The sequence below is a fragment of the Vombatus ursinus genome, unplaced genomic scaffold (genome assembly GCF_900497805.2).
Source record: "Vombatus ursinus unplaced genomic scaffold, bare-nosed wombat genome assembly UNPS02014793.1, whole genome shotgun sequence".
Taxonomy (NCBI): Eukaryota; Metazoa; Chordata; class Mammalia; order Diprotodontia; family Vombatidae; genus Vombatus; species Vombatus ursinus.
This window is the reverse complement of record NW_020954571.1, coordinates 13561124-13633212: the sequence shown is the minus strand read 5'-3', so window position 1 is coordinate 13633212 and position 72089 is coordinate 13561124. Positions and strand designations below refer to the sequence as shown.

The 72089-nt window shown below is 41.0% G+C and overlaps 1 protein-coding gene across 1 annotated transcript; it reads left to right on the top strand.

The window, feature by feature from the left end:
• The first annotated feature begins 26899 nt into the window (after positions 1-26899).
• KIF12 (kinesin family member 12) lies at positions 26900-59222 on the top strand. Its single transcript, XM_027869630.1, has 19 exons — positions 26900-27058; positions 27194-27259; positions 27409-27487; positions 27927-28054; positions 28433-28508; positions 29078-29212; positions 29464-29599; positions 31398-31489; positions 32797-32941; positions 34193-34311; positions 34534-34635; positions 35037-35142; positions 35515-35605; positions 37001-37087; positions 37296-37413; positions 37543-37641; positions 57416-57600; positions 57691-57830; positions 58777-59222. Exons 1-19 carry the CDS (start codon positions 27018-27020, stop codon positions 58920-58922), a joined length of 2091 nt encoding a protein of 696 aa, XP_027725431.1. The 5' UTR covers positions 26900-27017; the 3' UTR covers positions 58923-59222.
• Positions 59223-72089: the final 12867 nt, after the last annotated feature.

The window sequence follows — 72089 nt, the reverse complement described above, 5'->3', positions numbered from 1 at the left end:
AGGATTCAGCACAACTGTCATCAGGGAGATTCTTATCTACTTGAGAGGGAGATAAGGATTAAGCAGGTAAAAAGTTAAACAGGAATAGCATGTAACTCTGGCACATCTCCCAGCTCCTGCTTGTACTGGCAAGTCAAGTGACCAGAGGGAGAAAATTCCATCCCTCTTCAGGGTTCTAGGAGTAACTCCTGAGGGGTTAAACTATAGTTTTCTAATGTTGTGGCTCTTGAGCCCCTACTAGTGTGTTCCCCCCAAGTCAAACATAATTAGATTTAGAAATGGATATTTGCTAAGATGGCATAGTAAGAAACACAGATACAAACATTTCTGCCAAAGCAGATGCACACTTTCTCACAAATTCATATATGTTGGTCTCAATCTTAGAGATTAGGGGGTATCCTACAGTTCCTAAAAACTCTTTTGCCAGAAGTCCTTTTCTCCCCTTTGTGAAGCTCTCATGAAGTTCTCTTTAGGTATAGTATGACTTTCTGCCAAGCACCTTGTAGTCCTGAAGTCTTTCCTCAGTGTGCCTAGTTTATCTTGGAACCATCACCAATCATTGCTATTACAGGAACATTGCCAAGATGCTGATGAGAAGTCCACATCCTCTGACCCTCTGAAGTTCCCAAGGTCTTCCTTCAATCAAAGTGAGGATGCGGAGACAAGCTCTCTTTCTTCTCTCTTCCATCTTCCTGACAACCAAGCAGTTCCTTCTCAGGGGCTTGGCTGGGACTTTTTTCTCCTCTAAGTTGCCAGACACTCAAACACCCAGGTGCTGGGCTAGTTTGTTATTTTATAGAAAACCCAAAGGGTATGCATTAATTTAATGCCTTTAATTGATTCAGTAGAGATGTTCTCACCTGGTAAAGGTATCAGAGCTAGAGTATTTTGTAAGTTACTTTAAATGGGGTGGGGAGATTGATGTAATCAAAATGATCTCCCATTCTTACAGAAGTACAATACTATAAACAAACAAACAAAAAAATCTATATATAATTAAAAACCATTGGACACTTAATGAGTAATACAGACATAAGAGCTGCAGGAATTCAGAGAAGGGAAAGATTACTGTTGATGGGATGGTCTGGGAAGGCTTCATAGAGGAGGAAATTATGTGAACTAGATCTTATTTTTTTTAAAAATAAATTTGTTTATGTATCTTTTGTTTTTTTCTGTTACCTGCTTTTTCTCATGAATCCCATAGCCTTCACCCACCCAGAGAATAATAAATTAAATTAGAATAATAATAAATAAAAATAAAATAAATTAAAATAATCAATTAAAAAGAGGGAAAAAACAGTTCTGCAAAACCAACCAAGATATCATAAAATTCTGACATCACCCACAGTGTTTATACCACAAAGTCCCCATCTTTGCAAAGGATAAGATGCCTTCTCATATCTCTTCTTTGGGGTCAAACTTAGTCATCGTAGTTTCACAACGTTCAGGTTCTATTGTTGTCATTGGTCTTTCCATTTACATTGTTGTGGTCATAGTGTATATTATTTTTCTGGTTCTTGTTACTTCACTTCGAGTCAATTTGTATAAGTTGTCCCATGCTTCCCTGAATTTGATCTTAAAAGACGAGTAGAAATTTGAGAAGAGAAAGGGCATGCCATGCAGGTATGGCCAGTTCATTTCAATTCAATCTATTTCAACAAACATTCCATAACTGGCTACTACATGTATGCTCTGCTACTTGCTGGGCAAATGAGAAAAGGATGATAAGACATGTACAAAAATAACTACAATAAAAATTGGAATGGATAAGTGTGGAGGATCAGTCCAGAGATCCAAAAAGGGAGAAGTTACTTCAGCCTAAGGGGATGAGGTATAGCAGGCAGGCAACCATAAGAGTCAGGCTAATCCCTTTCCCCTCTTCTATCTCCTAAGTAGGGTTAAAATTCTCTGGGCAAGGCACCAATTCTCAATATTCTTCCTTATGGCCTGACCGATATATCCTTTGGTCAGGAAACAGCTGTGATGTTCACCAAGCTGACACTATATTAATAATAGATTCTAGACAGCCTGGCTTTTAGGAGGAAACAAAGACAGAAGAGAGGGCCAGAGGAAGATGCAGGAAAGAGACATAGGCACACCCAAGAGGTAAACACAAAAACTTAGAAGGACAGATACAAATTCAGTGGATTGTATAGCCTACAGAGGTCTACGGGCCAATGCTATTTCTATAGGGAATCATATACACCTTGGGCAGAAATGAAGCCTTGATAAGAGAGAAAGGAAAGAGATTTGGAGCCTTGATGAAACAAGGTAAGAAAAGAGACAAAGATACTCGTCTCACATAAACCTAGAAAGAGGCTCTCTTTCTGTATTATCTATCCACTCCAAAGAGAAAAAAAAAGATCAGTACAGCCGGAAACCATTTGCCCTCAAAAGCAACTTGAACTAAAAATTTTTTAGCTAGGACAAGATGCCACATAAACTCTGGGCCCAGAAGGAAAATGGGACCCATCAGAGGGAAGAACATTTGATACTCTCAAGAAAGGGAAGGAGAATTTTACTAATTTTTGGAGGGCCAAGGTTTTGGGGCCTGAGTTTTTGTCAGGTTAAATGAAACACATCCTCTATCCAGTGTCCTGTTAGCCTAAATATTTACAGGGGAGCTAAGGGCCCTTGGACAGATATGAGACCAGTTTTAATGTTTCCAGGTGGAACTTTGGAAAAGTTCATAAGTCCAGTGTTCCCAGGTGTACATTAGCCTGGGGCAAAATTAACCGTGGAAATTATTACTGAGAGGCCCCCAAGGTAAACCTCATCCATCTTTTCAGGGTCCAGGGCCCAAATTGGCACATGGCTAAAACAGGTAAAGCTCCATGAAAGAAGTGGTGGCTGAGCTGATCCCCAAAGGATGGGGAGAATAAAATAACAAAAGCAAAGAAGTAGGAAAACACAAGGTAGTGCAGAGAAAGAGGGGGCAATGAGGACACCAGATCAGTGAACATAAAGGATGCATGTTTTCAGAGAAGCAGCCTGAGGTAAAGCTGGAGCTTTGTAATCCCTTTAAGGTCAATAAAGCAGCAAAGCAGAATTGAAGTAGCTCAAAAGAAATGTGAGATATGCAAATTTAGAAAATCCACCTCAAATGTTCACTTGGACCAAGGGTGGGGAACCTGCAGCCTCAAGGCCACATGTGCCTCTCTAGATCCTCCAAAGGGCCGCACTCCAGGACCTACAGAGCCACATGTGGCCTCGAGGTTGCAGGTTCCCCACCCCTGACTTGGACTATTTATGCCCAACCTGTGGTAGAGCATTCGGAGCTCGTATTGGTCTAATCAGCCACAGTAAGACACATGGTAACTTGACTCTAATAACGTAGCAATGTCATTTTGGTTTTCTTTGAGAATGAAGGCCAACAACTCACCAACCTACCAAAGCCAACAAAACACTTTGCTCACAACACCTCTTTGAGGCATGTTGTATCACTCTTCAAATGTGAGACTGAGGAGTTTGGACTATATTTGGTAAGTAATGGGGAACCATAGAAAGTTTTTGAGGCAGGGAGGGACCTCATCAGTGTTGTGTTTTAAGAAGATGAGTCTGACAGCCTGGGCAGATTGAGCCAGGGTGGATCTGATGACGGGGAAACCAAACAGGAAGTTGTCTCACACTATAGCTGGCAGTTCTTAAGCTGAGCAAGTCCCCTATTTCTACTTAATAGAGTAGGTTCCTCTAGAATGTCTCTAGCTTTCCTGATCATACTGGGTTGCCCACTATTAAATAAAGAGTAGTCACCCCAGGTTCTAGGTCAAGGTGCTTGTGAGACAAAGGCATTTTCCTGCTTGCTGTGCTACAACCCTGTGTGACTACGAATTCAAGTTATAGGACTGTTACTCCTGATTTCAATAACACAGACAATGCTGCTATCTTCTCTCTGGGAGTTGGTGGGTTTCTGTCCCCTAGATGTTTTTGGCCTTGTTGGTGGTCACACATCACCTTGCCACCACAGCTGGGACCCACCCACCTTTCCCCAGCCACAGCCATGCCCCCACCCTCCACTCCCCACCAGCTCACTGGCCGTCCACCCACTTACCTTCCCAGCCTGACTGCCCCCTTTGTTTCCTTCCCACAGGACTCCGTGCCTCCCTCCCTGCCTCTCCCTCCACCTTAAATGCCTTCGACGACATAGGTCAGGCCACTGATCTCAATCAAGACCCACTTGGGGGGCACTGCTGTAGTTCTCTCCATCTGTGCCCTGTGGCACATCAGTCCCTATGCCACCAGATGGGATCTGGATGGTCTCCTTTCCCCCGAGTCCCATGCAGTTTCTTATTTTCTCTTCCCCTTTGGAGGAAGCAAAGCATAGAGAGTGAAAGACTAGAATTACAGCTCAGGCTTCACCATTTACTAGCTGTGTGTGTGTGTCTGTGTGACTATGAACAAGTCATGTCCCTTCTCTGGGCCTCAGCTTCCACATCTGTAAAATAAGGGCACTTGGCAAAGTGACTCCTACCTTCCCTTCCAGCTCCAACATTTTGTGGTTTTATGGTTCTAGGTAAGAATAGGAATTAGCCCCATTGCTCTGATGGAAAAGTTGATGCTCTGATGCTCTTTCTACGGCTCTTCCTCTCCAAAGGGTTTGCCTCCCACTCTTGTACTCTGCCCCGATTCTGCAGCACACCACAGCCCAGTGAACCCAAGAGCTGCCAGGACAATTCTAGTGGCCAGTGAGTCAGAGAGGCTTCCCCCCCAGGCTCAGATCCCCATAACCCAATCCAAGGACAGTTATGTAGGTACTTCATTTTTCCTGCCTCCACTTTGAGAAAAAGGGAACTAAATTTCCTATCCCCTGGGTATTGTTGGGGGTTGGGTCACTGGAGTAGTCGTTGAAGAGTACCTGCTTGGGCACCTCACCCTGAGCCCAGGAGACCAGCCAGGGGTCAAATCCAGAAGCCAAGGAAGGACTTGGCTATTCAGTCCTGCCTCTGTGCCCATCAGGGCATTTTGCTAGTCTCCTTGCCAACCATGGGGGCTTGGCATCCCTTGTTAGCTTCACTGTTTCTGGATTAACATCTTCCACACACTAGCCCCACACAGAGGCCACTGAGGGAGGTGGCCAGCTATTAAAAGCCCCGGTGAGTCACCCTGAAGTTTGTAAAATAAGGGCAGGGAGAGAGAAGCCACTGTGGCTGTTGGGATGGGTCTGTCACCTGAGGGCCAAAGTACCCACACTGGGCCAGGGTGTGTTTCAGCCACCAGGGCTTCCATAAAACATAGGCACCCAACAAGGTGAGCCTGTTGGAACGATCCCCTTCATCTCCTGAAGACAGTATTTCATCTGTGTGTCCCTCCTGGGCAACTCTTATTTTCAGGGGGTGTTAATTATCACCCCATCTGGTGCCATCCTCAACCACTGGCTGATGCAGCATTTAGTGAGAGAATGAGTGTGTGTATGTGTGTGTGTGTGTGTGTGTGCTCGAGCGTGCGCACTGAAGCCAGCAAAGACTAACTCTGCTCAGATTTTCCAAGCTGGAAAAATCAGTTTAAAAGAAGGGAATATTGAGAATCAAGGGTTAGAAAAAGCCTGACTCACTCTCCCACCCAAGGTGGGAGGGCGTGGGACAGACTCTGACTTTGTAAAACTCAGTCAAGGGGAGCCCTGCCCTCCAGCTCTAAGGAAGATGAGCCCTAAGCCTTTTGTAACCAAACAGGGCTGCAATTTTGTCATATGTATTTGTCATTCTAGAAACCAGGAACCCACAAGATTTATTAACCACCAACTGTGAACCCAATGCTTTGGGGCAACACAGGGAAGACAACAGTTCCCAACCTCAAATAACTGTCAGTCTAGTTATAGAGGCACAAAAGAGTTTTAGAACAAGACAATACATTATTTTCACATGTGTTTGACATACATACTTTTGTATATATCTTACCTTTGTATATATCTTAGAGTCTCTAATCAAAACTCAGCTCATTTGCCACCTTCTACATAAATAAAGCTTTATCTGATTCCTTTTGCTCCCACACCAATTACCTGGTATTTATTTTGAATATTCATATTCACATATTTGTTTCCCCTCTCCACCCCCACATCTCAACAGAAATACAATGTAATTTCGTTTTTTCCTTTGCATCCCTAGCACAGTGTTTGGCAATAACAATAGTATAATATACTAATAAACTTACTATGTAATGGCAAAATAAAATGAATGAAACAAAATAAAAAATAAAAATTTAAAGTATATTATGTTATAATAAGATAAAATCATAGATAATAACTTTAATATGTAATAAATGACTTACTGATATTGACTGATTGGTTAATTGGCTGATTGGTTGGTTGGTTACTTAATTGATCAATCAATTATGGCAGATGGGTAATTGGTTGGGAGTTGACTTGGTTTTAGTCTTAGCTCTGTCAAGTACCCACAGTGCTCACACTCATCTCACTTACAGGATGAACCATGCAATCTAGAACTTTAGAAAAATAAGACATCAGTGCTAGAAGGAACCTTAAAGATCATCTCACTCTTAGAGAAGGGCATGGTCAGAGAAGGCTTCAAAGAGGATATGGGCTTCAAGCTGAGTCTTGAAGTTCATAGGGTTTGGATAGGTAGAGAGGGGAGGAAAGTTGGTGTGTCAGGTCAGGGGATGTTACAGAAGTAGAAAGGAACATAAGGGCATAAATGAAAGGAACTGAAGATCTCTACCCCTTCAAGAGGAAAAGGGGGAAAGAAGATATATTTCATCACTCTTTCAGATCCATAGCTAGTCAGGGCAATGCAAGAAGAGAAATGGCAGAGAAGTATCCTGTTTCATTTGAGGTCCTTATAGGTTGATGGAAACCTTATGGTCTACAGCTGATGGAAGGAGTCTAGATGATGGGATGTCTAGGTCAACTATGGGGATAGGGGAGGAAATTGAAGATAAATTTAAGAATTTCTCTAATGTGGCATGGAATCCTCTAATTCAACTTGTCTGATGACTATGGAAAAGTCAGACTTGATCATGCCCGGTGAGAATAGGTTACAAGGTGTACTTTACTCCAGCTTAGACAGTCATTTTACCCATTTTGCCGGTAGATAAACTGAAAAACCTTGTAGACAATTGTAGGCAATAGAATGACCAGTTACAAGATGGGACTCAAAATGACCACTTTAACCTCACTTCCTACCACCACCCAGCTTGGTATTCAGAGAATGATGGTGAGGGAAAACTTGTATGTATATGTGTCTGTCTCTTGGCTCTCTGGTGATAGTGGAAAACACCTGCGATTTTCTCCTGGCCAGTAATCAGGTATTACGACAGAGGAAAAGTAGGTAGACAGCACAGTGGATAGAGCACTGAACCAGGATTAAGGATGACCTGACTCCTTCAAATCTGGCTTCAGACTTACTAGCTGTGTGATCCTGAGCAAGTCATTTAACCTCCCTCTGCCTCAGTTTCCTCATCTGTAAACTGAGGATAATAATAGCATCTATATCCCAGAAGTATTGTAAAGAACACGAGATAATATTTACAAAGAGCTTTGCAATTTTTGAAGCACTCTATAAATGCTAACTGTTATTGTTTCATTCATCCTTTGGAGTGTTAGGGCAGGCCCACAGCCCTGACCTATGACTTCTTAGAGATTCATACTGTAGCCCCTTTAAAGCAGAACTTTTTCTGCTACATTTCTGTTTACATTGACCAAGGGTCTCCAGTAAACCTGGGTCATCACCTTTGGAAGGTCAAAAAGGAAAGGGGTCTATTTCTCTCCTTCTCCATCCAAAAATAGACTCTGAGGGGTCATGTTCTCAGACTCACATGAAAATTAGCGAATAGCTGTAAGCTCTGGTCTCCTGTAGTTCAGGTCTCCTAGCACAGCCTTGTGGTGCTGGACCCTGGCCTCCAAATTTGCCAGGTTCCTGTGACCTGCAACTACAATCTCTGCCTGGTATAAGCTTACCCCAGCAACACTAGGGCTTTTCAGATGCCATGCAGGAAGCCCATTGGCTGCAAGATAACAAATGTCCCAGTTCCTTTTCCAATCTATTTATTAAGTCTTCATGAACAGCTTACTGGAAGCTAAGAACACTGCTAAGCCCAGGTCTGGGCATCAGAATCCTTGAAGGATAGGTGAAGGGTAGGGAACCACAGTTGTTCCAGTGAAGGGACACCCCACAGAAAAACCTTATCCTGTCAGGTCTGTAGTCAAGCCTCCTGGGTATCAAGTCCACTTAACCCTCTCTGTGGTCTACAACCAAAGCCAATCAGATTCCTTTTACACTGTCATCTCCCAGAAGAGCAGTGCGCCAGGAGACAGCCTCCCCCCCACCCCACCCTCCAACACACATACTGCGACACCATACTATCAAGTTGCTCTAAGCTGGAAGAACAGAGCAGGACACAGAGCACCTTCCCCTTTGTCCTAATGTTCCTCTTTCTCTCCCTCTCAGAGGACGAGGACAAGTTTAAGCCTTAGCATTTCTTCCCAACCATCAGCAAAATCTTGTCCTCTCTAGCTGGTATTCCAGTGCGTGTGCTTGGCTTTATGTTAGATAACTAGACCATTTAACTCACCACCTTAGCTCTTTAAATTCTGTTTTTTAAATACAATTCCATCCACATTCTTGAACTTGGCAGATAACTGGCCAGTCCGACAAGAGCCCTATTTATTTTGAAAGACTTGAATGGAGCCTTTATAACAAGCTTCATTAATATTTCTACCTATACGCCAGTTCCCCATTTCCTGCTCCTATCCAAACAGATTCTCCACACAGAAAGACTTTTCAAATGCTCTTACTGACTTTTGCCAAATAGCGAGTGGGTGACTGAGCTCTGTGTGTGTGTGTGTGTGTGTGTGTGTGTGTGTGTGTGTGTGTGCGCGCGTGTGTTGGGGGTGGGAATCAAGGGCCATGAGCCATGCGGCCTGATCATAGGAGCAAAATAGTTCCTTTATTCACAGGAGAGGGCCTCGGCAGGCATGGAGGGATGGCAGCAGAGGAGGCTGATCTGAGTGATTTCAGGCATGTTGGGGAGAAGCTACATATCTGGGAAGTACAGGCAGAATACATCACAGAGCACTGGACTCAGAAGACTTGCTCTGCTGTCATTCCCTGGGCAAGTCAGTGGGCCTCATTCTCCCACTATATCCAATGAGGAGGTTGGACTGGATAACTCCTAAGATAACATGTTTCTCTTAGGGCCTAAAGCAATTCATCTGTCCAATGGTGACCATTCTGCCTGCTCCATCTACTTTCCAGGACTGGGTGAGGAGCAAAGGAGATGCTTCCAATCCTGCTATTTATTTTCTCCATGACCTTGGGCAAAATCCCTTCATTTCTATTGGCCTCAGTTTCTTCATTTGTAAAATGAGGTGGTTGGACTAGTTGATCCCCAAGATCACTTACAGCTCTAAAGCCTATGAGGACAAATATAAGGGATGTTTTTCACACTTAGGAAATGTGAAGGCTGCCCTTTGGCACAATTAAATTTACTCCCCTGGGTTGGAATCTGGACCTCCTACCCCAGTCTCCCACCCAACACTCAGATTCAGACCTTTGGTCTCCCCACTCCATCCAGCACACAGGGCTTATTGTGGCCAGGACCTGCTAAGATAAGGCCACCTCTTATCAGCATCACTGTTTTCTTTCCTTCAGGAGAGGAAGGTGCTGTGTGTCCCCTAAGGGAGGGGATGGGCGTTAAGGCAAACAGAGGGCCAGAGCAGACTGAATGGTGAAGCTGTACTACAGCACTGACTGTGAAAGCCTGCCTTTTCTGTGTTATTTTCTTGGGTGAGGGAGGAAAAGAGGCCTGACCTCCCAGTGGTGCTCCTGGGGTCGTGGCCGGAAGAGGAGGCCAAAGCCAAATTGGCATCGATGTCAGGGTGGGGCAGCCTCTCAAGTCACTTTGCAACAACAAAGGACTGATAGATCTCACAAGTAAACACCAGGGACCTCCAATAGCTGCCCCCTTGGCCCACCCATCCTTGAGTACCTGACTAGAAATAGTCCCTGTTTCTCTGCCTCCTGAAGCCCACAATTCCCACTAGACACTTCCCCTCCCTCTTATCCCACCCCCCTTTTACCAACACATTCATAGAAGGAGACCTTCAAGCTGGACTGGACAGGCAGGAGGAGGAAACAGGAGGCCAGAAAAAAAGGTTGCTGGAAACCTAGAACCCTCCACACATAAGCCCTAGCCCCCGCCTCCATGCTAGGCAAAGTCCAATACCAACTGAGACAGTTGGCCATCTATTCTTTCTGTATCTCTCTGGGGTCTTTGCAACGCTATTCCTCTCCCCTTCTTACCAGGGTCAGGAAGCCCTAAAGTTCATTTCATTCAGCTGCTTGGTCCAAGTAGAACTTCACCATCCAGATGCTATTGATTATTAACATAAGCACTAATGTACATGCCCAGAGTCATAAAGACATCAATCAGTAGGTTGATTTCCTTTTCTCCGTATTGAGTTTCAGATATTAGATATTTCAGATATTAGACACAGAAAGAACTTTATGATGACCCAATATTATCACCCCCCATTTTACAGAGAAGAGAATTTTATTTATAAGAGTTTTTCTTCATTTTCCTTCCTTTTTTCTTTCTTTCTTCTTCCTTTCTTTTCTTCCATTCTTTTCTTTTTCTCTTTTTTCCTTGTTTTCTTTCCCTTTCTTCCTTCTTTTCTCTCTCTCTTTCTTTTTTTTCTTTCTTTCTTTTTCCTTCCTTCCTTTCCTCCTTCCTCCCTCCTTCTCTCCCTTCCTCCCTTTCTTTATTTTAGGTCTCATCTGTGTGTCTTTAAAGTAAATTCAATTTCTTTTCAGGGTATATGATTTGGTGGTCTGAGTCTATTTTTTTTAATTGCCCAGACTTCCACAGTAACTTCGTGGCAGAGCTCAGATTCCAGCCCAGGTCTTCTGCCTCTCAGGCCAGCTTCTCTTCCCACCACAGCACAATGAATGCCCCTAGAATTAGTGAGAGTCTGAGGTTATTAACTCCAGGCTTGGGTTCTGAGCCTAGTAAGAGAGGGGCTGCAGGGTGAGTGCTATCATCAACAAGAAATCTGCTCTAAGTTGTATCTCAAGTGGTGGGACTGAGTTGCACTGAGGTAACCTCGCTTTTAGTTAAAATCCCACCTTCTACAGGAAGCCCTTCCCAATCCTCCTTAATTCCAGTGCCTTGCCTCTACTGATCATCTTCTCTTTATACTGCATGTAGCTTGTTTGGTCATAGATGTTTGTATGCTGTCTTCCCATTAGATTGGGATATCCTTGAGGGCAGAGAATATCTTTTGCCTTTCTTTGCATCCCTGATACTTAGCACCATGCCCAGCATATAGTAGGCACTTAATAAATATTTATTGACTGACTAACTTAGTCAGACCTTCTTGTAACTAAAAGTGGCATATCTATGGTAGATAGCTGGGGCTAGAGGAGCATTCAGCAAAGCCAGCTGGAACAGCAGCAGGATGTAGAGGAAAGAGCCCTGAACCTGGCATTGGAGGATCTGGGTTCAAATCTCAACTTTGCTGCTTAGTATGACCTTTGCTGTTTGTGTGACCTTGGCCAAGTCACTTCCCTTCTCTGGGATTCTGTTTTTTCTTCTGTCAAATGAAGAGGTAAGACTAGATGCAAGTTCCCTGAGGGAAAGGATTGTTTTATCTTTGTATCTCTGGCACTTTAAACATAGTAGGTACTTAATAAATGGTTGTTGTTGACTTGCTAAGGTCATTTGTAGCCTTAAATCCTATGAACCAGTCTCCCCAGGGAATCAAAGTAGTTCTTCCAAAAGTGCTGGGCTTTAATCTATTGTGCTAACTTCCTATAGCCTCTTCACACATCAAGGGCCCTCAGGAACTATCAATCAAACAAATAAGCAAATATTTATTAGACACCTATTATGTGCTAGGCATTGGGAATACCAATATAAAGTGTAATGGGTGTCATGTGTAGATCCCATCAGCTTGGCTGACTGATGCAACCTCTCCATCTGGAGGAGGCTGGGGAGCTTGATTCTGGGAGAATCAGGACAATGTGTAAGGGATGCACCTTAGAGGGACTTTGGAGTATGTGTAGACATTCCATGACAGGTTCTGGTTGGCTAATGACGTGATCCTCTGATTGGCCTCAAAGGCATTCAAAAAGGCCTTTTAGTTTCAGCTCCTTCATTTCTCAGCTTCCTTTGCTTGTTTGGTTTCATTTGATGACTCCACCCATAGCATCCAGTGAGATACTGAGGCTGAACCCCTGAAAAATGGGCCTCAGCCTTTGGCCTTTTTATTTTCTGTTCTAAAGGAGTAGAGTCTCTAGCCTTGAGAGTATCAAAGGTCAGAAGAGTGAGCCACAGGAACCTGGGAGTCAAGACCCAGGCTGGGCTTTGCAGCCAATGCAGCATAGATGGGGCAGCTAAGGGGCTCAGTGGATAGAGCACTGGGCCTGGAGTCACGCAGACCCAAGTTCAAATCCAGCCTTGTTGCTTGCTAGCTGTGTGACCCTGGGCAAGTCACTTAACCTCTGTTTGCCTTCATCTACTAAAGAAGGAAATGTCAAACTACTCCAGTATCTTTGCCAAGAAAGCCCCATGGAAGGTATTGGCATGACATGACTAAATGACTCAACAGCAGAAGCAGCAGTAGCAGCAGCATAGATGCCTTGAGAAACAAGGAACAATCTTTGGGAGTGACCAGAAGGACCCCAGCCCAGTGGAAGGACTCACCTGGCAGTCCTGCCACATCTGCATATGAAGTTTGTGGGACCAAGCTAAATCATGAGCTTCATCTCTACCCCATCCCCCATCCCCTAGACTGTGGTCACGTAGAGCAGTGTTTCAAACTCAAACAGAAACTTATCGTTGTGGGCTGCATGTTGACTTAGAAAACCACCAATTCACATTATCTATGTTGTATTGTATTTTTATGTATTTTGTTAAATATTTCCTAATTACATTTTCATCTGGCCCAGGCCCCACTCTGAAGTTTTGCTGGTTCTGGGATGTGAGATTGACACCTTTGGTATAGGGGATATTATGCCCCTAACATGTAGGGGAAAGTTTGTATGTTTGTTCTTGCTGTGTCTTTGAATTGAATGTCCTCTACTAGAGGAGGAGAAGAGGTGAAGGAAGAAAAGGACAGGACAGGGAAGAGAGAAGAGAAGGAGGAGAAGTGAAGGAAGAAAAAGACAGGATGGAGAGAAGAGAAAGGGGAAGGGATGAGGGAAGGAAAGGACAGGGAGGAGAGAAGAGGAGGAGGAGGAGAAGAAAAAGAAGACAAGGACAGGAAGAGAAGAAGAGAAAGGAGAAGGGTGAGGGAAGAAAAGGACAGGACAGGGAGGAGAGAAGAGAAAGGAGAAGGGGAAGGGTAGGGGGAAAAAGAAAGAGAAGGGAGAGAAGGGAAAACAGCATGGTTTCCTGAAACTGTGCCTATCTTAACAAATGGAGTCCAGAAATGCCCATCTCTCTATGCTTTATAAACATGAACGCCCTCCAGATTTCTGTCAGGCACCATATCTGAACTTTAAAGCAGAATTCGTTCTCTGCTTCTATGCCCAGATTTGATAGAAAGGCACTAGCACCAGCTTACTCTCTTTACTTCTGCTTTAAACTTGCCATTTCGGTGAGCAGCTAGGGACCCTGACCATATCCCTGATCCCTCTTACTTATCTATTGACCTTCTAGCAGAGTCCCAGCCCCTTTACTCTGTCCCTCAGAGGGTTATTTGAGAACTGCCCTGACCTGACCACAGGTCTAGTCACACTGAGGACCCTCTGTTGGGTAAAAATTTCCTAGCTCTGGCCTCTCAAGTTGGAGACTGTGGCACCCTTCACATACTCACCCCTGGGGTCACAGTTTTGAGGTTGTAGTGACCATTTCTTGGTGCTTTGGGTATCTCCCTTCCCTTTTATCCCTAAGGTGGCTTAAAAAGTTGTCCTTTAGACAGAGAGGACCAAAAGTCAAAAGAAAATTAGATTCCCTCTGTCCTCAACATCACCACAAGAGGGGAGATGCTGGGTCCTAAGAAATGGGCACTAGGACCTCAAAACTGTAGGAGGACAGTTGCTCTGGGGAGTAGGAGGGCAGTAATGTGACCTTTGATGGTCACTTCTAGCCACCAGTTTAGAAAGTTGGAATTCCTAAAATTCCAGAACATAGGCTGATAGGTTTAGAGCTAGGAGGGACCTCAAAGGACTACAATCCAATCCCTTCATTTTGTAGATGAAGAAAACTGAGTCTTGGAGAGATGAAAGTCGTTTTCCCAAAGTCATACAGTTCGTTAGTAGCACACCTAGTCTAGAAGAACCCATCTCTTCACTCCCAGTCAATTTCTCTTCTCAATGCATTTCACTGCCCCTCATCTCTAATTGGCTAACCTTAAATGTCTTCCAGAAACGCTTGGCTAGTGCCTAACACACTGTCTGGCACATAGTAGGTGCTAAATGAATGCTAGTGGAATTGAATTGAAATGATAGGAAATCAAAACTACCCATAGTCACAGGAAAAAAATCCTCTAAATCACTATTTATTGGAGAAATGCAAATCAAAACAATCCTGAGGTACTATCTTACTCCCATCAGATTGGTTAACATGAAAGAAAAGGAAAATGACAAATGCTGGAGGGGGTGTGAGAAAATAAGAGACACTGTTGGTGGAGTTGTGAACTGGTCCAATAATTCTGGAGAACAATTTGGAACTATGCCCAAAAGGCTATAAAACTGTGCTTACCCTTTGATCCAGCAATACCACTAGTGGATCTGTACTCTAAAGAGATCAAAAGAAAAAGGGAAAAGAACTATGTGTAAAGAAATATTTATAGAGGCTCTTGTTGTGGTGGCAAAGAATTAGAAACTGAGAGGATGCCCATCAACTTGAGAATGGCTGAATAAGTTGTGGTATTTAATTGTAACGGAATACTATTGTGCTATAAGAAATGATGAGCATGCTGATTTCAGAAAAAAAAAACCTGGAAAGACTTACATAAACTGATGCAGAGTGAAGTGAGCAGACCCAGGAGAACATTGTACACAGTAATAGCAATATAGTACAATGATCAACCATGAATGACCTAGCTATTCTTAACAATACAATGATCTAAGACTCCTTTGTGATGAAAAATGCTATTCACATCCAGAGGAAGAACTGATGGAGTCTGAATACAGATCAAAGCATACTATTTTTCACTTTATTTGTTTCATTTTTTTTTCTTTTGGTCTGTCTTCTTTCACAACATGACTAATATAGAAATATATTTTGTATGATTGCACATGTATAACCTATATCAAATTATTTGCCCTTTCAGGGACAGGGCAGGGGAAGGAATGAGGGAGAAAATTTGGAATTGAAAATTTTTTAAATTAATGTTAAAAATTGTCTCTACATGTTAAAAATTAGGAAATAAATAAAATATTATTTTTTAAAAAGACAATAATCCAAGACAATTCCAAAGGATCCCATGATGAAAAATGTTATCCACTCCAGAGAGAGACTTGATGAGCTCTGGGTGCAGATTGAAGTATATTTTTTTTACTCTATTTTTCTTGGGTTTTGCGTGTGTGTGTGTGTGTGTGTGTGTGTGTGTGTGTGTGTGTTTGCAACATGACTATTATGGAAATGTTTTGCATGACTTCACATGTTTGATTGATATATTGCTTGCCTTCTCAAGGAGTGGGGAGGGGTGAGGAGAGAGAGAATTTGAAACTCAAAATCTTTTAAAAGAATATTAAAATTTTTTATATGTAATAGGGAAATATTTAATGAAATAAATAAAATATATTTTTAAAAAGAAAGACTTAGCTACTCTGGTCAATACAATTACCCAAGACAATTCCAAAGGACTCATGATTTTTAAAAAAAATGCTATCCACCTCCAGAGAGAACAAGTGAATTCTGAGAGCAAATTAAAGCATAATTTTTTCACTTTCTTTATTTTTCTTGCTTTTTTTGTAACATGGCTAATATGGAAATACGTTTCACGTGATTTTACATGTATAATTGATATATTGCTTGCCTTCTCAATGAGTGAGGCAGGGGCTAGAGGGAAGGAGAGAATTTGGAACTCAAAATTTTAAAAAAGAATGTTAAAAATAAGTAAACTAATACAATTTAAAAAAAAATAAAGTGACAGACCCACCAGATGAAGAAATTCATTGTGGCGGAAAGAGATATTGTCTGAGTCAGGCCTACTAGAACCCATTTCTACTGATTCCTAGGTTGGAACCCTCTCCACTAGAGTAGATGGTCCAGCAAGAGAAGTCCGATGGGAAGGCTGCAGTTGGAGGCCAGAACATCCAAATGGACTGACTTCATGGTCTGAAACTGCCAGGCTAATTGCTTTGCTGTTGGCTTGGATTTGGTGCTATTTAGATGGCCAAAGTCAACAGTCAAGTTGGGAACCAACCAGGGTGTTCAAAACTTGGTGTCCTCAGTCCTCAGCACACAGCAGTTATTTCTGCTCATCACATGCATAATAGTAATCAGAAGCCAGAGAGAGTCTCCCTCAGGGCTTTATCTCTTCCAGATGCATAATTGAACAAATGTCACCAGACAATCTGAGTAATGGGAGTTCTACCTTGTTCCAAGTCCTTCGAAATGGCCTGGTGTAATTGAAAGAACATGGGATTTGGAGGCAGAAGGCCTGGGCTTGAGAAACCTAAGCTTTGCCACTTGCTACATGTGTGATCTTGCAAAATCACTTTTTCCTTCTGGGGTTCAGTTTCCTTGTTTATAAAATGAGAAGGTTGAACTAGGGGTTCTCTACCAGCTCTATATCTCATGGAAAGTTTGAAGTGCCACACAAGAGGAAGATGAAATGGTAATACTTCATTCACCTGGATTCCACTTCCAGTCACTCATCTATCCTGTGTATAACAAAAAGTTTAAGAAAAAAAAAGTCCAAAAGAGCATGACAATAAGTCATGAAGGCTCCACACTAAAGCTTATGAACTTAATTCATTAGAGAACTTCTCAGGCCTTTAATTCGAACCTATTGACTCTTGTTTTACACACAATTCTAATAAACGTTATGATCTGGATTCCAGAAGATTAAAAGCAAAAAAAAAAAAAAAACAGAAAACAAAGGAGAAAGGATACCATAGGTATGCCAGTTAGCAGTGAAGGAGGGAGCAGATCTTCTTTTTAAGTGAGGCACAGGGACTCAAAAAATACAGCCATTTGGGACCATTTAGTATAGGGACAACTAATCTTATATACTGCAATAGGTCTTGATTAAACCAGTTTGATTGAAGGAGAGTTTTCGCAGGGTAATGGTGGTAAAATAATAATAATAATAATAATAATTGAGAAATTGATAAGAACCAAATTGTGAAGAACCTTGAATGCCAGGTTAAGGATCTGGGACTTTATCCTATAGGTAATGAGAAATCACTGAAGGTTATTAAACAGGGAAATAATATGATTAAAGGGTGTGCCCATAAAATGTGCCTAGACCAATGCACTGTGCTAGGTCACCTAGGCTAGCCATCTTCTTAGTGCCCCAAGCTCAAGACTTTCCCTTCATCTTGTTCCAGGCCAAGCCCCATTTGGTCATTGTTTGGGCCACGATTGGCTCAGAATGACTGTAAATAACAATTGTTTCTGTATTGGTCAGAAATTCTGAGGGTCTTCCCCTCCCAGATCAATTTTTTTTGACTAGGTAAAGAGGCCTTTCTCTGCCTCTTTTCTTATTAAAATTTAATCACTAAATGAGTATTGCCTCAGTCAAACTGAGACCCATCAAAGACCTTAACTTGAAAAGGCCAAGGCTCCCCACTGCATCCTGGGTCATCTCCAGTTGCCCTGATCCCTATCTGGCCACTGAACCCAGATGGGTCCAGAGGAGAAAGTGAGGCTGGTGACTTTGCACAGACCTTCCTCACTTAAATCCAATTCACCTGCATGTCATGGCATCACCTTCCTGACATCATGGTCCTCTTTGAGAATGAAAGACAAACAACAACAACAACTCTTCAAAAATAAAAATGTAACCATCTGAAACTCTATTCCTTCAAGACCCAAAAAATTCAGTAAATTCATGTGAAAATCTAATCTACGGTGAAGTGTTGTTGGGCGTTATTGGATTCATCTGTTATACCTTTCCTCTCCTATCCCACTTCCACTGTAGATAACACACATATATCCTAGGAGAGGCCTTTAATGCCTTCTTGAAAAGAAATGGTTCTACTGGTGAAATTTCAAGGCCCTCAGAAAATTGGTGAGGGAGAAACTTTGAAATGGTGTTCTAAGGTGACTCGTGATGACTCTCAAATTATGCCGTATGAGTAGCTTCGTCTTCTGTTTCCTCTTCAGGCCCACCCTGCTCCCCTCCTTGGTTTTCCCAGGAAGGTCTCTAAGGTCCAATTCATTTCTAAGTTTCTGGGAGCCTATGATTCTATCATTTTCCGTTGCACCCTGAGGACTGTGGGGCCTTGCCATCTGCCCTAAAATGGAGCCCTTCAGCCTTTGGAGGCCTTCTGCCTCCATATCCCATCCCTGTAATATATGTATTTTCTCCTCTAATTAGAATGTGAGCTCTTTGAGAGCAAGGACTGTCTCAGTTTTCTGTTTGCACCTCTTGCACATCTTAGCACCAGACTTAGTAGATAGTGAATACTTAATAAATGTTTTTTCATTCATCAAATGCATTGACATATTTATCATTTTAATCAGATAACATCTAAGCTCACTTCTGTTTGGTGAATTTCTTTTTTCAAAACTTCAGAACACCCTTGATTTATTTAAAAGCAAATAAGAAAAGCAAGAGGATTGCAAAGTTAGGATTGGATTACAGGATTATAGATTTAGCTTTGGAAGGGAACTTACCTAGTTTCATCTCTTTATTTTGTGGAAGAGGACACAGAGCCCCAAGAGGTTAAGAAACTTTCCCAATATCACACAGGAGCCAAGATTCAAATGTAGGTCCTCTGACTCCAAATGCAGCATTCTTTGGAAATCCCTTTGGGTGCCTCTCTAAAGGACCTCCTCTCTCCATCCCCATTCCCCTTCATTTATATGCCACCATAACTTAAAAGAGACAGCATGAGAAAAACACCAGGCTTGGAGTCAGGCAACTTGGATTTGAGACCTGGATGCTGCTTACTCACACTTTAACATTAGACAAATCATTTCCCCCTCTATCAGCCTCAGTTTCCTCCCCTGTAAAATGAAGCAGTTGGAATAGACAGTCTCTAAAGTCCCTTACAACTCTGACTTCCTAGAATACTTTCAAAAACAGTTGTGGAAAGACTTATTTCCACAACCACTGGGAAGTGTTGGTTAAGTGTTCCTCTGCAGTGTGGAACTCAACAGAGCGAGGTGGGCAGACACAAGTGGTCCAAGTCCTTTTCTGCCTAGAAAATTTCAGAAGAGTTAGAAGCAGGTAAGCCCTGGTTGGGAATGTACTTAAAGAGACGTAACATTTGCCCATTATTGTTGGACACATTGACTGAGAAGCAGTTTGAGGGCAGGAGCTGCTATTTCCCAAGATAAAAATGTCCCTAAATTAAAATTAATTTTTCTGTCACAGATATGCTGAATATTTGTGGTTAAGCAAGCTGGTATTAGTCTGCAAACAGGAGGGCAGTGAAAATTTGAGCTATCCTATCAACTGGTTATGAAGGACTTAATTTGAACTATCGAGATTCAGACAAAGGACAAAAATCACACCCATACCCAGGTCCATCATGGGCTTTGTCATTCTTTTTGTTTTTTGGTTTGGTTTTCTTTTTGGCTAAGCAATGGGGTTACACCCAGGGTCACACAGCTAGTAAGTGTTATATGTCTGTTCTCAGATTTGAACTCAGGTCCTCCTGAATCCAGGGCCAGTGCTCTATCCACTGCGCCACCTAGCTGCCCCAGCTTTGTCATTCTTGATAAGGAAAACCCAACGTGTGTCTCTCCCCTGCACCAGTCATGGCAGAGATAGTTCTGTTGTTTTCTTCAGCCCTTCAGAGAAGACCATTCTCTTAGTTCTTAGGACTCTGTTCCCTTGGTTACTTCCCACTCCCCTAACCCCCATTCTCTCTGGAAGAAAGGTGAGGCAGAGATCAGTATGAACCAAGGGCTCTGGCGCTGCAGTTAGAAGACCTGAATCCAAGTCCTGAAATGAGGAAGTTAGACTATGGCCTCTGAGGCCCCTTCTAACTCTAAATCTCTGACCTTATGATCCCATTTTCCAGATGAGGAAATAGGCCTATGGATGTGAGGTGACTCCCCAGGTCATTCTGCTGATTAGCTAGTGGCAGAGCCAGAACTGGAATTTGGATTTCTTGATTCTCAATCCAGTACTATTCCCATTATTCTACACTCCCCTTCAGGCACTGATGGACTGAATAACCTGTCTGGGACATTCCATTTGTAAGGACTGCATTACTACTTCCCACCCAACCCCTCAAGGTTGGTAGGCTACAATGAAAATATTCCATGAAATGAATGAGAGTTGCCCTTTCAGTCAATATTAATTCAGCCGATATTTCTCATACACTTACTATGTGCAGGGCATAGGACTCCTACCAGGTACTTTTCTCATTACTCCATCCTACCACAGACTCAGAAGTACTATCCCCACCGCCCTCTGGTGGGAAAGTCCTCCAAAGGTTTATCTTCCCCTAGCTGGACGGAGCCAGGAGAGGAGAGATCTTTCCAAGTCTTCACAAAGCTTCCTTGTGCCTTGTTGCAGAACAAGCCTCTACTGCCCCCCAGTGACATATGGAGAATCACCCACATCCTTTATGGGCAATTATTCAAATCATCTGCATCTAAAATTGGATTCAGTAGAGATTCCCTCAAGAACACAGTAGCATTATTCTCTCATCTCCACCCTATGGACAGTGCTTCTCCTGTTTCATCAAAGGGGCAGGAGAGACTCCTACAGGCTGATAACCCACTCACCAAGCAGCTTTCATAAGCCAGCTCTTCACCCTCCTCACTTCGCAGTGGGAATGTGCCTCACAGTAAAAAATTAGGGTTAAGTCTGGGAGCAGGGATGGGTAGAGAGAGGAGTTAAGAGAGGAGGGAGACCAGTAAGGTTCAGTTGCAAAATCTTTGGAGGAGAAGCCATCTTCTATATCTTTTGCACAATGTCTTGTATATAATAGGCACAAATCAAATACTTTCTGAAGATGCAATTAGAATTATAATTGTAAAAACCGTGACCATTGTGGCCACGTTCAAAGAAACAGATTTCTATTGGTGATGGTAAGAAAAGTGACTGTGGTGGTCATGGTCATGATCAGTAATATTATATTTTGAGTTATGTCTCAGCTTCTAGAAACTATTTTGTATTTTATATGTATATTTTGTATTGTTTCTCTATGTGTATAACAGAGATTCTTAATATGAACTATTTTTAAAAATCTTTTGATACTTGCATTTCAATATAATTGGTTTCCTTTGTAAGCCTATGTTTTATTTTATTCACTTAAAAACATTATTTTGTGGAGTCCATACATAGGCTTCACCAGACTCCAAAAGGGTCTATGACACAAAAATGTAAAAAACTTTTGGTGTACATGTGGCTTTCCTCCCCATCCCTACCAGAATGCAACCTCTTTGAGGGCAGAAACTGTATCATTTTGTTTTGTACTTTCTCTAACTAACACAATGTATGATAATGACTGAAGCTCCCTCCCGGTATTGATATAAATTGTTTTTTTAATCAACCATCCCCTTCAGAGTATTATTTTTTACATTTTCTATATTCAATTGAATAAACATTTCACAACAAATAACGCAACCTACTATGTTCAAGGCACTGCAAAGGAAAAAAAGAAACAGTCTCTGCCTTCAAGTTTGCTTCTGTTCTACTGGGGTAGGTGAGGAAGATGGTGATTTAGTATAAGGATGGTAAGGACAGTAAGTTTATATTGATATTACTAAACTGTAAGCTCCTTTTGTGTCTTTTTTATCTGTATCTCCCTCGAATGGCACATGGCACATGGGAAGCATGGTTGCCAAATGGATGGATGGATGGATGGTTTTGATAATATTGAGAATAAAGGTGATGGTGACAATAGCAAAGATGATCATGATGATGAAGAGGATAGTGGTGTAATAGTGACACTGGTGAGGCTGATAACATGATGGTGATGAGAGGTGATCATGGGACAGTAGAAAGAACGTTGAATTATGATTCAAAGGACCTGAGCTCAAGTCCCAGTTCTACCACTCACTAGCTATTTCACTTTTGGCAGATTATTTAGACTCTAAGAGACTCAGTTTTCTCAGTTTGATAATATGATAACTACTTCATATCATGTTGTAAAAAAATATTCCAATGAATGTAGAATCTCATCAATGTGGACATTTTTCACAATGAAGTAGATTACAACCTATCCACACCTACTTATGCCTTTCAAATCTCATCTACATCTTCTTAAGAAGAGTAAGTCAGTCAACTTGTGAGCCTTAATCATGTTCTCTCATGAAGACACTACTTTTTAAACCTTAAAGCACTCTACAACTGTGAATTACTATTATGTAATGGAAGTGATTAGAAAAAGCTGTGTTTTAGACAAAAGAGCACCAGATTTAGCATTAGAAAACCTAGGTTTGGGTCCTGGCTCTGCTCCTTCCTAGCTAGGTAACTTTAGATAAATCACTTGACCTCTGTGATCCTCACTTTCCCCATTGGAAAAATGGAGAAATATTTGCATTACCTTCCTCAAAGTGTTTTGTGGGGAATAAATTAGTATATATATTTCAGAGTTTATATACATTTGAATTTCTGTTATTAAAGAAAGCTAATGAATGAGAGTGACAGTGATGACTAAAAAAGATTTTCCTATGAACAGCCTAGTGTAATGGAAATAATGCTGGATTTGGAATCAGAATACTCGGGCTCTTCCCCAATTGATAAGTGGTCAAAGGATGTGAATAAACAATGTTTGCTTGAAGGAATCTAAGCTATCAATAGGCACAGAAAAATACCTAAATCACTAATAATGAGAGAAATGCAAATTATAACCACTCCAAGATACCACCTCACACAGAAAAAAAAATTAAATGCTGAAGGGGCTCTTAGAATCCAGGTACATTAATGCACCATTGGTAAAGCTGTGAACTGGTCCATCCATTCTAGAAAGCAGTTTGGAATTATGCCCACACAGCTATTAAATTGTGCATACCCTTTGATCCGCAATACCAATATTATACTTCCTATACTTCCAGGGATCAAAGAAAGAGGAAAAAGACTCATATATACAAAACTACTTATAGGAGCTCTTTTTGTGGTGGAAAAGAATTGGAAAGTGAGGGAATATATACCCTTCAATTGGGGAATGGCTAAACAAGTTTTGATGTATGAATGCAATCAAATACTACTGTGATGTAAGAAATAATGAAAAATATGAGAGGACTTGTATGAACTAATGCAAAGTGAAGAAAGCAGAACCAGGAGGAATATTCATACAGTCATAGCAATATTGTAAAGATAATCAACTTTGAAACACTTAGTAAGTCTGATCAGCATAATGACCAACCACAATTCCCGAGGACTCCTGATGGAACATGCTATTTTCCCCTAAGCAGAGGATTAATGGACTTGGAGTACAGATTGAAGCATATTTTCTTTTCTTGCTTTTTTTCCTGGATCATGGATAATAGGAAAATTTGTTTTGCATGACTGTACATGGCTTTTGCTTTTCATACCTTCTCTATGTATGGGAGAGGTGGAAGTGGAAGGAAAGAATTCGGAATGGAAAATAAAATAAAATTACATTAAAAAAATAGGAAGACCTGGGTTCAAATCTCAGTTCTGTCTCTTACTACCTATATGAACATGGACAAATCATGTCATCTCTCTGGTCCTCAGGAGTCTCCTCTGTAAAATAATGAGACTGAGAAAGATGATCTCTTCCAAGACCAGAGTATCCATTACAGTTCTGAATCCTATGATCATATGTAAAATAAGCCTGGAATGTCCTGCATGAACCATACGCCATCAGCATCTATTCTTAGAGTCCAATTATACCAGGGGCTTTGACTTACAAGTCAGATAGTCTGGTAGATCTTTCCCACATTTTATTCTGCCTGCAAGGAGGAACCCACTGGCCTTACTTTCAATTTTGTTTCTCATTTCAGTGTTTTTGTGGACACTTTCTGTTGTTTTCTAAGTTGTTTTCTCCCAGATCTGGGAGATTTTTGCATTTATCCCTGACCCTGGCACTTCCTCTAAATAGGAGGGTCTCAAAGAAGTCCTATTCCAGAACTTGAACTTTCTACATGAAGCCTTTCCTGTTCCCTTCCCCAATAGTACTTAATTACCTTGTGTTTGTTTCATATATACATTTATACGTATATGCTGTCTCCCCTGTGGAACATAAGCTCCTTGAGGCCAGGGATTGTTTCATTTTTGTCTTTTTATACCCAGCACCTAGCACAGTACCTGGGTTGTAGTAATTGCTTAATAAATGCTTATTGTTTGTCCGGCACATATGGGTCCTCAATAAGGTTCATTGAATTGTTTATTTTAAGTCTAGGGATTTGAGGATAGAACGCTGCAAAGCTAAAGGGGATGATCAGATATGCTAGGACTTGTGCCTTCCAACTGCTTTGGAACTATCCGTGGTGCTGAACGCACCTCTGACCTAGGGGAGACTGACAGCTCAGCCCTGAGTGCCCTTTACCCTCCACTCAGGCCAACCTCTTCTCAAGGCATCACTATCTCTCCTATTCCATGCAGTCTTGAAGGGAGAACTGATGGTGGAAAATCATGTTCTAGTATTTAACCCTCATCCCCTGACAATTAATGTACTTAGGTTTGCTGGGAGGTAGGGAATGGGAAAGAAGAAGGGAGAAAGTTCCCAGGGCCTCAGTTCACCATTTCTGTTGAATGGGAACAATCTGAATTCTCTTACCAAAATGAATTTGATTGACGATTTCAGGGCATACACAAAATTTTAAATTATCTGCTTTTTAAAATGGGAGGAAATATCAGGTATCAACTCCAGGCTCATTTCCAGAAGAATAAAATAAATGCTTCAGGAATAACCAGCCATGGAAAGATGACTAGCATATGAGTAAATGATGGTATGTTAATACAAAATACAAAGGATCAATGCTTAGAAAATATCGGAAGCATGTGTGGGAGGGATGGGGAGGTTTGTCTCTCATCACTTTCCATTTCCCTTTCTGTACTCCATCCCTACTCCAGGAACCTTCTTCCACCTGTCCCCTCAGTATCCAGTAATTTCATGTTTTTCTGAGCTTCCCGGACTCTGTCTTCTTTCTTCCCTGACATTCTGATATCATTGACATTAATATCTAGAATTTATATAGCACTTTAAAGTTTGCAAAATGCTTTACAGTTATCCCATTTTATCCTCACAACAACCGTGGGAAGTAGGTGCTATTATTATCTCCATTTTACAGATAAGGAAACTGAGGCAAGAAGAGGTGGACTGATTTCCCCAGGATCACACAACAAGTAAGTGTCTAAGGCTGGATTTGAACTCTAGTCTTCCTGATTCCAAATCTAGCACTCTACACATTTGTCCTTCCCATACCTATACCCATTCTGTCATCAAGTCTGGTGCTTAACTCAGAGGTTAGGCAGCTAGGTAGTGGAGTGGATAAAGCACTAGGCTTGGAGTTAGGAAGACCTGAATTCAAATCCGGCCTCAGACACTTACTATCTGTGTGACCCAGGGCAAGTCATTTAATTTCTGTCTGACTCAGTTTCCTCAACTTTAAAATAGAGATAATAATAGTACCTACCTTAAAGGGTTGTTGTGAGGATCAAATAACATATTTGTAAAATGCTTAGCACAATGCCTAGCATATCATAGGCACCAAATAAATACTTATTCCCTCCATCCTTTCTCCCCTTCCCAATGGTAGAAAAAGAGCCACCCAATTCAACTAATTCACTCTAAGAGGTATGCGCCTCATAAAAGAAGTTTGTTAACCCAAATGATTTTCTAAGTGAAGTTCAGTCCATTGAGATCCAGAGAAGCAAATCCTTTCAGACAGGGTGGGGTCAGTGAGGCTCCATCCATGGGGAAGTCTTTCCTTGAAGAAATTTCCACGGTGAGCATGGAGCAGGATAAGTGACTATGACTTCATGTAGGATTGGAAGCACATAAGTTGTCCCATATTTTCCCAGTGTGCCCAACTTACTCAGAGCCAGACTTCAAGGAGTTAAAGAGGCCAGCTCTTCTGTAAACCAGTCTTGGTATTTGGACATTTTTCCCCAGACAATCTTACAATGTTTAACCAGATCTCCACTACGCTGCCTCCCCCCGCCACACACACACTCCTCCTGGGGCAGTGGGGAGGAGGAGAGGAGAGTCTTCTCTGCCAAGTTCAGCCCTGGCTTCAGAAGAGAATAAAACTGGCAGCTAGGGAAATGACATCTTCCTTTTAGCTAGGACCTTAGACCTGAGGCAGATCCTAGCCCTCTCAGCTTAGTAGCTAGAGGGGAGCAGAATCTTGGGGATAACTCAAGTAAGAAGCAAAAGGACTCAAGTCCCTTTCTGGCAGGGGATGTCAGGGTCAGGGTCAGGACATCTGAGTTCTAGTCATACTTCCTCCACTGTCTGACTTTGAGAAAATCACTTCCCTTATTGAGATCTCCCTTTCCCCAGCTGCAAAACAAGAGAATTGGACTAGATGGTCTTTAGGGTATTTCTGAGATCAAATGTTCTACAATCCTTATTATAAGAAGAGAAAGGGCAATTGTCTTGGAAAAACATTCCATCTCATTTTTATTCTAAAATGCATCGTAAGCAAAACTTCTTATTGAATGGGGCCCCTTGTGAACGCTACCCTGAGGCTCCACCTTGCTCTTAACCCACCCATGTGGTAAACCTGCTCCAGACATTCTGTGGGGGTAAATCTTTAACTACCCACATGGTTTACAGCCTTGGGCAGATTCCCAATGGCTTCCTGGATGGGGAGTGAGTTTTTAACCTTACAGGGGTTGAGGGAGGAGGTGGGGTTCTGCGTGGCATCAAGGAGGAGGGGTTATTGTAGAAGCTGTGGCAGGGTCTACTCCCCTCCAGGTGTGAGAGTTTAGAGTGCTTCATCTCTTCCACATGCACTGGCCTTCACCAGACAAAGGCCCAGCTATGGTCATAGCAGGCACATGATCCAGCATGGAAGTCAGAAATGAAGAGCCCTTCCAGTGTCCCACTGGGTGAGTCTCAGGGCACCCTGTGCCCACAGACTTCATGGTAGCAGATGGAGCTGGTGGGATGGACAGGGATGAGCAGAAGGGTAGGGTAGGTGGGGGTAGTTGTGAGGAGGTGGTGACTTCGGTGACTTTCTTCAGGAACCAGCCCCAAGCCCCGGGAGAGAGGGCAGAAGGAATGGAAACACCTATCCAGGTGGTGCTTAGGTGAGGAATTGTGGGAGCATGATCCTGTTTGAATCTGAGGGAAGGGTAGATAACGGGAGATGAACTAAAGAAAGGAGTGGAAGGGAAGGGATGCAAGTGCCGAGTGAAGTGTGGAGCAGGGACCAGAGAGTGAGATTGTGCCCCTGCAGAGTCCGCCCCATGAACCAGGCTGAGCTGCGTAGGGGCGAGCAGAGTGTTCTTCACTGTTCTGGCCCCAGGACTCTGCGGGTAAGACTTTCCCCATCTACCCCCTCCCACATGGATTTCTTCCTTCCCTGCGTATACAACTTCTTTTGTTCGGAGCCCAGTCTTAACCTGAATCCCCTGTTTCTTTAGTTCAGAGGGATCTCTGTCCTCCCAGTGCCCCAAACTCCTCACCTAAACTCCCTCAGGATGGAGATTTCCTCTCCTGTCCAGTCCCCCAGAGCTAGAAGTAAAGGAATCAACCAGAGTCACCTCAGCTGTGTCTTAAGTCTCTATCTGGATTCCTCAGACCTCTTGCCCTCGAACCACTGTCCCACCTACCTCCCCTTCAATCTCTTTTGTTCTCACTCTCTCTCTCTCTCTCTCTCTCTCTCTCTCTCTCTCTCTCTCACACACACACACACACACACACACACACACACACACCCCTCTGGTTGGACCCTGAGCTTCCACACATCCCCAGGTGAGTCCTCTAGGTGGTGGCCGGGATATAGCCTTTCACTTCAGCGTAGTGATGGATGGAGCCCGCACTCAGGACGAGGTGTTCCAGGGCAGTGGAATCCAGCGTCTAGTGGAGCTTGCTCTCCGTGGGTAAGGTTCCTGTCTATTTCATCCACTCTCAGCCTCCCACTACCCTTACCCTCTCCTGGACCCCAACCCTTTTTCCCTTAGTTTCCCAACCAGTACAACTTTCTCTCCTGCACAAGTGAGTACTTCCTAGGGCTAATGCTGGAGTAGAAAAGCCCAAGATCAGGAGTGCGGAACCTGCCCAAGACCTTCTCTTCCAGCTCCTAAGTCCCTCCAGTCCCACCACTTTTCCCTGACTTATTCCCTTTCTCTCATTCAGTCCCAACCACTCATGATCTAGCCCTTCTCTCCCATTCCCTCTATACAATCCCCAGTCTCTGGGTCCCATCTACCCCTGGCTCTTTATCTCAGTATCTATGTTCCAGCCTCTCCTATTTTCAGTTTCTCCTGCACAGCCTTCACCTTTGGTCAGACAGGCTCCGGGAAGACCTATACTCTGACAGGGCCTTCTCCCCAGGTAAGTATCACTCCATTCCTATCTATGGAACCAACCTGAGACTTAGAGATCATCAAGGTGACTGATCAATAATAACAGTCATTGGTGATCTCAGTGCTCCAACAACAACAACCAAAAATACTAGCTGAAGGAACAAATAACCTTGAGTCATAGCATAAGAGATTTAGGTTAGACTTTTGGAAATTAAGTTTGTGTAGAAACATTTAGACTAAACAATCCCAGGTCCATGCTAGTAAAGGTGGCTTAGGCCCAATACTGTAGGCATCAATAGCAATTGTGTTCCATGCAGTTTTTAAAGTTGTTTCACATCTTAGTTGATCCTCATAATAGTCCTGTGAGGTAGGCAGGGAAAGAGATGCCATCTCTATTTTACAAATAAAGAAGAGAATGAAACTCAAAGTTTAAAAAAAAAGGTTCGTCACTTGAGTTACACAGAGTAAGTTAGTGACAGAGCCAGTCTCGTGAAGGATCCAGGTCTCACGGAGCTCAACGTACTGTTCTTTCTACCACTCTGTATCATTACTGGGTTCTAGACTTATCTCCACCCTTAGCCTTCCCTTTCCTTGTAGGGAGAAGGGGAAACTGTGCCCCCCAGCCTAACGGGGCTCATGCAGAGGTCCTTTGCCTGTCTCTTGGATAAAGTCCAGAATGTTGGGACCCCCATCACTCTCAGTGCCTCTTACTTAGAAATCTACAATGAACAGGTGGGGCCAAATAGGGTAGAGAAAATAGGAAAGAAGATCTTGCTCAAGAAGTCTTGTATTTGGGCCTTGGGGAGGGAGTATCAGATTAAGAGGGGCACGGGAATTAAGATGAAAACATGGATGAGGGGTTTGTTGTCATGGAGGTGGATTCAGGACTGGAGTCAGGGGCTTATGCCTACCTAGGAGTACTAGGAGAGGGTGATCCATGGGCAGAGGGCATGTGGCTCTTCCCTCTTCATTTGCCCCTCCAGGTTAGAGACCTGTTGAGTCAAGGGCCCCACCATCACCTCCCTGTTCGCTGGAACAAGACCCGGGGCTTCTATGTGGAGAAGCTGAAAGCAGTCAAATTTGGCACATTCGAGAAAGTGATGGAGCTCCTGCTGGAAGGTACAGAGCCCAGGGGTCCCTGGGATTAGGAGCATCACTCAAGAAACTTTTTGAGCAATCCTGTACCCAATGATGACTTAGCTCCTAGGAATCAGCTAGGGAAAGGAGTACAGACAAGTATGTGACACAGTCTCTGTTCTCAAGGACCCTCTAGTTCATTTGGAAATATAAGATAGGGATACTGAGGACAATTCAAAGCAGAATATGATACTGTATTTGAATTCAAAGGAGGGTTCTTGGCGGGAGTGGGAGAGAGAGCACTGTCTTTTTGAAAAAGGTGATATTTGAGTTGGATCTTTAAAGGATGGATAGGCTTTCAATGGGCACAGCTGGGGTGGAGGAAGGCACTGTAGGGAGAGAGAATTGTGTGGAGAAAGGCATAGAGAAAGTCAATCACAAGTTCACAAAACTATAGAGTGGGAAAGGACCTTGGAAGTCAGGTAGTTTAAATCCCTCATTTTACAAATGTGGAAACTGGTGGTCATAAAGGCAAAGTGACTTACCCAAGGCCACACAAATGGTACAAAGCAGAGCCTGGATGTAAATCCAAGTCCTCAGACCCCAAATCTAGCATTCAATTATCTAGTAATATAGTAGAAAACGCACTGGACCAGAATTAGGAGACCCAGGTTTGAGTCTTAGCTTTCTGTGACATTGGGTGAGTCATTTAAATTCTCATCTTCAGTTTCCCCATCCTTAAAATTGGGATTTAGTGGGGGTTTAGGTATGAACTACCCTTACGTGTAGCCTAAGAGGAATTATCAACTTTTTGACCCACTAGTAGTTCATTTTTCTTATTCTCATACTGGAGTTTTAAGGCAATATTTTGATATTTCCTTATTAGTTACTAGTTATTAGTATAATATCTCTCTCATTAATCAATTAACATTGAACTCCCATTCTAGTTAATTAATTTTTATTTAATTATCTGGAGAAATTTATTTTCCCATGTTCTCATAGGCTTTTGAGCATCTCTCTACATCAAATTCCCTGACAGCCTAGACTTAAATAAACATCAGAGTTAATGACTATACTATTTATTAATAGTATAATCAACAATAAAAAACCATTCACAAACAATTGTTTAAGATATACTAGCTATGAGAAAACCATATTATGTTTAACCAAAATTCCAATTATTAACTTTTCTTCAGTTCTGTAAACGTAGCCCCACCATTTAGTTTTCTCAGGAGGCCAATTACAGACTTTTCTAAGGAATTCTTTTCTTGTTTCTTTCAAAGACAAAAGTTGGACCCAATTCTCTAAGGAAACAAATTTTCTTAAGCCTTTTTTTCTCTCCTGTCTTCAGATATCACAATTAATAGTCCCTTTAGAACAAATGTTAAGCTCTCTTTCTCCTCACGGATTCCTCAAAGAATAACAGTTAAATTGTAATGACAAAATTTCATTGCCTCTTAAACATACAGTAATAGAATCTATAGTTTCTGTGGGAGAGACTATTGAAGTTGATATTCCAGGGATAATAATCTCCACCCTGCCTATTTCTCAGGGATGTTGTAAGGATAAAATGAAGACTTAAATTTGAATACATTTCATAAACCCAAAATAAAATATAAATGTAATGTAGCTTGTTAAAATCAAAAGCCATGGTGTGTAGGCAATATGGAGATACTTTGCTAGATAGAAATGAGTAAACAGATTTTTTAGGCCTACAGATAGGTACCTTAGCTGACTCACTCACCCAAGGGACCCAGCCTGGGGATAAGGATATGTCTACTTCTTCTGCACATCCCCAGTCACAGGATTGAATCTTTGCCCATACCACTGTCCTCTCCAGGTCTGAGGAGACGTCGGAGTTCAGCTCACAGTCTGAATGAGGTCTCCAGCCGTAGCCATGCCCTATTCACCATCCATATTCAGTGCCCTGTTGTGAGTTGGCCTCACAAAGAAAGGAGTGTGTGTGTGTTGGGGGGGAGGGGAGAGGAGGATATTTAGTGTGTGTCTGGGGGAAGGGAGGTGGCAGGAGACAATGTCCAAGATGTTTATCTTAGAAAAGAAGCTCCCAGAGGAAAAGTGCAAGACACTGCCTGACTTTCAGCCTCAAATAAATTTGTCTTTCAATTATCCACCAGTGAATTATCTCCCATTTGTTTCTTACCTTTCAGGATAATTTTAATTTAATAATGTTAATTTCAGGATAATTCCCCACCTGACTCATCTCTCCAGCTAACACAGACTGGGCTGTACATAGCTTGAAAATTAATTCTGCTAAGATGGGGGCAGGTATAGGGAACAGAAAAGAGGAGGAAGAATATGGACTAAAGAGGAGGGATTGATAAAGCCCAATAGAAATAAGTGAGGCAGCTAGGTGGCGCCATGGATAGTGCAGGGCCTGTAGTTGGGAAGACTCATCTTCCTGAGTTCAAATCTAGCCTCAGACACTTACTAGCTGTGTGACCCTGGGCAAGTCACTTCACCCTGTTTGCCTCAGTTCCCTCATCTATAAAATGAGCTGGAGAAGTAAATGGGCAAACTATTCCAGTATGTCTGCCAAGAAAATGAGGTCATAAAAAGTTGGACATAACTGAAAAAAAAATGAGTGAACAACAAACAGAAATAACTAAGCATTTATTAGTTATTTTGGCCTATTGGTAATGACCGCTTCCCTTTCCATTGGTGCAGATAATTCAATTCTATACCAAATGACAGATTGGTCATACCAAGGTAACTGGGAACTCTTCAAAGGGTCCTCAGTGTCTCCCTTCAAAAAGAAAATGAGGATTGTCTTCTAGTATTTAAAGGGCTATTATGTGGAAAAGAGATGATAATGCTCGTCCTGCTTAAGCCTCAGAGGACACAGCTAGGATCAATGGATAGAAGTGGCAGAAAAACAAATTTTGGTTCCACAAAAGGAAGACTTCCTAAAGATTAAAGCTGCCTCTTGGTGGAATGAGTTGTTTTGTCAGGTAGTGAGTCCCCCATCACTGGAGGGACTTCAAACAGAAGCTGGAGCCCAAATAGGGCTGGATTGGGGACCAGAAGACCTGGGTTTAAATCCTGACTCCATTATCTATATAACCTTGTGCAAGTCACTAATCTCTCTGGGTCTCAGTTTCCTCATCTATAAAATGGTTAGACCAGATGACTTTTCAGGTCCCTTTCAACTTTAAATCCCCAACTTTGGATGAGAGGAGGGCAGTACCTCCCAAGTAGGCTCCTGACTCTTCCTTCAACAGGGGTCCCCCAGCAGGCCAAAAGAGCAGACATTTGGAAAGCTGTGCTTTGTAGATCTGGCGGGCAGTGAGAAAGTAGCAGCCACATGTTCTCGAGGAGAGCTGATGCTGGAGGCCAGCAATATCAACCGCAGCTTGCTAGCCCTAGGTAAGCAGAGAGGGTTGGGTTGGGATGTTTTCTCCACACCTGGACTCTCCTTTTCCATCTTCCATTAAGCAATACACTTAAATTTTTTTTAATTAAGAACCCATTTTGTTTTAGCTCTCTCCATCCAATGAGGGGGAGCAGGTGAAGACCTGGTCCCCATTAGATTTGGCTTATAGTCTTGTGGTGATACCATAGAATCATAGGATGTCAGAGCTCAATGACCCATTAGAATATGGAAAGGTAGAAATGAAAGCCTTAGAAACCACCTAGTTTGACCCCCTTCATTTAATAAATGAGGGAATTGAGGCTCAAAAAGGGTAAAAGCCTTGTATGTGGTCAGACAGCTAAACTCTAACCTTCTTGAGGATAGGGCCCACGTGTTATATTTAGTTATATCTCCAAAATGGCATCTAACATGTAATAGGTTGTTGTTTGGTTTGGTTTGGTTACTGGACTAGATCTGAGATGTCATTCCATAGGAAACTGCCAGTAAAGAAACTTCCTCTGTCAATGCATGTCAGCCTCTGATCTGCAATTTATGGTCTTAAACAATTGTTTGGGGTACCAAGAGGTTAAGTGACTCACCCAAGATCACACAGACAGTATGTGTTGGAGGAAGGATTTGAACCTAGGTGTTCAAGATTGTGAGGTTGGCTCTCTATCCATTATGCTACACTTTTTCTCATGTAATGCGAAATATTCAGTAAATTTGAACAGAAACAATCCATATCTCCTGAGTGCCTAGTGTTCTTTCCTCTAAACTCTGTGTTCTCCCAGAAAACTATTATTATTCCTCAACATCAAGAGCAATGAGTAGATTTAAGTCATGTATTCTATTATACCCCCTTAAGTACAATAAGAATTTGGAGGAGGAAGTAGTGAGATAATCAATGAAGAATTCCCATAGGAGGTAGAGTTCTGGGCTGGCCTTGAAGGATGGGGAAGGCTTGGATATTCAGAGTATAGACTGAGCAGAAGCACATATTTGGAGAAAAAGAATTAGAATCACAAGACCAAAGTTTGAATTCAAGCTCTTTTAATTCCTACCTGTATGACATTGTCTAAGTCATGTAAACTTTCTGGGTCTCAGTCTTCTTCATCATTTAAATTATGGAGTTGTACCAGATGATTTCCAAGGTTCCTCCTCGTCTATGATCTTATCCCTTGCCTTCTTAGCCCCCATGGAAGAGCCTTGGGGAATATGGCGGCCCCATGGATTTCCATGGAGCTCACCATGCTAACCACCCACAGGCCACTGCATCTCTCTGCTACTAGAACCACAACAGAAGAAGAACCACATCCCCTACAGGGACAGCAAGCTCACCCAATTGCTGGCAGATTCTCTGGGTGGCAGTGGAATCACCCTCATGGTATGGGGTGGGGCACAAGGAAGGAATACTAGAGTTAGGAGTCACTAGGTCCTCTCAACTTTTCAATCCTGTACTCTTCTCTGGCCCCCATGGGAAAAGTCCAAGGGAGAAGGGACTAGGCAGGCTTACAGACTCGTGAGGGTGGAAAGCAGAGATTCAGGAAAAAGGGCCTTCTTACTCCTCTTTTTTCCCTCTCCCAACTAAGCTCTGACCTTCACACAGGTGGCCTGTGTGTCCCCTTCAGCCCAATCCCTCCCAGAAACACTCAATACACTACGTTATGCTAGTCGAGCTCAGAGGGTCACCACCCGGCCCATGCCTAAGGTAAGAACAATTTAGTTGGGACAGTATTGAGGAGATTTGGGTCAAGTAGGGAGTGGAGGGGAAGACTAGGGCCAAGGTTGTTACTAGGGACCATTACAGCTGGGGTTAGGGGGACAAATTGTGGTTTAGTGGCTGGAGTGATAGATTTAGAATGACGGCCTGGGTTTGAATTCTAGGGCTGATATCTATTGCCTGTGTAACCTTAGGGCAAATAGCTTTACCTCTCTGGGCCTCTGGTTCTTTCTCTCCAAAATGTTGGGGTTGGATTTAGATGGTCTCTAAGACCACTTTCAGTTCTAAATCCTATCCTCTAACTGGATAGGTTAGTGTTAGGGCAAGGCTGGGGTCAGAACAGACATTAGCCATCTCTCCTATTAATCCTCCTAAGCTTTGCTTTATAGGATCCCCTGGGTCCACAGTGTCTTGGCCTTGAGGAGGAGATCCAGCAGCTCCGTCAGGAGAATTTGATGCTGAAACAGAGGCTGGAGCAGCCTCTGGGTCACAGGGGTATGATGGTTGGGAAGGAGACCTATGACAAGAAATTCATGAACCTGAGACAAAGGGGTGGTAAAAATAAGACTGAGTAGGACCAAACCATGAAGGAGTTCATCCAGTGTATGGCCATCAGGGAAAAGAAGCATGCCCTGGATCTGCTGTTAATGCCTTCTGAATTTCAGCTCCCTGGGATGAAGCCTGAGTCATGCCACCTTAGTTATGGATCTGATAGGGAATAGAGAAAGTGCAGAGACTCAACCTCCCTCCCATCATTACCCTATCCTCACCCCCAGCCCAGCAGGAAGCTGAGAGGGGATCTCCAAGCTTCCCACAGGGCTTCTGGGTAGCTCTACAGATCTCCCTTCTCCTCCATTCCTTCTGTAGCCTCCAGGAGCAAGGGGTCCCGGTCTGGCTGGGCTGAGAGAAGCCTCTATGGGATGCTACAGGAGTTCATGCTAGAGAACCAAGAGCTGAGGTAAGGCCTCTATCTTTGCCCCAGCCCCCATCCATTTGAGAACAACCTTCTCCCTCACACCTCATAGAGCATTTGTTTTTGTTTTTTTGGGGGATTTTGTTTTTTTTTTTTGGTGAGGCAATCAGTGTTAAGTGACTTGCCCAGGGTCACACAGTTAGTAAGTGTTATGTGTCTGAGACCAAATTTGAACTCAGGTCCTCCTGACTCCAAGGCCGGAGCTCTATCCACTGCACTACTTAGCTGCCCCTGAGCATTTATTTTAAACAACTCTCAGATATACTCAGATGATAATCTCTGTCTGCTTCAGTTTCTTTATCTGTAAAATGGGAATAAGAATAGCACCTGCCTCCCAGGGTTATTGTGAAGATAAAATGAGATAGTATTTCCAAAGTGTTTCATAAACCTTAAAGTACTATATAAATGCTAGTTATCACCATCATCGTCATCATCATCATCATCATCATCATCATCATCATCATTATTACATTGTCCTATTCCTCTACTAGACTATAAACTCTGTGCGGATAGGATTGTGCCATATCTAAAGCTTTTATCTTCCCAAAGCATTTAGCAAAACCCTCTCCATACATGTTTGTTGTTAGCACTTCTATCCTGACTGACCCAAATCTAGCTTTCCTAACCTGGGTATTACCCTTCCACATTCCCTCTCCACATCCTCCCCCAACCAATCTGTGTTGTACTAGAAAGAACCATGGCCTTGAGAGCCAAGATCAGGTCTCTATTCACTCAACGGATATTCATTGAGGACCCACTATGTGCTAGACATTGCAGGGGGTACGAGGAAATATAAATATAAAACACAAGACACAGTCTCTGTCCTTGAGGAGCTCACACTCTGAGAATTCTGATTTTGGAAGTCATTTCTCCTCTCTGGGCCTTCTTTATCTCTGTCAAATGAGAGGATTGAATTAAATTATCTCGCAAGTCCCTTCCCAGTTTAACATTGTGCATTTGTGTGTGTGTGTGTGTGTGTGTACGCGTGTGTGTTCATCAATAGATTTAGATTCTAGTCACAGTTCTATCACTAACCAAATTTGTGACCTTGGGCAAGTCACTTCCCTATTTGAGATTCAGTTTTCTCATCTATAAAATAGAATAATCTCTGGAGTTCGGTGAGGATCCAGTCAGAGAAGTTGTACAGAGTATGATATGAATATGAGGGCTTATTAGAACACGTAGCCATCCAGATCCGCTGCTACCCTCGTCTCTCCCAGGACCATTAGTCCTACTTTCCATAGGCAGTGGGTCAGACTGTCCCCAGTGATGCCTCGTGACCTTGGAAACCTGATAGAGCGATTCTCTGCATAAGGAGCAGAAGAGGGGATAGGAGGAGAGGAAGAAGGGGTTTCTCTTCTTGTCATGCTCTTTCCCCAGAGAGGAAAAAAATCAGCTTCGGAGCAGCAGGGACTGTGCCTGGAAAGAGAAGCAAGCCTTGGTTCAACAGCTTAACGAACTCAACAGGTGAGGGGTTGGGATGGGGCTGAGGACGGGACCTCAGCTCGGTGGAAGTCCTGGGAAGCCTCGAAATCAAGGCCATGCTGTATGGAGACTGTGCCTCCTCTCCCCAGGAGCCCAGAAGGTGCTGTGGTTCCAGGAGGGAGAGCTGATGCCCAGTAACACCCAGATCTCTTCCTTCTTCCTGAAGATACTCCCCTAACATCTCTTACAGGCGCCTCCTCTGCTCTGCCGGACGCAGTATCCGATGCCCTCCTCAGCATTTCTGCAGTCCCTCCCTGCTTTGCCCCTGCTCGGTGTCTCCAGGGCACTGCCAAACTCTGGCCTGCCATGTGAGTCTAGCTCCCTGGACTCGGTAGAGACAGGAAAGCAGAAGGACCCATCTCAGCCTGGGGGGCATGTGTGGACAGAGGTCCTCAGGACTAGTAGGTGTCTTCACGAGGCTCTCCTATGTGTAACAGGTGCTGCCTCCCCTCTGTTCTTGTCACTGCAACCAACTCTGTTTCCTGTGCTACACCCCTCTGCCTGCATGTGCTGGTTCTCGGCTCCGTCAGGCCCAGGTAGGACAAGCCATGGCAGCAAAGTGGAATAGGGATGGGTTGGAAAAGAATATGATTGGTTTCTACTAGAAGTAACCCTGGACTCAGCAATAGGACACCTGAGCTCTGTATGGAACCTTGGATGAGTCACTTCCTATCCATGGGTCTCAATTTTTTCATGTGTAGAACAATATTACTTTATATTTACTTTGTACAATACTTGGATGTTTTCATATTGTTTTCCCCAATAGAATATAAGATTCTTGAGGACAGAAACAGGTTCATTTTGGCTTTCATCGTATCAGTGTTTAGCATAGTGCCTGATACCTAGTAGGCACTTAACAAATGCTTACTGAATGATTATAGAATCTTAGAGCTAGGTGAAGCCTCAGTTTACCTAGTCTCAATCCTATTTGAAGCAATTTCCCTAACAAATGATTCTATAGACTCTAGGCTCAATTCTTACCTAGCCTGTAATCACTGAATGGGTGTTGCCTCAAACAAACTGAGACCTGGGAAAGACCTTAGCTTAAAAAGGCCACAGGGTCTCCCACTGCATCTGGGATCATTGCCAATCATTCTGATACATGTCTTCCCACTGGACTCAGAAGACCTGGAGGAGAGAGTGAGGCTGATGACTTTGCACATCTCTAGTCATTTCAATCCAATTTTTTTCTAAGTCAAGATATCACTCTCCTGATGTCATTGGTCCTCTTTGAGAATAAAGGACTAACAAAAATCTGTGAGAGCAATCAGTTCTAAATCTATCTGCACAATGTCTATTGAGGCAGTCTGTTCCATTGTTTAGTGGGAGCCATCTCCAGTTGTCATGATCTACATCTTGCCACTGGCCCCAGATGGCTGTGGAAGAGATAATGAGGCTGGTGACTTTGCACAGCCCTCCCTCACTTAAATCCAATTCACTTGCAAATGATGGCATCACCTTCCTGATGTCATGGTCCTCTTTGAGAATGAAGGACAAACAATAACAATAGATTCATTATTGAGTAACTAATTGTTAGCAAGCTCTTCCTTCCATTGAGACAAAATCTGCTTCTGTACCTTCGGTTCTATGTGGCCAGGCAGAGTGTGTCTAAACCTTCTTCCATGTGAAAGCCTTTATTATCTTTAAAAGAAAGGGGATGGTCTGGATAGCCACTAAGCTCCCTCCCAGTGCCATGTGCTCCTTGTCTCGGTCATTTCCAGGCTAAACATTCTTAGGATGATAGCATTAGATTAGAGCTGGAAGGCTGACTTAGAAGGATGATTTAGAGGTCATCCAAGCCAACTCATTCATTTTACAGATGAGGAACCTGAATCCCAGAGAGAAGTAATTTGTCCCAAGTCTCATAGGTAGTGAGCAGCAGTGCCAGGATCAAACTAGAGCTCTCCACATCCAAATCTTGTGTTCTTCCCATTAGAAAATCTACCTCATATTTCATGATTTTGAATCCTTTTACCATCCTAGCTGCCTTTCTGTAGATGTACTCCAGCTAATGTCCTTCCTAGGGTGTGCTGTCCAGAAATGAATACCATTCTCCTGATGGGATCTGATCAGAGTATAAGGGATGCTTTGCTCTGATTAATGTAGCCTGAGATGGGCCACATCACATTCTTAACTCATGCAGAGTTTGCTAGTAGTTAAAATCCCCAAAGTCCTCATTTTCTTAGAAGCAGCTAATAGCACAGCAGATAGATCAGTGGACCTGGAGTCAGGAAAACCTGAGGTCAGATTTAACCAGTTACTTACTAGCTGTTTGACCCTAGGCAAGTCATTTAACTTCTGTCTGACTCAGTTTCCTCAACTATAAAATGGGGATAATAATGACACCTATTTCCTAGGACTGTTGTAAGATTTAAATGAGCTAAATTTTCAAAGTGCTTAGCTGTGTCTGACACATAGCAGGCACTTAATAAGTGCATGTTTCCTTTCTTCTTTCCACATCCAGCCATATTTATACAATTAATTTTTGTGTGTGTGTGAGGCAATGGGGTTAAGTGACTTGCCCAGGGTCACACAGCTAGTGAGTGTTATGTGTCTGAGGTCAAATTTGAACTCAAGTCCTCCTGACTCCAGGGCAGGTGCTCTATTCACTTCACCATCTAGCTGCTCCTACAATTGATTTTTTAACCCAAATATTGGACTTAATATTTATTCCTATTAAATTTCATCTTTTTATTCTCAGTCCACCATTCAAGCCTATCTTTTTTTGAATATTGATCCCCCAAGTTGTTAGTCCCTCCCAGCTGCATGATGTACACACATTTAATGAGTACATCTTCACCTAGATCAGCATTTTATCAATAAATTTTGGAACAGCACAAGACAAAGCACATGCCCTGTGATATGTCTCTAGAAACCTCCCTCCAGGCTGACCTTTCTCTCAACATTCTTGGTGTCTCATCTAACCAGCTCTAAATCTACCAAGCTGAACCCTCATCCAATCCATATCTCTCTGTCTTGTCCATAAGGTATTGTAAGAACCTTTATTAACTGCAAGATTGCTGAAATCCAGGTATACAATTCTAGGGTGTTTCCTTAATATGTCCAGTGTACAAATTCTGTTTAAAAGAAAGAGTTGGAATGACATGCTTGTGTATTTTAAAATTCTTATCAAGAACTTAACAAAAAACTCAATATAAATATATTCAATACCTCCCCCTCAAAAAATACCTTAAGTTGATCAGTCATATCTGACTCTTTGGAACCCCATTTGGGGTTTTCTTGGCAAAGATATTGGAATGGTTTGCAATTTCCCTTTCCAGCTCATGTTACAGATGAGGAAACTGAAACAAAGAGAGGTAAAGTGACTTGCCCAAGGTCACACAATTAATAAGTGTTTGAGGCCAGACTTGAACTCAGGTCTTCCTGACTCCAGACCCAGCGCTCTATCCACTGAACTACAAAAGTTGGTAGCATTAACAAATTATCTGCTATTCCCTCTATGTTCCTTTCTGATCTCTGCCCATTCATATTTCTACCAAATATTCTTATATTATGTGCAAATATTTTAGTTCTTCATCTTGCATTGTTTCATATGACTTTCTGTATTTGCAGATTTCTCATACATCACTCTTAATGTTATGTTCAATTATTGCACAATTTGTTAAACCATTCTTTAACCATTGATCACTCAGATTCTTTCCAATTTTGTTTTTGTTACAAATAACACTGCTATGGATTTTTTGCCCTTTACTTCTCATGTTATGTAATTTTTATCCATGTCTCCCCAGAAATCCTCTGTATAAGATTTGATGCAAAACACCCAAAACCTTCCTTAGTTTCTTTTATAGTTACATGAGTTATATGTGTGTGCATACATATTCTTTTTTATTACACCCTTAGACCATATTTCAAGTCATTTAATTTCTGGGTCAAAGGGTATAATCATTTGTGTAACTCTTATTGTGTGTGGTCAGGTTGTCCTTCAAAAAGGCTACATCCTTTCACAATGCCACCAGTAATGTAACAGTGTACCAGTTGCCCCCTCACCTTTACTAAAGCTAAATTCTATAATTCAATTTTTTCCCCAATTTAAGGCACATAAAATGGTCATTCTAAATTGTTTGCTAAAAAAAAAACCTTACAAATTTGAGGTTGAACATTTTTGTCTTTGTGATTATTTTAATAAGTTTTTGTTGGTATTTTCTGTTCTTTATATCACCATACTATTGCATGTATTCCTCTCCCTTCCCCTCACAGAGAGCCATCTGATATGACAAATAATATTTTTAGAGAGTAGGAAAAAAAGTCAGCACAACTGATCAATATATTGAAAAAGTATGAAAACATGTGCAATGTGTACCACCCATGAAATTCCTACCTCCATGAAGGGTTAGGTTATAAGTGTCTTCTCATATCTCTTCATTTGAGTCCTTCTTGATCTTTATAATTTTGTTATGTTTATTTTTGATGGGGAGGTTATTCTTTTCATTTACATTATTGTAGTTATTGTGTAGGTTGTTTTCTTGGCTGTGCTTACTTTATTCTGCATTGGTTCATATGGGTCTTAACATACTTCTCTGTATTAATCATATACATCATTTATATAGTCAGTTTTGTAAAAGTTATCCACGGTTCAAAGAAACACACACATATATAAAATGTATGTATTTTTGTGTGTATGTAATGTGTATGTAATGTAATGTTGTGTGTGTAAATATATGCACACATATGTATGTATGTATAAATATAAATGTGTATACATACATATATATATAATTTTGCTGTCCCATCTAGAAGATGCCATAAGTCTTTTAACTCCAATTTATCCAGAAATTTGTTTAGTTTCATATTTTCTCTTTTGTTTATCTTTCTGTTTGACTTATCCATAACTGATAGCAGGACATTGAAGTGTTCTTCCATTATTGTGTTACCATCTATGTCTTTTTGAAGCTCAGATAAGCTTTCCTTTATGAATTTGGATACTAGGTCATTTGGAACATGTAAGTTTACTACTGATATTGGTTTTTTGTCTATAGTTCCTTTCATCATAATATAGTATTGTTGTTCATACTTTTTCATTTTTTGAATATTTGTTTTTGCTTGTCTGGTAGCATGATGGCAACTTCTGCTTTTGTGGATTAACTTAATGCATTGTAAATTTTTTCCATCTTCTCAGTTTTACTATGCGTACGTCTTTGTTTTTTAAATTTAGAATTTTGTTTTCTTATCTAATCTGTCACACTTTTTCATTTTATTGGATTGTTTAATCCATTTATATTTAAAGTTGTAAGAATTAGCTTTATATTTTCCTCCAACTGTCTCTAAAATTGGGGGGGGGATGCTGAGTTATGATTTTTTCCCTCCTGCTATAAACACAGTATTTTGCTCCTTTAGTTACTTTTTAAATGGTGGTCCTGTTCCTACTGGCTCTGTTTACCTCATTCCTAATCCTCTCTTCTCATTTGTTATCCTCTTTCCATTTAGGATCTTGTTTATTTGTTCCTCTTTCTTGCTTTTACATACTTAAGTATTTCTTTCCCCTCTTCTTTCCTCTTGGTCAGATAGACTCCCCCTTCCTCTCTTCCCCTTCAACTGGTCCTGTTCATTAGTTGCTTTTTTTTTTAAATTTAATTTCTTCCTTTTTAAAGGAAAAATCTTTTTATTATTAGACTTAATGTAGAATAGGCTGATTTAGACAGTAGTGGGCTTCCCTGAAATAGAGGTTTCTTTTTTCTTTTTTTTAAAAAAAGCTATTTATTTATTTTTAACATTCTTTTCTTTTTATATTTTGAGTTCCAAATTCTCTCATCAGTTCTCTCTCTTGGGAGGTGGATGGCATTTTTTCATCTTGAGTTCTTCTTTACAACATTGCTGTTACTGTGCACAATGATCTCCCAGTTCTTCTCCCTTCACTTTGCATCAGTTCATATAGGTCTTACCATGTTTTTTGGAAACTACCCCCTCATCATTTCTTATAGAATAATAGTTCAGCATTCTTCAACTGATGAGCATCCGCTCAATTTCCAATTCTTTGACACTACAACAAGAACTGATGTAAATATTTTTTACATAGAGGTCCTTTTCCTTTTTCTTTGATCATTTTGGGATACAGACTTAATCATGGTATTGTTGGGTCAAAGGTTATGTGCAGTTTTATAGCTGTTTGGGCCTAGTTCCAAATTGTTCTCCAGAATGGTTTGACTAGTTCACCAGTAGTTCATTAGTTTGCCTATTTTCCCTCATCCCCTCCAGCATTCGTCATTTCTGATAGTTGTGAGGTGGTACCTCAGAGTTGCTTTAATTTTCATTTCTATAATCAATAGTGATTTAGAACATTTTTTCATAGGACTATAACTTTGATTTCTTCTTCATATTAAATTCTGCTTCAGGCTTTTATTTTAATTCTGTTTGTGTCTTTCTGTTTCAAGTGTGTCTCTTGTAAACAACATATTTTTGAATTTCAGTTTCTAATCCATTCTGCTCTCCACTTCATTTTATGAGTGAGCTCAACCCATTCCATCCCATTTTCCTTTGTTTCTTCATCTTTCTCTGTTTTTATCCTGTCCCTCCTCAGAAGTCTGTTTTGCTTCTGACCATTGCCTCCCCCAATCTGACCTCCCTTTTATCATTTCTCCCTTCCTCTCATTTCCTTCCCCTCCTACTTCCCTATTGGTTAAGTTAGATTTCTATACATAACTGAGTGTGTTTGTGTGTGTGTGTTTGCATATGTGTGTGTGTGTTTATTTTCCTCTTTGAACCAATTCTAATGAGAGTGAGGTTCAAGCATTGCCTACCACCACCCCTCACTTTTCTCTCTACTCTAAAAGTTTTTCCTTGCATTCCTCTCTTATGTAAGCAAATTTCCCCATTTTACTCTCCTTTCCCCCTTTTCTCAGTGTGTCCTTCTTTCTCACCCTTACATTCTTTTTTTGGAGATTATTCCAATATAAAAAACTCATATCCATCCCTTCTATCTATGTAAACTCCTTTTAACTGCCCTAACAATGGTAGGAGTTCTTAGGAGTTACATGAATTATCTTCCCATGTAGGAATGTAAACAGTTTAACCTTATTGAGTACCTTATGATTTCTCTGTCATGTTTACTTTTTCATCCTCTTGAGTCTTGTTTTTGAATGTCAAATTTTCTATTTAGCTCTGGTCTTTTCATCTAGAATACTTGAAAGTCCTCTATTTCATTAAATATCCATTTTCCCCCTGAAGGGATTATACAGTTTTTTTGGATAGGTGATTCTTGGTTGTAATCCTAGCTCCTTTGCCTTCCAGAATATCATATTCTAAGCCCTATGATCATTTAACATGGAAGCCACTAAATCTTGAGCAATGTTGACTGTAGCTCCATGATATTTGAATTATTTCTTTCTGGCTGATTGTAGTATTTTCTTCTTGACCTGGAAGCTCTGCAATTTAGCTATAATATTTCTGGGAGTTTTCATTTTGGGATCTCTTGCAGGAGGTGATCAGTGGATTCTTTCAATTTCTATTTTACCCTCTGGAGCTAAGAGGTCAGGGCAGTTTTCCTGGATAATTTCTCGAAATAAGACATCAAGTTCTTTTTTTGATCATGTCTTTCTGGTAGTCCACTGATTCTTAAATCATCTCTCCTCAATACATTTTCCAGGTCAGTTGTTTTCCAATGAGATAGTTCACCTTTTTTCTATTTTTTCATTTTTTTATTTTATTTTATTGTTTCTTAATGTCCCATGAAGTTGTTAGCTTCCACTTGCTCAATTCTAATTTTTAAGGAATTATTTTCTTCAGTGAGTTTTTGTACCTCTCTTTTCATTTAGTCAATTCTGCTTTTTAAGGAATTCTTTTCTTTAGTGAATTTTTGTATCTCCTTTTCTATTTGGCCTATTCTTTTTTAAGCAATTATTTTCTTCAATGAATTTTTCTGCCTCTTTTACCATTATGACAATTCTATTTAAGGTGTTGTTTTCTTCAGTTTTTTAGTGCCTCTTTTACTAAGCTGTTGATTTTCTTTTCATAATTTTCTTGTATCACTCTCATTTCTTTTTCCAATTTTTCCTTTACCACTCATCTCTTTCTTTCACTCTTCCAGCATTCTTTAGGCTTGTGTCCAATTAGCATTTTTGTGGCTTTGGTTGTAGCTGTTTTTATGTTATTATCTTCTTCTGAGTTTGTGTCTTGGTCTTTCCTGCCACCATACTGGTTTTTTATGATCAACTTATTTTGTTGTTGCTGTTGTTGTTTGCTCACTTCTCCAGGCGATTTCTTGAATCTGAACTTTATGCTAAAGCTAGCTTCTGCTCACCTAGGGGTGGAGAGGCACTGTGCCAAGCTTCAGGCTTTTTGTGCTGCTATTTTCAGAACTAGTTGTGGGGGTCTGCAAGTTTTGAGTGCTTCCAAGGTGGTATGATCTGAGGAGAGACGTGGTCACTGCTCTCCTGGTCTGCTACCCTACTGCTGCAGGCACTAGCATTCTTCTCAGTGCTGGAAATGTGACCAGGGCCCCTGCTCCCTTGTCACTGACCACAAGTATTCCTCTCCATCCTAGAACTGTGACCCATAACTGTATGGGCAATAGAGTTGCCAATCAGTGTCAGCTGTACCCAGTGCCAGCAAAGGAACCCTGTAATCTCTTTCTGACCTGTTCTCCAATCCCCTTACCATCTCTGGGTTGAGAGCTCTAGAAGCTGCTGCTGCTGCTGCTGCTGTTGCTGCCACTGCATGTGTATGCTCTGAACAAGCTTCCTACCTGTGTCATAGACCTCTCTTGCAGGCCTCCTAAGTGTTCTCAGGCCAGAAAAATCTCATCCCAAACTTTTCTTGAATCTGCTACTCCGAAATTTGATTTTAGGTGTTATTTTAAAGTTATCTGAAGAGGAATATTGAGAGAGTTCAGTTGGGTTGCTGCCTCTGTTAAATTTCATTTCTTGTGGCCCTTTCTAAATTCACTCTCTTCATTGTCATCTTCTCTTTCTGTTTACTCTGGATCCTCATTATCTGATTCATGACCCCTATAATCACCTAGTCTCTCTCTTTTCTCTGTATTCCTCGTACAATCAAAGCTTCCAAGATATCCATTCTAATCACCACCCTCTAGGTTCTTTCTGCTACTGCTTTGTAGGGCTTGCTCCATGGATTCCCCTTTTCCATTGTGCCTCACTCTCAGAACAATGCCACTTATTACAGGTGTCAGAGAGGACACGGCCACATGGCAGGACGCTTCCCTGACCACTAATCTATACTCTCTCTTGTTGACCTGTTTTTTCTCTATATTTTTTTCTGGAAATCTCTCATGTCCATTCCCTGAGAGTTTCCAACACCTCCCCTCCCAAGACAAGTAAATTTTTCAAGCACCAAATCCCCCAAGCCTCATTCAGTACAAGGTCCTTGTCTCCTTCATGCGCCATAGAACCACCTTCAATGTAAGCATTCCTGATTCCTTCTCCCCTGCCCCCACCCATTTTCATTCTTTCTCTCCTCCTGCTCACCCACTTCCCTATAGGCTCTTTTCTTTCTGAGATCACAAAGGTCACCTCTCCCTCATTGCTCACTCTTGATTTAGCCCCAGCACATCACTCACTCCTTTCTATTCCATTGTACTGCCCTCTTTTGTAACCTCCCATGATGTAATGTAGTAGCATGAAAGAAGCATTGATTCACCCAAAGACAGGATGTCATCAGGTTCTGTCCATAATGCCCCCTGCCTACCTCTTCATTGTTATTCTATAAGATTTCTACTTGGCCCCGGTCTCTTTGGGTACGTTTAGAAAGACGTTGCTTACTGGTTTTTCTGTAGTTACTCTGTTGTTGCTGCTGTCCTTGTCTGCTACTTTTATTTGCTTTTCCTGAATTTCTGTTGTTTGGGGTATTAAAAAGGCAAATAATCTCTTTGGTTCTGGTTTTCTTCTGAAAAATGTTTCAAATTCATATTAGTAAATATCTGTCTTTTGTCCTGTATAGTCAAGTCCAGATTTGCCAGATAAATAACCCTGGGCAGTATGTGCTTCAAAAGACATTATTCCATTCCCTCCTTTTTTTTTCTTGTGGGTAAAGAATAATTGTGCACTGTTCAAATGTCCTTTCCTTTGTATTTGAAGGTATTTCTCCTGATGGCTTGCAGAACTTGTTGTTTCTGAGTTGAATTGTTACATCTAACTATTTAGTGTCCTAGAGTTTGCATCCTTGGGTTTTTTTTTCTGGAGACAATCTGTGAATTCTTTTCATTGGAATTTCATTATCTATGTACAAAAGTTCTAGATAGTTTTCTTCTATTGTTTCCTCCATTATGGTGTTAAAATTTTTTGTCCTGTCATGTTCTTCTGGGAGACCTGTGACCCTTAAGCTGTTTCTACTCAACCTATCTTCAAGATCAGTATGTATTGCTTGCATAGTGAACAATATTTTCTTTTTATGTTGTTGTTTTTGCTTCTCTTCTTCTAGGTTGCTCTTCATTTATAATGTCTTTGCATTCCCAATCTATTGTTCTCCTTTTGTTTCTTTGGTGAAGATTGCAGATTAAAGTTTTTCTATTATTTTTCCTGTTCAGCAAACAAATTCTGCTCTCATAACTCTAACTTATTTTTAAACCACTCAGGTACAACATGTTGTGGTTCCATGTTTTCATCAAACTCCAAAGGGTCCTCTGTCTCATCAGATGTTGGATCATTTTCCTTTATTTTTCAGTATTACTTTGTAGATGCCTGGACTGGTTTACTACATCTGGAGGCCATATTCCTTTCTGTTGCTAGTGTTTTTCCTGTTGGTTTATGTTTTTATGTTAGAGGTCTCTGAGTTTTCTTCTTCCTGAAATTTTTGGCACTTTCAGCCTTCCCCATCCCCCATTATTTTCATTATCACTCACTTCCTGACTCCCTCCCCTCTGATTGTGGTTTTCTTAAGAGTCATATCTCAAAGCACCTCAGGCTTCTCACACACTGGGCTCTTCTCAGTTCACTAGTGTAGGTCTTTGTCCCCACTAACTTTTGAGAGGTCGGAATGGGACCTAGCTGGGTGCTATTCTCTTTTCTTCAGTTTTGGTGGAGTGCTTCACAGGCCTCTGTATGCACAATGTCCTGCCCTAGTGATCTGCCCACTCCCTCTATTCTCCAGTTCTTTGGCCCAGCACCTCCAGTTCAGAGGTTGTTTTCCCTGTTCACTGGCAGTTCAATGCTTCTGAGTTATAGCCCCAGAAGGCTTTGTTCCTGAAGGGCTGTGGCCAAACTGACTGTCAAGGATAAAACAGTACCCTGCAGTCTAGATTCAGGGTCTCCACTGCACTCGAAATAAGGAAGGGGGACATGGGTTTTTATGTTTCGTTTCACACCCTCGGATCTGCTCATGTAGCCTTGCTGCCAGTAGTGTGGGAGGGGTGCTGAGTGAGCTCAGGGTCAGTTCCTAGGTTGTTGTTGTTGTTGTTATTGTTGTTTGTTGTTGTTGTTAACCTTCTTCTGGATTTTGGGTGTCCTAGAAGACCATGGAAAGGGCTGAAGGTACTTAATCTTTGGTATATAATTTCTGTTTTGGAGAGGTTTGACAGGTTGTGGGTATCAAATAAAATGCCTAGTCCACCATCTTGTTGTTTCTGTGACCTGGAAGCTGTCCTTGTGATTATTTAATATTTATGTGTTCCTTTTTGGTAAATTCATATTCATTGAGGACTGAATGTTTAACTTTTATTTTTATTTCTTTTTAGCTACTAGATATCAGGTCTTCATCTGATATTTACCACAAAGATTTCCAGTCCTGCCCACCATGTTTCCTAAATACTTGTTCTACTTAAATATTTCTTTATTACAAAATTTTTACTTTTATACAAGTAAATAACAAATCTTATTGTTAATCTCTTTCATTTGCTAACCAAATATATGTTTATCTGTCTTTACCGATTTATGGAAATGTCACATTCCTTTTTCTTTTTTTCTGCAGTTTTTCTTTTACTTTTCAATTCAATGATTCTGTTTTATTGCTCCATGATTTGAGTATCAGGATCATATTTGTCTCATAGAAGTTTGATCAGGTCCCTGCTTTCTCAATTTTTGTTGAGTTTCTGTATCACAGAATTAATTTTTTTTCTTTGTATCTATGATTGAATTCATTTGTAAATATATCTATGCCATTTCCCTCTTCCCTTTAGGAATTTAATTACAGCTTATTAAATTTCTTTTTCTGAGATCAGGTTGTTCAAGGTTCTCTGTTTTCTATTTTGTTAATCTGGCTTGGGTTGTTTTTTCCTCAAATGATACTCCATCTCCTATACCATGCCTTGAAGCAGTCCCACCTCATCCCTATCTTTTAGAATCCCTTATTCCCTTCAACTCAAGTTATATAAAACTACATGAAACTTTTTCTGGTTTAGGCCAACTCTTAGTTCTTTCTCCAGAAATTTCCCTTATAATTTATTTTGTGTGTCTTTTTTTTAATACTTATTTATGAACATGTTGTTTTCCCTGATACAACATAAGTTCCTTGAGGGTAGGGACTGTTTTGTCTTTGTATTTCCAATGACTAACAATGTCCAGCACAGAGCAGGCACTTAATAGGATTGATTGTTTCATTTCTTGGGCTTTTGGTTCCTAATGCATTAGTTTTTCCTCCCTTCTTTCCCTTTTTCTCTTTCTCAATATGAAGCAGCAGTCAAAACTAAATTAAAAAAAAAGATTTTACATTATTTTTTTCCTTTTTTCCTTTTCCAGCCCCTTCTGCTCCATTTGTTGATTTCTATATTTGAACTGTGTTTATGTGTGTATAGCCTTTCCAGCTTTGCTTTCTTCTCTTAGCAAGATATATGGATCTGGGGCATATTTCCAATTTGCTTTCCAGAGCAGCTGCTCCAACTCACAGCTTCACCGATAGTGCATCAATGTCCTTGTTTTTTTGGAGGGCCTTCAATATTTATAATTTTCTTTTTTTTTTTTGGCTAATTCTGTTAATCTGATAGGTGTGAGGTAAGATCTCAGAGTTGGATTTTGGCTTTTTTTTCATTTCTATAATTACTAGTGATTCATAGGGTTTTTTATATGTCCATAGATATTTTGGATTTCTTCCTTTGAGAATTAACCATTCATCTCCTTTTATCATTAAATGGCTCTTATTCTTATAAATTTGAATCCTTTCCATACACACACAAATATTGTATGTGCTAATTGGCGGAAATATTGGTAGCGTATTTCTCTGATAAAGATTTCATATCCATGACATATCCACATAAATATTATATGAATATGTGTGGATATGTTATGGATATGAAATCTTTATCAGAGAAACATGCTGCAAATATTTTTCCACCGTTAACTGCTTTCCTTTCTCATCTAGATTCGTTAGCTTTGTTTGTACAAAAACGTTTTGATTTTATGTAATCAAAACTATCTTTTGTGATCCTCTCCTTCTATTATTTGTTCATGAACTCTTCCATTGGCCATAGATCCAAAAAGTAATTTCTTCCTTGTTCCTCTAATTTGTTTATAGTGTAACTTTTTATATTTAAGTTATCTATCTATTTGGAGCTTTGTATGTGGTGTGAGATGTGAATCTAAATTTAATTTCTACCAAATAAATTCCCAGTTTTCCAGCAGTTTTTGTCAAATTGTGAGTCATTACCCTAGTAGATGGGGTCTTAGGGTTTATCAAACACCAGGCTACTAGGTTCATTCACTTACATATGTTGTATTCCTAATCTATTCCACTGGTCAACTTCTCTATTTCTTAACCAGTACCATGTTGATTTGATGACTATTGTTTTGAAGTATAGTTTGAGATAAGGCACTACTATGCCTCCTTACTTTCAATTTTTTTCCTTTTTTTCCTTTGAGATTCTTGACTTTTTGCTCCTCTAGATGAATTTAGTTGTCATTTTGATATCTCTCTAAAATAATCCTTTGGTACTTTAGTATGGCACTGAATAAGTAAATTAATTTAGGCAATATTCTTATTTTCATTATGTTAGTTCAGTCTATCCATAAACAATTAAGATTTCTCCAATTATTTAGGTCTGTGAAATGATCTTCCTAAAACTCAGGTCTGACCCTGTCATTCCCCTTTTCAATAAACTCCAGTGGCTCCTTAATGCCTCCAAGATCAATCATAAAATCCTCCATTAGGTGTTTAAAGTCCTTCATAATCTATCCCTTTCCTACCTTTCTGATCTTGTTATACCTTACTCAAGTCCACGTACTCTGCAATCAGTGACTCTGGTCTCCTTACTGTCACTCACGTAAGACTCTCCATTTCCCATTCCATGCATTTTCACTTGTCCCTCATACCTGGAATTCTCTTTTTTCTCACCTCCACCTTCTGGCTTCCTTCAAGTCTCAGCTAATAGCTCACCTTCTGTAAGAAGCCTTTCAGGTATGATGTTATCAAAACCAGTCACTTTTTATAATTTTATTTTTTGTTGTATAGATTTTTTTTATTTTTATGTAATCAAATCTATTTATTTGGACCCCAGTAATTTCATTTGTTCCAGGGACTAAAATTTTTCTGCTCATCATATTTGTCACAAATGTTATTCCGTTGTCTCCTAACTTTTTTTTTCATCTTTTTTCCAGTTTCTCATTACTCCATTTGTAGGTGATTGTTGTATGAGATGTAAAGCATTCAATTCAATAAGCATTAATTAAACCACCCAAAATGTATGAGGCAATGTGTTTGAAGGATCCAAGGATAAAATATGACATGGCCCTGGCCTCAAAAAGCTTACAATTAAATCAGGAGTATATTACACACATACAAATGAGAATGAGATAAAGTTGAAAGTGATAAAGGAAAAGAAGAAATCCAGGTGATTAACTCATAGGTTTAGAGATAGAAGATACCCAGAAGCAATCCAATCTAACCTGTTTATTTTACACAGGAAGGACTTAATCTGCCTTGGGAGATTGACTTACCCAGGGTCACACAGCTAAGAAGCAGGTATCTGTGGCAGAGAGAGCACTGCCAACTGAGGGAGAAGTAAGGAAGTCTCATGGAGAAGATAGCATTTGAGATGATCCTTGAAGGCAGACAATTTCAACTTGTGTAGTTTTGAAGGGAGTTCATTTCAGGCATACCAGGAAGTCTAGGTAAGTACATAGTAACAGAAGAGGGAAGGATGTGATCAGAGAAAACCTTAGAGTGAATAAAGGCAAGTAGTGTGAAATAAGATTGGAAAGGTCATTTGGATTCAGATTGTAGAGAGTTTAATTCCTATGCCTAAGGGTTTTGTACTTTACCCTTTGGCAATAAGGTACCACAGAAGGTTCTTAAGGAGGGAAATTACCTGGTCAGATCTGAGCATCAGTGAGATTTTAGTAATTGTGTGAAGGATGGATTGGAGAAGGGAAGATATTGGAGGCAGGATGACCAGGAAGGAGACAATTACGACATCCAGGTAGGAGATGATGAGGCCCTGGACCAGGCTACTAGCAAATATAAGTGTAAAAGAGGCCATGGTTATTAGAGTGCATACATAGAATCAAAAAAACTTGGCAACTGATTTGCATGCAAAGATTTGGGGCAGAAAGGGAAGGTTCAAAGATGACGCCAAAGTTTTAAACCTTGGTAACTGGGACAACACATCAGAATCAACAGAAAGAACAAAGCTTCACAGAGAGATTTGGGCAAGGGGAAGACAAATTCCATGTGGAACATATCAACTTTGTGAGGTTATTGATGATGTCCAGCCAATAGCTGAAGGTATGGACCAGAGCTCCAAGGAGAAATCAAGGGTGGGGAGATAAATTTGGAATCCCTTCTGCATAGATGTGTAATGAAACCTTAGGAGGTCATGAAATTGCCAAAGGAAAATATATAGAGAGGAAAAAAGGGCCAAAGACTTGTGAGGAAATGAAGTGTCATATTGTAATCTAGTTTTCCCCAAAGCATATATTAGAATGTTCTTTTCCTGTTTTGTTTATAGGTTTATCATACACTAACTTTTGGTATATATTCAATTCTATTTCTAGGATCCTTCCGTTCCACTGATTCTCTGTCTTTCTAACTCTGCCTCTCTTTCTCCATGTGTCTTCCTCTCTCCCTCTCTTTTTCTTGGTCTTTTTATCTCTCTCTGTCTCTGTCTGTCTCTCTGTCTCTCTGTCTCTGTCTCTGTCTCTGTCTCTCTCTCTCTCTCTCACACACACACACACACACACACTTTTCTACCAATAGAAGAAAGACTGGTAATTACTGTCTAGTCGAATTTAGAGGGGATGAAAAGCTGCTGAAGAGGGGATGAAAAGTCTTTCCAAAGACTCTTCAAATTCTTGACCATCTGTTTATCCAAATACACTTTGATTTTTTCCAGTTCTATAAAAAGATACATTAATACTAAACTTAAACTGTAGATTAATTTGGGAAGGATTAATATGTTTATTAGTCATTTATCCTTATATCAATGCAGGAAAAATGCTTCTGCTTGTTACATTCTCTCATTTCTCCTATGAGGGTTTTGTAATTTTCTTTTAAAAAAAATCTCATGTGTATCTTGGCAAATAATTTGTTTTCTTGTATTTATTGTCAATGGTGTGTTTTATTCATTGCTCCATCTCTCATTTGTACCATTAAACAGCATAGAGGACTTTTGTGGTTTGATATCTCAGAGGCAACATGATGGACTGTGTTGGATTTGGAGTCAGGAGACCGAATTTACATCCTACCCCTTCTACTAGCTGGATGATTATGCACAAATGGATTGCTTAACCTCTCAGATTTCTCATCCACAGGATGGGAATGATTTTTTTTATTATTTATCTCACAGGCAAATTAGAAGGAAAGCACTGCAGACCTTAAGCACTATATAAATGTGAGTTGTTATCTTTTAACACATTGTCTCAGTTTGGGTTGATTACCTTGAATTCTCTAATTGAACATAATCAATCCTACTTGAACAAGATGAATAATGTTAAAAAACACATTGCTCTTGCTCATGCTTTGAATGTTTCTATGACTGTCCCATAAGCCCATCTGTGAGGCTCTATACCTGCAGGTTGGCAATTGTACAAGGGGCCAGTGTAGATTAAGATAGACTAATAAGATGGCAAATCCTTAAAGTAGGCAGGGTCAAAATTCCAATTAAGTTAAAAAAGAAACAAGAAGCTATGGGGTAGGTTTCTTGCAGTGTGACATAAAATCATCATTTTGACTGGCTTAAATTGCCTTATTACTTTTGACAACTTCCTGGATGAGAAGTGAGACTTCAGAGCTGCCTTGATGTGCATTTCTCTTAATAGTGATTTGAGTGATTAGGATTATGGTTGTTAATAACGTACCATTTCCCCTTTGAAAATTATTTGTTCATTTCCTTTGATCACTTATCTATTGAGAATGGTTCTTGTTTATGATACATTTGCATTAATTCCCTATATACCTTAAATGTCAGACTTTGTTAGAGATATTTGATGCAAAAAACTTCTTTAATTAATTGTTTACCTTCTTGTTTTTCTAGCTGCATTGATTTTGTTCATGCAAACATTTTTTACTTTCATATAGTCAAAATTGCTTTCTCTTTTAGGATCTCCTTTATCCTTTGTTTGATTAAGAATTTCTTCCCTAGAGGCAACTAGGTGGCACAGTGGATAGAGCACAGGCCCTGAAGTCAGGAGGACCTGAGCTCAAATCCAACCTCAGACCAAACACTTGACACTTACTAGCTGTGTGACCCTGGGCAAGTCACTTAACCCCAATTGCCTAAAAAAAAAAAAAATTCTTCCCTAGCCATAGTTTTGAAAGGTCTAGTGGAATTGCCACACAAGCAATCAAATGACCTAGCAAGGGGCTGTCCTCTGTAAGGTACAGTGTTCCCAAACAGGAAGTAGGCCATACCAGCACTGAAGGCAGAAGACTCAAAAAAGCCACCCTGGTCAGTTTGGACTGGAACAGTCTAGGCTTCTAGGTTCACAAATAAAATGGTCTAAGCTAGAAAGTCAGAGAGTTCAGTGAGCTGACCAGAAAATTTATCAGGTGGGTCCACTGTGTTGATCCATGGAGACTGACCCATTTCTACCTAGTCCTGAGCTCCTCATCTCTCTTCTGTAAGAAGACCACAACCCAGAACATGACATTCTGTGTTGTGTAGGACCTTTTGTTAATGAAATAAACCAATCTGTTGCTGCAGAACACTATATTTTGAACTTATTGGCCAGCTAACTCTTGCAACAGGGGCAGGTAATGCTTGTGCCAGATGTTCTGAGGGCTGCACACTCAGTAGGAGTCAATGGGATGAAATGGCAGCCCCAAAAGTTAAAGAACTCTTCAATTCCATTAACAGGGAATACTTCACATCCAGAATGAAGAGTTGATAGTCTCACAGATTTTTGTTCAAATTATATCTAGTCAAATGAGTTTAGTTCTTCATGCCGCATTTGGACAGCTCTAATTGCTAGGAATTTTTATCCGTATATCCTTCCTTAAAGGCTATTATCTGCTTCAGGGGATAGTGTGGTCCCCATCACTGTATGTCTTCAAGTAGAGTCTGGATGACCACTTACCAAGTGTGTTATAGAGAAAATTCTTGTTCAGATATGAGTTTAATTCAATCTCTAAGGTTCCTCCCAATTCTTTGAGTTGGCTGTGCTTGCCCTAACCCCCAGCTCCCACTCCAACATGGATTCCTCTCCAGTAGCAGCAGAGGGATTGGTTTTACTTTGACTCAATTGTTGTTTAATTTTTTTTTAAATCCATGTAACCTGCACCTTTAGGGAAATTGTCATTTCTAGTTTTATTATACTGTGGCCAAACAATGGTAAATTCAGCAAGGCAGAAATGCAATATGTTAAGGTTTTCTTAGTGTCTGAGTATATGATCAATTTATGTGAGAGCTCCATGTGTCCTTGGGGAAGAATGTCTATTTCCTGCTTTTTCCATTTAATTCTAAGCAGATATTTTGACTATACTTTGTTCATTGAACTATTAAAAGTTATGATGTGTACATTTTGCTAAATTTACTATATTCTGGATAATAAGGGAGTGTTAAGATTTCCTAAAGACCCTAAATACATTTTTCCTGACCAATATCATTTCACAATAGCATCATATATACAACATAAACAAACTCCACTACAATGGGTAACCTTCAGCTAGTTATCAATTTATAATACTTACAGCATTTGTAATATTGTTCCTGTAGAACTAACTGCCTTATATTAAACAAAATTATGCTTTGCTTAATATATTTTCAAAGAACTAATTAATTCCATTAGGCAGAGTATGCCCAAATTTTTTCTTGTAATGTTATAAGCTTTTCTTTTATGAACTTAATTGCTGTGTTAGTCAGTACATGCAATTTTAGTATTGTAAAATTTGTAGCTTATTATTCTATTAGTGTGTCGTAATATTCTCTTAATGCTTTCTGGTTTTGGACTCTATCAGTAGCAGAGATCAGATATGTTTCTATTCTAGTTTTTTTTTCCCAAAATGGACATTGGATGGTTTATTTAATCAACCCTTTTAATCTTAACCTTCCCATGTATTTTCACATTATTCCATACCTTTCTTTTTATAAGAGAGTGTTATCCATCTATTTTTAGTGTTAGAGTAGTTAGATTTGACTTCTTTTTTTTTACTAATTTGTTATTTATGTTATCAGTAAAGAGCATAATTTTTCTCTTTCCTAAACCTATTACTATAACTAAATTCACAAATCAAACAAAATTCCTATATTTTATACTGATTTTCTTGTAGGTTTCCCTAAAAGCTGCTGCTACTTCTTGTCACAATTTTTTTTCTTTAAGATAGGAATTTTACTTTGGAATCAACAATAGCTTTTCCTGTCTTCCTTTTATTGTCTTTTTCTTTATGAATTTGAAATTATTTTTTGATTGTTAAATGAAGTAAAGAAGAGGAATTAATGTTGAATCTCCCTTCTCCAAATATAATATTTATTATTTTAGCCAAAATAACCTTATATTCCATGTGTTCTTTTTCAAAGGTTTGTATCTTTTATGTACTAATATTTTCTGTGTTAAATATGATCTAATCAATGAGTTTTCTTCACACAACCTTAAATGAAGAAGTTAGATTACATATTCTCTCATTTCCCTGACAACTTTAACATTCAATCAGTCTATATTGTTTCATCTTGATTCTCAACCAATAATGTGAGGTCAACAGGGCAGACATCATCAACATTTTATAGATAAAGGAACTGAGATCCTCAGAAGTTATGATTTGCCCAAGGTCATACAATAAGTGAGTGAAATTCAATATTCAATAAATATTTTCTAAGCACTAACTACCCACAGGCTTCTGTGCTTTGCACATGGAGGAGAGACTAGAAAGAGTCTTGGTCCAGTATCTTTTCTACCCAGTGCCTAGTGCATCTGGGGATTCTGAAGGAAGAATGAGAAAGAGGAGCTGGAAGGGGAAATGCTAATTGACCAATCATCTTTCCAGAGGGGAGAAGCCTCACTCCTTCCAGGATATCTGCCCTCCCAGATTTTGTCAGAGCTGCCTCCACTACATGCCTTTGGTGCCCAAGCCAAGACCCCGTGGAAGATGAAGGTGTCCAGTCCTCAGGTCCAGACCCAACCCTTTGCCCCACCACCAGGCCCTAACCTCGAGGAGCACCCTGTGAAAAGGTAAGTGAGGGCTCCAGGACATGGGACAGGGAAAGGAAAGGAGGATGCTGGTGACATAGAGCAGCTCACTCACCCACCACCCTCCCCCAGAAAAAGCAGTGAGTGGGCCTGGGCTCACTTCTTGGCAGAGACGTTGGCAAAAGAGGAAACCCCTGGAAGAGCAGGCCAAGTCACGCCCTCAGCACCACCTCTACCCCAGGGTCCCTGCGGCACACCTTGGAGGCCAAGAGGTGAGAGATGGGACTATGGAGGAGAGGGAAGTCTCAGACCTAAGAGCATGCAGCAGCAACCAAGGACTCACTGGGCCACTTGTGCTTATCTCATAGTACTTTGTACTTTTCTTATACATTCATTTTCTAATTGACAGTTTATATATATACACAAACACATATACACATATAATATATAAGTGTGTGCTTGTGTATATGTGCTCAATTTCCAGTATCAGACTGAAAGCTACTTGATAACACTAATGTGATTTTTTTATCTTTGCATCTCCAGTGTCTGGCATGGTGGGTACTTTATTATCAATCCTTAAACAGAAATACTAATTATTATGTGCAAGGCCTGGAGGGAAATCCAAAGATACAGCAAAGATGGTCCCTGCTTTTAACATATTTATATTTTAGTGAGGGAGAAAAAAGCACCTTAAAAACTAGCTGGCTCACACTACTAGGTACTACCTTAGAGTAGATAGGCAGGTACCATAGGCATTAACAGTGGAAGGAGGTTACTGTAGGAAGGAAGGAAGGAAGGAAAGAAGGAAAGAAAGAAATGAGCATTTATCAAATGCCTACTATGTACCAGGTGCTTTGCAAATATTATCTCATTTCATCTTCACAACAACCCTGAAAGGTAGGTGCTGTTATTATCCCCATTTTACAGTTGAGGAAACAAAGGCAGATAGAGGTAAAGTGACTTGCCTAGGGTCACACAGTTAATAAGTGAGACAGGATTTGAACTCAGATCAATGGTCTATCCGCTGTCACCTAGCTACCTGTAGGCAGATGAAAGTAGTGAGAGAAAGCTAGCAGGGATAGGTAGGCCTAGATTATAAAGTAAATTTCAAGCTCTGGAAGTCATTGGTCAGAGGTCACTGGCAGGTGATGTGTTCAGGAGCATGGGGGAGTGGGTGAAGGGTTGTCCCTGGACCTCACTGTGTCGCCTTGGTCTCAGGGGTCCCAAGTGCATCCAGGATGCTGGAGGAAGAACTGGAAGTGCTGAGGGACCAGATGGATTCTACCCTACACTTGGGCCAAGGAAAGCCACCTCCTTCCCAGGAGAAACATTTTGGCTCCAGACAACACCTTCCACCCTGCTGAGCTGTGCCTATCCTGTTTGCTCTACCCAGGAGTAGTGTTCCAAGTGATGAATGAGTGGTTTCATGGGTTAGGTTAGGACTGGGGGAGGGGGCAGGGGGATCAAGGAGGGGAGGGGCCATGATAGTCCAAGGCCAGAGAAGGAGTGGTGGGATACTTGGAACTGCACCCCTGGCCTCAAAGAGGGCTCCCCTCAAACATTTACCTTAGGAGCTCTCACTGGAGGCAAAGGCCAGGCTACCGTTTTTTGTCATCCTCCAAATCTGAAATAATCAGGCTTCAAGAAAGTAAAAATGCTAATAAAAAGAGAAAATGAGTCTCTTGTCTTCCCTGGATTTTCTTTGCTCTTTTTCTATCACTGATGAAGCCAGGGTCCAGGATGGGAGCTCACGGAGGGTGAAGAGGTATAATCTGGGATTACTCATGAACACAGGAGGAACCTCCTCCCCTGTATCCAACTCCATGAAGAGAAGAGGGAGACCTACCTTTCTGCTCTCTAGGAAGCCAGTGTGTGGTCAAATCACAGAGAGACTGCAAACATCCATGGTGTCCTCAGGAATGAAGTTAACCTCTTGTAGGTTATGGGACAAAGGAATTTACAGACTTTCATTGAATCAGAACTTTAGCATTGACAAGGTCATTAGTCCAATCCCTTCATCGTCATCATCATCATCTTTGACAACCTTTGTAAAGTTTTGTAAAGCTTACAAAGGACTTTATATCCATCACAACTTTGTCAGTTCAGCACTTTACATCCTTAAAGGAGAGGCAACGGGGTCTAGGATAAAGAATACTGGATCAGGCATCAGAGGAACTGAGTTAAAATCCCAACTCTTCTATTTTACTCCTTGTGTAACCTGAGGTCAGTCCTTTCACCTCTCTGGGTCTCAGTTTCCTCACCTGTTAAATATGGGGATGGACTCTATGACCCCCTAAGGTTCCTTCACTCTCTAAATCCATGAGCCCTATTTTGCCCCACATTTGAGCCCAGGGCTCTCCTGATTCCAATTCCAGGGCTCTTTTCACATTGTCTACACAAAGAAAGTGATTGCAAGGGGACAGAGGGCCCCTGAACGAAGAGTATATTTGTGGCAGAGCCAAGGCTAGAATCCATGAGACTGAAAGGCTGTGGACTTTCTGAAAGCCTTCAGCTCTGGGGGCTCGGGAGCCTGCAGTAAGGGAGACTTTAGCTTTAGGCTTCATTCCTTTGTCAGGGTAGAGGGAGGGAGCCGAAAGAGGAGGGACAACTGAGAAGGGGGAACTAAGCAACTGACTAGTGAGGGGAATCTCTAGGGCTATTAAAACATCCACTAAACTCATCTGGAACTGCTGCCAGCCAGAATAACTTTCCCAAAGGCCAAGCCATTCCACCCAGCCCCAGCCCCAGCCCCCTCCCCCTCAGATTCCAGAAGGTTTTCCCACAATCCTGACCCAGGAAAATGGAACCAAGCCCAGTCATAGAATCTTTGCCCAAATATCATCAAACCACTAGGGCTTTCTTACCCAGTCATTCAAAGGAGGAACCCTGTGGCATCAGTTGCCACCAGGTGAGGATGCAAGAGCCCTGAGCACTTCAAGGCTTGGAGAAATCGTTGAGAAACTTTGGGCAAGTTGTAAGATTCCCTCTCCCCCCATTCCTGCCCTGTCTGTGCTTTAAGGATCTGAACTATTAAAAGGAGTTATTGTAGTAGCCTTAAGTCCTTCCTCAGCATTCTGCTTCAATGACTTGTCTAGTTAAATTTAAGGAAGTTAATAGGAAAGGACAGTAGTGTCTAGAGACTCATCTTCCTGACTTCAAATTTGGCCTCAGACACTTACTAGCTGCGTGACCCTGGGCAAGTCACTTAACCCTGTCTATCTCTGTTTCCTCATTTGTAAAATGAGCTAGAGAAGGAAATGGCAAACTATTCCAGTATCTCTGCCAAGAAAACCCCAAATGGGGTCAGGAAGAGTCAAACATGACTGAAAAAAAAACTGAACTGAACCTCAAGTACCCTGGGGCTGCTCTGGACATCCAGCAGTGGGCATTGTTAGAGAACTAAAACATAGCTGGATAGAGAATGAAGTAGGAAGAGGGAGAGGAGTAGAATCTTCATTACCTTGATTCCTTTAGTATTTTAAAGTTTATAGCCTATTATGGTATAGTTAATACAAGTAGCCAAGTCAAGTAAAGTGTTTACTCTGTGCCAGACACAGTGCTAAGGGCTGAGAATACAAAGACAAGCAGAAAGAGAGACAGCCCCTGACCTCAAAGGCATTCGAATCAAAGAAGACAACACCTAAAAGGAAACTAAAGTAGGGAGTGGGGGGAGGGGGCTGGAGGGAGAAGGTGCCCCCCAGGGCCTGGTGGAAAAAGTCCAGAGCTTCAGCAGTGGGGAACTTGGAGAGGAACAAAAACATGGCTGGCTTTGGCAGTTTCCTTAAATTTTTGTTATTGTTTAGTCGTTTCAGTCGTGTCAGACTCTTCGTGACTCTGTGGACCTCTGTCCATAGGGTTTTCTCAGCAAAGATACTGGAGTGGTTTGCCATTTCCTTCTCTAATGGCAAACAGGCTAAGTGACTTGCCCAGGGTCACACAGCTAGGAAGTTTCTGAGGCTGGATTTGAAATCAGGTCTTCCTGACTCCAAGCGCCACCTGGCTGCCCTCCTTAAATTTTATAAATAAGATTTAGAGAAGTTGTCGCTTGCCCAATACCACACAGCTAGTAAACAGAGCCAGGGTTAGATTTAAGAGCTAGAAGTAACTTTAGAAATTATTCTGGATTAAACGCCTTATTTGACAGAGGAGAAGAGGTTAAGTAACTCCCTAAACCCACACAGTAAGTTAGGAGCAGAGTTGGGACTCCAACCAAGCCCTCTTGACTCCCAGGTCCAGTGTTCCTTAGCCATGAAAGGAACCAATTCCTCAGGCCACCTGCTAGCTTATCCCAGTGGGCCCTCCCCTCCATCCCTCTGGCCACACTGCGCAACATCTCACTCACCCAGTAACCCAGAACACTCCATCTTTGACTGCATCACCAGGCCCACTCCTTGGGAGGTACTCAGCCTCCTGAAGGAACCAAGGCCCTGGCACTGGGTACGGGAACTCTGATATAGCCAAGCTAGTCAGGCCAGGACCACCCAGGGGGAGTGCACTAATTGCTGTTTGGTTATATTTAGATTTTCTTCTCTCCCACCCAAGCCTCACAGGGATTTTCCAAAGCTCTCTTCAGTCCAGATTAGATAAGACGCCTCCATCCTCGACTTCGAGGCTGAGGGAGCAATTTTTCCTATAGTCCCCATTTATGTCCTAACATGTAGCCTCCAGGACTGAAGGATCCTTGGAGTTTTCTTGGTACTGCCAATCTGCAGATCTTGATACCCTGGGCAAGTCAAGGCACAGCTGAGCAAAGGCCCTAGAGACAGATGAGTGTGTCTGAGGTCTGGAGAAAGACTAGACCCTAGTACCCTCTCTCATCAACTAGCTATGAGCGCAGCCCAGATTTTATAAAACGGAGTAAAGTAAGCTCCCTTGAAGCTCTACCACTCAGAGTTCATCCAATTGCGTCATTTTACTGATGAGGAGATTGAAAGGAAAGCAAAATTGGGTCCAGAGATGTGATAGGTCACACTGCTGATTACCGTAGACTCTAAGACTAGAATCCAGATTTCCTCGTTGCCAGGACAACTTTCCTTCCATTATATCTCAAGCTCTCTTATGTTTCTTGTGATTCCTAAATCCCGGCCATCTCTAAAACCCTGAATGATTTGTTGAAAATCATACTGTCCTGAAGACCTATTCCCTAGAACTTTGGATCACAGACTTCTCCAGAGCCCAGCTGAAATCACTGTGTCTCTGGAAGGCGGTAGGAAAGGACTCAGAATCAGAACAGATGAACTGACAAACAGAAAGGATTCTGGCAGAACCAAGCCCCTGTTAGGTAGCAACGAGAAGGGGGAGAGGGAGATGAGCAGGACATCTCAGAGCATGGGGCTGGTCTGTGTGCAACACCCTCCCTTCACCATTTGCCAGAGAAGCAGAAAGATGCACTGGGCATCCTGGGGGATAGGGAAGATGTTACCCCCGCCATCACTATTCCTACCACCTGACTACCAATAGTTACTGAGGTTTGCTGAACACATTTTTGATGCACAAGGATGGAGGTTTACTGAAGGCCACTACTATGGTCTGCGATCACTTAGAGGGGGAGCACCAGGTCAGGAGATGCATCAGAGACCACAAATAATGAAGCAGGTAAATCTGTTTCATCTTCTTATTATTTATTTCTGGCCCCATTAACTGTTTTATCATTTCAAGGCTGCATTCTTGCCTGGATCTGTCAGTGTAGTGAGTAACCAACTACTTAGGCTAGAATTAAATTCAGATTTTCCCAGCTTTTTTTGAACCAGGTGAGAGCAAATGAGCCAAGATAAGTAAATTACCATTTAATGTCCTCATGATATGAACCTGAGCCTTAGGAGGTTACCATAGCATTACGTAATGAGACCCTGGCTACAGAAGATGCTCCAATAGCGATGTTATCTGCCCCCCCCACACCTTGCTCAAGACTGAGCCGCAAGGGCTTGACTTGGAAAGTCAGAGAATGCCAAGAGTAGAAATAGATAGGAGAGCTATGGGGAACTTTGCTTATCGTCCTGTCTTTCTGATTAGCCTCCTGTTTGTGCAGGAGAATAAAAGAGACTGAATATCTTTCAATATGGTTTGTAGCACAAAAAGCCCTGGCTTGGAAGTCAAAACACCTGAAGTATGATTTTCTAACTCTGCTACTTACTTACTTGACACTTCTTTGGGCCTCAGTTTTCTCATCTGCAAAATGGGAGTGGGTGCCTGGAATAGATGAACAGTAAGTTCTCTGCCAGTCTTAAAATCCGTGATCCCTAAGGCTTAAAAAATTAGGATTAATTTTGGCTTGATGTCAAGAAAAATACTTTCTGACAAAAGTAGAACGACTTCCCTTAAGGGATGGGCAACTCCCCTTCCTGAGGGCCTCTTGTCGAGTATGTTAGGTGGAGATTTCTTCATGGTTGGGCTGAACTAGTTGGCCAATGACTCCCCTTCCAACTCTCAAATTCTGTGATTCTGTAATTTCGCTTAGCCTTTTCTTGGGCCTTAAGGCCATGAAGGATTCATGAGTACTCAACTTGGATTGGTAGGGGCAAGGGGTCAGGTCACTGGATAAGAGGGACGTGAAGCAGCCAGAACTAAGGAATGAAGGAGTTTTTAGGCATAAAACAGCAGAATCTAGAACCCTGGCAAGCATCACGGTCTAACAACTACTTATGTTTATATAATACTTAACATTAATGATTTAATTTTATCTTTATAAATACCCTAGAAGGCAAAGGGGTGAGAATATTATTACCTCCATTCTACAGATGAGTAAACTGAGGTTCAGTGACATGAATTGATTTGCCCAAGGTCACTTAATAAGTGATGGAACCATGTTGAAAGAGATCAGGAGTTGGACTCAGATGTGAATCCTAAGCCCAGCATCACCCCTATGTAGGTAGTCACACGACTTTGGACAAGACACTTGATGAATAAGTCACAAAAGTGCCTACCTGCACTTTTTAAAAGAACAACTTTGAGTGAGTAAGTCATTTTGACTATTATAAATACCCAAATTAACCACAAAGGACCTATGAAGGAAGACGCTATCTGTATCCATAGAAAGAACTGATAAATAAATGTATAGAATGATTGTATTTATGTCTAACGATAGCCATCTTGGGGGGAGGGAAGAAAAAAGGGAAAAAAGAGAAAGTTACTTGATAACTTTATTATATATTTAAAAGGAATAGCAAATTGTACATAACAGATTTGCAGTTTTATGTGCAATCGTCTTTTTTATTCTACTATGTCATGGAAATTCTTGTTTTATTTCATAAATTAAAAATAAAATATATATAGACATGCATACATACATAGACATAGATATAGACATAGACATAGACACAGACATAGACATAGACATATACATATACATATACATATATAGATAAAGAATTGTTTTCCCAAAGGGATGTGTTTACCTACTTTGGGGGAAGCAGTTTTCACCAAAGCAGTTTTTACCAAGGCACAGTCACAATCCAGCCTAAATCCATAGAGTATGAACCAAGCACCAGCATTAGCGTTATCTCCTTACTGCCCCTATGCTCTCCCATTGTCCTGATGGTCCAAAGGAGAGGGGGCTCTCCAACCCCCAAGACCAACTTCCCTCTAGCCATTCTGGCCACAGAAGCTGGGAAGCTGTTGCCCTCTTCTAAGGAGAAACCTCTGACCCACTGCTCACAAGGAGAGCTCTGTGCTCCTGCTCTCCAGAGGATGTGGATTTTGAGCCTGCCCCAAGACCTGTGTCCAGACCTTCCCCTGGGGATGCCTGGCCGCACGTATCGTGAGTCTAAGGCCCCGGCCAAGCCTGATGATTCTGAGTCCCGAACAGACCTTTCAAGTTCCTTTGATGCCAATAGCCAGACTGTGATTTTTCACCCAGATGAGCTGGTAACTCTTTCAAACCAATTACCTTCACCAAGGCACTTCTTTGTCCATCTGCCTCCAAAGCTTACCAATTCCCAGACCTAAAGAGGCAAAAAGGACCTGTCCACCATTTGTGTTACAGCCTAAAGTACGAAGAGTCAGAGGGAAGCAGTCTAGCAGGAGAGTTCCAGTGGAATAAACTTGAGGCTAAAAGCCAAGAGTCCTGTATTCAATAAAATTAAAAAACAGAGCGTATGAAAGGCCTACTATGAGCTTGGCACTTTGACAGGTTCTGGAGGTTAAGAAAACAAAAATGAAACACTCCTGCTAACAAGGAGTTTGCATTCTACTAGGGGTGGGGGAGTAGGCAGGGGGTGGAAAATACAGCATGCACAAAAGAAAGGAAAGGCATACAATGTATATAAAGTAATACAAAACATCATTTCAAGAGAGTGCTAATAACAGGGGATCAGGAAAGGTGGAACCCAAGCAATGATTTGTGAGAAGCTAAGGATTCTATGGGGACAACTAGGTGGCACCGTGGATAGAGACCTCCTTCCTCTCTAAGTCCTCTCAGCTTCCTCATCTGTAAAAAGAAGAGGTTGGGCTAGCTAAATGATCTTCAAGGGTTCAGTTCGGGGTAGAGGAAAGAGCACTGAATTTGGAGTTAGAAGACCCGGGTTTAAATCCCAGTTCTATGGTCTCCACTAATTGTGTGATTTTTGGCCTCAGTTTCTTTATCTGGAAAATGGGATGGGAGTGAACTCGGTGGATTCTATGCTTCCTATCCACTCTAAGTCCAATGATCACTATCCCTTCCAATTGCAAAGTTTTTAAAGGTTGAAAGCCATTGGTAGTTATTCTGAAAGCTCTCTGCCACCACCTGGTGGAATTAAGGCTCCATGACATCATTTCCTTCATGATTTGATGGCTCTCCCAATATTTTAGAGATAAAAGAGGAGGGTACTTTATACCTAAGGGGGCAGGTGGCACTGAGAGGAAGATGTGGGGGCAAAAGTTCTGGATTTGGAGTCAGGGGACTTGTTTGGTGTGTGACCTGGGGCAAGTTCTTTGCTAATCTCCCCCTAGTTGTTAGTAGAGTTACCTCATCAAATAATCAGGAGTATATCCATTTGCTGTATCTTCACCGTAGAACGTAAGCCCTTCAGGAAAGAGATTACTTTTACATTTTGGCTTTGTATCTCCATTGCTTCGCACACAGTCGAGACGTGTGGGATTGTATTGAAAAACACCTAACCTCTTTGGGTCTCAGTTCTCTAATTTGTAAAATGAAGGAGCTGGACTAGATGACCTTTAAAACGAGGTTTCCCATCATCTAACTCCATGACCTTCCCACCATGCTGCCCAGGGGTGCCGATCCTTCTACAGCAACCTCCTAGGGGGACCTCCATCTCTCATCCTGGTGCCCTGCTGTTCGTCTTGCTCTGGGAGCAAAATTCAAATCAGTCGTTGATGGCTGCACCACCAACCCTGTGACTCATTTTATTGGAATGTAAGTTCCTTGATGGTAGGTTTTATATACTCAGCACTTAGTTCAGTGCCTGGCACATAGTAACCCCTTAATAAATGCTTTTTTCTTTCATTTATTCACTTACTCCACCAGAAACTGAGAGGTGAATTGATACTAAAGACTTAGTTAAGCATCTCCTATGTACAAGGTATTGGGTTAAGATTATATTACCTGGCACGTAGTAGGTACTTAATAACTATTGATTGATTGATATTAGAAATTTGAGAAGGGAAAGACCAGTGGGAGATCAAGATAGGATTAATGAAGGAGTCAGCCTTGAGTTGAATCTTGAGTAATATTGGGGGCAGGGAGTGTTTCAACAGGTTAAGTTGGATGTGGGGACAAACCATTCTAGCTATTGGGTCAGTGTAAGCCATAGGTTCCCAAAGTGGGCGATACTCTCCCCTGGGGGGGCAGTGTATAGCCTCAGGTGCAATTGGGGGGCATTGAATAAAAATAAGGGGGCTGTGGAAGCACAAGGATTTGGTTAGGATTACAATAGCCCAGAAATGTTTAGTGAAAGAGGAAACACATTAAATGTAGAAAGGGCTTTCATAGATTTAAACTCAAAAGTTAAGCTATAATTTATAAATCAAGTTCTAACTCATGGAAAGACAAAGTAGCATTGATGATATTGGGCAAAGTAAAATTCAAACCAAAAAATACTGAGATATAAACAGGTATATTTTCCTAACCAATGTCCCAAGATATGCAGCTGGTATCCTTTTCTTGATTCACTTACTTTTGAATTGAATCTTAAATTTTGCCATGATGAGGTCCTATGGATTCTTTCTAATTGTATGTTGTCACTTGTTTTTGGTTAATTCTGGAAATTTTTACTTGAGTAATTTCCTGGAATGTAGTGCTCAATCAGGGGTAGGGAACCTGTGACCTCAAGGCCACATGTGGCCCTCTAGGTCCTCAAGTGCAGCCCGTAGACTGAATCCAAACTTCACAGAACAAATCCTCTTAATAAAAGGATTTTCTGTAAAACTTTGACTCAGTCAAAAGACCACATCCAAGGACCTAGAGGGCCACATGTGGCCTGGAGGCCACAAGTTCCCCACCCCTGTAATTTTTCTCCTAAATTTCCCCAGATATCAGTAATCCTAAAGCAATTGAATCTTGATTTAACCTTTAGAGGTGTCACTCATATAGGTTATGATTCTCTCAATAGTTGAGTTATTTTTCTGAGCTTGTCTTATTACTTTGTCTACATTGTCTGCAATGTCTGCAACTGAGTAGAGTGATCTTTCTAGATTTTTTATCATTTTCTTTATATTAGTGATTTAGCATTTATTTTAGTGGGGCAACTGGGTGACACAGGGGATAGAGCAGCAGGCCTGAAGTCAGGAAGACTCATCTTCCCTGGTTTAAATCTGGCTGCAGACACTTACCAGCTGTGTGATCCTGGGCAAGTCACTTCACCCTGTTTGCCTCAGTTTCCTCATCTGTAAAATGAACTGAAAAATGAAATGGCCAAGCAAACCTCAAATGGGGTCATGAAGTGTCAGACACAACTCAACAACAACATCCATTTTCATTTCTTTCAGTTCACACACCAGTTGCTTACATAATTTCTTGATAGCCCAAAACTCTTCTTTTATTTGCTCTTCTGATGTTCTTATCAGTGTTAATTCACTTTAAATTCTTTAATATGTGATTTATTCATTTGAGAACAACTCTTGGAACAACTTGTTTTACTCCCACACACACACGCTTCTGTTGCTTCTAACATTTAAGCTACGTCAGTTCATCCTTGGCATTTAAAAATGTTCTTCATTTTTACCCTCTTAGAAGAGAGAGTTAATTTTTATTATTTTATGTGCTTTTTAAAACCATTCCCCTCCCCCGCCTTTGTCGTTACTTCTGAGGAGAAAGAGAATCTGGGGATCCTTACTCCTTTGCAACTTCTCATTCTTCCATCTTGATTGGAAGCCCCTTTGCTTTCTAATAAGCAAAAAGGTTTAAACATGAAGCCTAAGACAAAGAATGTAAAATTATAAGATTTTTAGACCTGGAAGAGGCTTTAGAAGTAATTTAGTCTGATCTCATTCAATTCAATTCAGTCCCATTCCATAAAACTAAGTGCCCACCTTGTGAAAAGCATCTTGCTTAAAAAAAAAAAAAAGGCACAAATGAAACAGCCTCTGTCCTCAAAGAGCTTATATTCTATTGGGAGGAGGATACAATATGGACCTAGATGAGCGAATACACATTAATTTGAGGAGGACTGGAGCAGTACTTATTGGAGGGGGAAGAATCAAGGAAGGCATCAGGGAAGAGGAGGCAATGCCTGAGCTAAGCACTGTAGGAAGCCCAGGATTCTGAGAGGTGGAATTAAGGAATATGTCTATTCTATATGTGACATTAGGCCCCTGAAAATTCAAAGAACTCTGGTTCTAGAGCTCTTTGCAACTTTTCTCAGGTTTACTCTGCACTACTTTGTTGTTATTGTTTTTGTTTTTTAATTTATTATCTTATTTTTCCCAGTTACATGTAAAAGTAATTTTTAACTTTTGTTTTTAAAACTTTGAGTTCCAAACTCTCTCTCTTCATCCCTATCCAGCCCCCTTCATTGAGAAAGCAAGTAGTTCGATACAGGTTATATATGTATAGTCATGCAAAACATTTCCATATTAGTCATATTGTAAAACAAAACATAGACAAAAAAATCAAGAAAAATAAAGTTTAAAAGTATGCTTCAATCTGTATTCAGACACCATCAGTTCTTTCTCTGGGAATGGATAACATTTTTCTTCATAAGTCCTTCAGAGCTGCCTTGGATCATTATATTGCTGAGAATAGTTAAGTTATTCACAGCTGATCATCTTACAATATTGCTGTTACTTTGTACACATTAAATTTCACTTTGCATCAGCTCATGTAAGTCTTTCCAGGTTTTTCTGAGAGCATCCTGCTCATCATTTCTTACAGCATAATACTATTTCATCATAATCACACACCACAATTTGTTCAGCCATTCTCCAACTGATATGCATCCCCTCAATTTCCAATTCTTTGCCAACAGAAAAGAGCTTCTATAAATATTTTTGTACATATAGGTCTTTTTCCTTTTTGTTTTTTATCTCTTTTGGAATACAGAGTAATACAGGTATTGCTAGGTCAAAGGGTACGCATGGTTTTCTAGCCCTTTGGGCATAGCTCCAAATTGCTCTACAAAATGGGTGAATCAGTTCACAGCTCCACCAACAATGCATTAATATCTCATTTTTCCCATTTCTCCTCCAACATTTGTCATTTTCCTTTTCTGTCCTATTAGCCAGTCTGTAGGTATGAGGTAGTACCTCCGCATTGTTTTAATTTTCGTTTCTCCAATCAAAAGAGAGTTAGAGTATCTTTGTCATATGGCTATAGATAGCTTTGATCTGAAAACTTCATATTTTTGATCATTTATCAATTGGGGAAAGGCTGTTATTTTTATAAATTTGACTCAGTTCTCTACATGTTTGAGAAAAAAGGCTTTTAGTAGAGAAACTTGCTTCAAAATTTTTTTCACAGTTACTATTGCTAACTGTATTTCCTCTATCCTATTCCCCCTATTTATTCTATTCTCACTCCTTTTACCCTGTTGCTCCCCAAAAATGTTTTGCTTCTGAGTACCCCCTTCCCCAATCTGCCCTCCCTTTTATCACACACACCCCTCTTATCCCCTTCCCCTCCTACTTTCCTGTAGGGTAAGATAGATTTCTATACCCAATTGAGTGCGTATGTTATTCCCTCTTTGAGCCAATACTGATGACAGTAATGTTCACTTACTCCCTCTTACCTCTCCCCTCTTTCCCTCCACTGTGAAAACTTTATCTTGCCTCTTTTATGTCAGATAATGTACCTCATTTTATCTCTCCCTTTCCCTTTTTTCCCAGTACATTCTTCTCTCACTCCTTAACTTTGTTTTTTAAGAGATCATCTCTTCATGTTCAACTCACACCTGTGCCCTCTGTCTATATATACTCCTTCTAAATACCCTAATAATGAGAAAGTTCTTATGAGTCGCAAGTATCTTCCCATGTAGGAATGTAAACAGTTTAATCTTATTAGGTCCCTTTCCTGTTTACCTTTTTCTGCTTCTCTTGAGTCTTGCATTTGAAAGTCACATTTTCTATTCAGCTCTGACCTTTTCATTAAGAATGCTTGAAAGTCCTCTGTTATACTGAATTTCCATTTTTCCCTCTGAAGGATTATACTTAGTTTGACTGGGTAGGTGATCTTGGTTGTAATCTTAGCTCCTTTGCCCTTGAGAATATCATATTCCAAGCCCTCCAGTCCTTTAATGTAGAAGCTGATAAATCTTGTGTTATCCTGACTGCAGCTCCACCATATTTGAATTGTTTCTTTCTGGCTGCTTGCACCTGGGAGCTCTAGAATTTGGCTATAATATTCGTAGGAGTTTTCATTTTGGCATCTCTTTCAGGAGGTGATCGGTGGATTCTTTCCATTTATATTTTACCCCCTGGTTCTAGAATATCAAGGCAGTTTTCCTTGATAATTTCTTGAAAGATCATGTCTAGGGTCTTTTTTTTTATCATGACTTTCAGGTAGTCCAATAATTTTTAAATTATCTCTCCTGGATCTATTTTCCAGGTCAGTTGTTTTTCCAATGAGATATTTCACATTGTCTTTTATTTTTTCATTCTTTTGGTTTTATTTTATTGTTTCTTGATTTCTCATAAAGTCATTAGCTTCCATTTGCTCAATTCTAATTTTTAAGGAATTATTTTCTTCAGTGAACTTTTGTACCTCCTTTTCCAACTGGCCAATTCTACTTTTTTTTTTTTCCTTCAGTGAATTTTTGTGCCTCTTTTCCCATTTGGTCAGTTCTGCTTTTCAAGGAATTCTTCTCCTCGTTGGCTTTTTGTATCTCTTTTACTATTTGGCCTAGTGTTTTTTAAGGTATTATTTTCTTTAGTATTTTTTTTGTGTCTCCTTTACCAAGCTGTTGATTCATTTTTCGTGATTTTCTTGCATCACTCTCATTTCTCTTCCCAATTTTTCCTCTACATCTCTTACTTGATTTTCAAAATCCTTTTTTGAACTTTTCCATGGCCTGAGACCTATTCATATCTTTCTTAGAGGTTTTGGATGTAAGAGTTTTGACTTTGTTATCTTCTTCTGAGGGTATGTTTTGATCTTCTTTGTC

Bases quoted from the DNA above. Each gene is read 5' to 3' on its own strand.
- KIF12 (XM_027869630.1), top strand. From the start codon at position 27,018: ATGGAAGTCAGAAATGAAGAGCCCTTCCAGTGTCCCACTGG. The intron at 29,213-29,463 runs GTGGGGCCAAAT...TTGCCCCTCCAG, and splicing joins TAGAAATCTACAATGAACAG to GTTAGAGACCTGTTGAGTCA. The intron at 29,600-31,397 runs GTACAGAGCCCA...TGTCCTCTCCAG, and splicing joins GATGGAGCTCCTGCTGGAAG to GTCTGAGGAGACGTCGGAGT.